Source organism: Thalia democratica, chromosome 9 (assembly GCF_965202585.1).
Source record: "Thalia democratica chromosome 9, ktThaDemo2.hap1.1, whole genome shotgun sequence".
In the NCBI taxonomy this organism is placed as follows: Eukaryota; Metazoa; Chordata; class Thaliacea; order Salpida; family Salpidae; genus Thalia; species Thalia democratica.
The window spans coordinates 7,519,362-7,591,450 of record NC_139173.1 but is presented as its reverse complement, the minus strand read 5'-3'; the positions used below and the strand labels follow the sequence as shown (position 1 = coordinate 7,591,450).

The following is a 72,089-nucleotide window of genomic DNA, read 5'->3' as shown; positions in this document are numbered from 1 at the left end:
AATTTGTTTAGTATCTGATAATTTAGTCTTGTGTTTTTTTATGTTTTTCATTAACAGTTTTAAAATTACTTTATAATAGCATATAGTTTTATTTACCTATTATGACTCATAAACTTACAATTTCAATAAGTTTATTGTTTACACAGATATGTTTAGTTATCTACATGAACTTTTGACAAGCGTAGATTGAAAAATTTTAAGTTTACAAATGAATTTCTGTCCCTAACTTTTGTTTTAAGTTAGTACCAAAAAGAAGTTATTTATTACTACAGTCGATAATTTCTTGTTAAAATACTTTATGGCCATTCAAATGGTAATAGCTACAAATATATTTCAACTACAAACCATTTTCCTTCATCACCTCAGTTGTGTTTCTGCTGTTTCAGAACACTATTTGTGGCATCAAAACCTGCGTTCTCACATACAGGGTTCGTGCGCGAAATACCTTTTCATTTAGCTTGACAGAGACCTATTTAGCCTGACATTTTTTTAAAGTAGAAAAAATCACCTTCAGAAGGCATTTTGGGTATCGGGGTCTTAATTAGCAAATTAACGCAATAAAAGTATTCACAAAACTACTTTTAAAGAAAATAAAAGTTTAAATGAATTATTTTTCAACATCTACCAATCGCTTACCCAGCAACTTGAATATTTTTAACTGGTCATTATAATTTCTGCTTCAATGAATTCATACCTTTATTAAATTTTTGGGCTTAGTTACATCCACCACTTAAAACCCATATACAGGGTTCGTGTCAATTAGTACTTGAATTCGTCAATTATAAGTTACATGACTGGACCAGAAGCTTTTATTAAAACAGAAATGTGACTTAACAAACTGCTAAGAGTATTAATCTAAAAAGTATTTGGTATAAAGCCTTTATATGAGAAATTAAAACAGTTCCAACTAAGCTCTGAAAAACAAAGCTCATGTAAACAAATTCAGACAAACAGCTAAGTTTATGAACTAAACTGTAATGTTTAAACTGTACTTTTTTATGAATTTTTATAATTATGACATATATAATCTACTATAAACAAAATAATGAAGATTCTTAAAATTATTTTAGAGATTTAACAAAAGGTTTTAAGCACTTATTTTTACAAATATTGACTGATTTTGTCTTTAATAACTAAATCTTTATTTAGAAATTAATTCACATCTCAATTTGATCTTAATTTAAAAAATTTCATGCATTTGAACTGACAAAAACTGAGATTCTCAAATTTTTACACATAAAAACTGATTTAGCCTGACGTTTTTCAACTTTTTTCAAAAAAACTGATTTAGCCTGACTTAGCCTGACGCGCGGGAACCCTGCACATAGTAGTTTCTTATTACTGTTAATTAATATTAATAAATACAGAATTAATAAATATTAAAAAACAACTAATTTTTTGTTAATCATTTTTATACATAACTGTATGAAATTAAGCTATTTTGAAACTACAGTTAGCACACAGCACATATGGCATTGTGCTTATTTCTTTTAATTTATATGTGTCAAGTGAATATAATAATAACTAATATTAATGTTCTTGGATAAATATAATTATAATGTATAAATTTTGCATTATGTTGTAAATTATTAATAACTTTTTAAGTATTGATGACTTAAAACTGACATTTAGGCTACAATGCTGAAATATTTATATTAAACGTGTGATATGCAAAATGTGTTTTTTGTTTATAATAGTTTTTTAAAGAGTTGTTACTCTTCGAGTCAAAAAAACTAACTTGAGTGAACAATACCTGACTTAAGTGTAGGAATAAATATATTTAGATGAATGTAATAACAATATATAAAAATTCTCATTATTTTATAAGTTAAAATATTTAAGATTTTAGGAAATTAGTGACTTAAGTCCATAGCAAGTTGAAAATTTGTTTAAGATTCTATATAATATTGTAGTAGTAGAATTTATTTAAAACAAATAAAAAAGTTTTAGTCAATATTTCATATTCCCTTATGACAGCAGGGTCGTCACTTCTTCAGGCAAAAAAGCTAGCCTATGTGACCAAAAACTAAGTGGATTAACCAGGTTTTAAGATATTATAGTTAAAATTTAAGTAGATTTATAAGATTAAAAATTAAATTGATAAAAATAAAAAGAAAGATCAAAACCCAAACAAATTTACTGTGTCCAAGTTGTAATACTAAAAAACTAATCACAAAAAACCGAACATCTAGAACAATAACATAATTAAATTTGAACAAAAGAAGTTCAAATTCATAACAACTGAACTAATATTTGCAAAAAAAAAATTGTCAAGCCTAGTTGACTTGATGAGTCAGTTTAAATGTTAAACAAGTAAGAGTTAGTGGCAACTCAGTGACAGGTAATATTCAATGGTCTATTTTATTAAAAACTTAAATTTACCAAGACTTGATGTAATTCAAAATTTTCACAGTAAAAATCTAATACTGTAAAGAAACAGTTTTCAAACAGTTAAATGTTGAACCATTAGTAATAAAAAATCCTTTCCTAAAATAACATTACTCAAGTTTGAATGTTTTTATTGCCTATTTTATCTTTTTTGTTAAAACTTAAAAATAAATACACTTCTTACTTAAAAACAATAGCAATACAATTTTAAGTCATTTTTATTAACTTAATTTTGAATTTTTTTGTTATATGAACTGAAAAATACTTAATAAAACTTAATAAAATTAAGTTTAAAAATATTTTTAACTATGTTTAGAAAAAAATCAATTGAACAGTCTACTCAATTAACACCATTTTAGTTTCAGCCCACAAAAAAAAATAGATTATTATCAAAGTAAATTAGATATCTATCAAGTTGTATATATAAATTTAATAGTATAAACTTTCACCTCAAAATTTAATTTTACTGGTGGAGTTGAAAAATTACAAAAATAGACTAACTCGTAAATAAAAAATTGACTAAATTAAACTATTTTAGAGTATTGGTTCCCATCAAAACTTAAAAAAAAAATTGAAAGATGGGGGTAAGTAAATTCTGAAATTTATGTTTGAAAGATAGCTTAGGTTTTGGTAGTTATTGAAACTTTCTATATGTTACTGTATATAAGGTATCTTTCCTATAATCATAATTTTTAAAAGGGTTTGATTATTTTTGATAAGTAAGAAGATGACAATATATTTATATATAAATGGCACTGTGAGTAAAATACTAAAATATTTAGCAGAATATAATATATTATAGTAACGGAATCATAAAAAAATATAAAATTACCGAACAAATTTATGACCAATCTATGTTCAAAACAACTAATTGAATATTTTATTGTTAACTTTTAGTCTGATTATCTATTTAATAGGAAAAAAGATAACAATTTTCTGAACAATTACTATGAGAGCCAAAAAAGGGACTATATTAGCACAAAAAGATAGTTGTTGACATAAGACTATATTAACACAAGAGTTCTTGTATAATTAAACTGTAAAGCTATCAATGACTTAGTAGCCTGCACTTCCAATAATGACTAATAACCAAACATAAAATTGTGGAAAACAATAATTAAAAAAAACTAGTAAAATTAAATTTACCTTATACTCAATATTGACTTTATTTTTAGTAAAATAATAAAAAAAAGAAATTGGCACAGAAAAACGCAAAATGTTGCCACCACCATTTACTTATACAAGTGCATAAGAACTATTAGAAAGAAAGAATAAATATGAATGCTCACAACTAAGGTCAATGGATTGGTGTAGAGAAAGACCTTTTGGACCATGATAACTTAGTTATTTAGACTATTGATTAGATTATAAAGCAGTTGAAGTATTTATTAATATATATTTGAAAAACTTAAGCAATTTTAATTGAAATGTTTTATAAGAAAATAATTACTAAAAACATAAGATGAAATAAAAGCAGTTGAAGTATTTATTGATATATATTTGAAAAAATTAAGCAATTTTTAATTGAAATGTTTTATAAGAAAATAATTACTAAAAACATAAGATGAAATAAAATTTTATTAGGAATTAAACTAATATTAATTTAATGTTTACAAAACAACAAACTTGAGTTGGTTACTTAATAAAAAATTCTGGTTAAAATCTGTGTAACAATAACTTAATTTAACTACAAAATTATCAAGTAATTCAAGTTTATTATTCTATTAAAATTTCAGTTAAACTCACTTACGCATTCAACAAGTATGCCTTCATTTACCTTTGGGTGTAATTTGGACAAAAATAGTGTGGATATAATTGATACTTCTATATTAACTAATTTCTGGCGCCAATCTAGACTACTTCTGATTAGATATTGTCTAGACATTTTGACCTTTGACATTATATTGCCAAATTACTTTTTCACGAAATTTTAATCAACTAGTTAAACCAGGGTCTGCAGAGATTTTTTGTATAAAACGTATTACACATTAATGGTCAGAAACCTTTTACATAAACCTGGACCAAAATGTGTAGAAAAAAGTCTTCGGCGTACCACAGTCATTAAAATCAAGTTTGTCATCTATATTACCAATACTGTACTAATCTAAATATACTATTTAATGTGATGAATTAAGAGTTATAGAGCATAGGTAAAAAGTAGTTATAAATTTAGAGCATAATTTTGAGCTTTTACCTAAAAAACCTTCATGTGTTTATTTAAAAAAAGTAAGTATAAAGCAAAAATATCTAGCGGGCCACACATTAACTTTTGCCACAGTTTGCCGACCCCTTAGTGATACCAAGTAAACCAATAAGTTAAAAAAAAATCGGTAAAATAGATTTAAATACATTTCTGAATAGAAAATGTACAACTTACTAGTTAAAGCAGCATAATCTTAAAAACAATATATGTTTTGTAAAAACACTTTTTATTTATAATCAGTTTAAATTCCTTTTTTTTTTTATTAATAATTGGTCGAACAAACTATTTTAGCTACCGCGTTAGAAAAAATAATTTAAGTTAAAGATAGGCAACGTAATTTGTAAAACTTTTACCAAAAAAATATTTCTTTTTTTGTATTGAAATTTTACTTTTAACTGAAAAGTACATTAACAAAACTATTATATTGATTATAGAACATAAGAACTTTAAAAGTTACTGTTGTTTAAAAGGTCTACTAACTATTTATACCGTCTATATAACGATAGTTTATTGCTGTTTGTTTTTAGAAACTTCTATTATAAATTATAGTTTTTTTTAAAAGTTTGAACTAATTACTTTGATAGTCGTCAAGCTGAGACAAGATATTAATTATGTAAACAAGAGAGTCGTTCTAAAAATTATCTACAAAAGAGGCTTCAGAAATTTAACTTCCGTTTAAACTGTTCCAGAAGTTGCGTAGCTGAAATTACTCATTAATTCTAAATCTGTTCTTTTTTTGGTTCGTTTATTTGTTGTATTATTGTACTGATTTTCGTTCGTTATAACGAAGTTGTAAAACGTGTCTTTTTTTTAGCCATAAATTAGAATTTGTAGTATTCCTATGTTTAATCAGAGAAATTTATATGAATTTTAACTTATGCTTCAAATAATCCGAGTTATAGTGGTCAATAATATTGCATTTAGCAAATCTTAAAAAACATTTTTTTCTCATAAAGTTTTAATACATGTTTAAAAAACTATAAGTTTAGTATAAAAGTTAATTAATACTAAATTTTGTTTAATATAAGTCGATGCTAGCTTTTGCTTAATGAAAGTCTTTGGTAAAACATTTAAATTCAACATATCGAAAGTGCTTATTATTTTTTACAAAACTATTTTATTGAATAGATTATTTTTAATTATTAAATGTATAAAGGTAGATTTAAAAGATATTCATCTTAAAATTTAATTCGGTGTAACTCGCTATGTTTTACTTTTGGATAATTCAAGCAAATTATCTTTGAAATTTTTCATGCTGAAAAATTTATTAAGTTTTTTCTAATTAAAAACAAGATTAACATTTATAACATGCTGGAATAAATTTTTGTAAAGTATGTTTTTGATTAAGATGAGCCTAGTCAGTTAAACCCAGTAGCGCACAGCACAAAAATGAAACTTCTTTAAATTAAAAGAAACTTTTGTATGTTATTATGGAAGTTGGTTGTTTACTTAACTTTTTTTATTAGTTAAGTTTAATAACAATCAATGAACTTTACCACACGACCATCAACAACAGTATCCGAAACAACCTACGACCGGTTTCGTCCTTATTAACTAGTCGAAAAACGAAACCGGTCGTAGGATGTTGCTTTATTTATTTTTATATCTTAAATTTTACACTTTATGTTTTTAAAATGAGGACCACACAAAATTATTCTACTATTAAGTTTATCTTGTAAATCTAGCTTAAAAAGTTGTTGTTTACACGTGGTGTAGTAAATGTGAAGTATATCTAATTTCTGAAGAAAATAAAGTGTTGCTGTTTTATTAGTATTTATAATTCTTTTATCATATTTTAACTTTAAGTATGTATTCATAATTTAATATCTTAAAACGATTAACTTTTTAGTATTTTGAATTTTTCTTTCTTATTTCTAATATTCTTATTTTAAACAGGCAGTCCTTAAAGCTGAACCTCATTTTAAAAAAGAATACAACCTGCTTTTTAATTAGTATTTAAAACAAAAAAAAATTAATAAAACCTTATAAATAATCTTTAATAGTCATTATTTCAAGTTATTTTGTCGTTACTCAGTTTGTATAGCACAGTTGTTTAAAAAAACTTAATAGTTTAGTGTTAGTTTTAATTTTAAAAACATTTTACTTCTTAACTTATATTTACAAGTAAGGTTTTAATTTTTTGAGTTTTTTATTTTCTCTATTTATTTTATTAGAGTAGTTTTTGCATGGCTAGTTAGCAAAAAATAATAATAAATTTTATGTTTAAAAAATAACTATTGTCCTGGACAAAATTTTAAAGGTATTCAAGTACCAATCACACCAATCCATTGACCATAGTTGTGAGCGTCACAATTTTCTTTCTTTCTTTCTATTTATTTATATCATCTACATTTTACGTTTTTGTCCCTGTTATGACAGTTAAATTAAAATAATTATATTATTTTACTAGTTATGTTAGGTTTTTGCAAGTTTTTATAGAAATGCTTTAAATATAGTAAACAACAAAAATGCTTTGAACTAATTGAGCAGAATATTGATAAAATCTAAATATTGAAAGAAAGAAAGAAAAATGTGAACGCTCACCACACCACAACTAAGGTCGATGGATTGGTGTGGAGAAAGACCTTTCGGTCATCGAGCTGCACACCATTTACTTGTAACTATTCTTTGAGCTAACTTTAAAACAATAATGAAAGAATTAAAACAAAAACTTAATAAGTAACTGTATATACAAAAATTTTTTTTTTTTTTTTAAGTTTAAAAATGGTAAGCACCCTTTTTTAACCCATTACTGCCATTATTGACCATGGAAACCATAGTCTCCATGGGCTCCACACCGTCTCCTCCCCTAGATTTCTATTTTTATGATCATGTACATTCACATTTTTCTTGTTGCCCTTTCTACAAGAGCAACCACAAAAAATGCAACAGATATCTCAAAATTGAATAGATGGGGAGAGTTAGTAATGTCAGTATAAATAAAATATTCAGTAATGTCATAAAACTGAAAGAGCGCCATGTATTTTAAAAAAGTGTCTTTAAATTTCTAGTATATGTGTTTGTAGGTAAATAAAAATAGAGCAAACAAAAAAAAAAAAAAAAAAACTTGGTCTAACTGTTTTATAGATTTGTAAACAATTCAGTTTTAAACAATAAAATCTAGCACTAATAATTGATAGAATTTGTTTAAACTACTTAAAATAAAATCACTTCTAACAATAAACAGCTAAATTTAAAAACAAAATAATAAAGTAATAATAAAAGTATTTAATTGAGTTAAATAAACTGTTTGTAAACCTAAAACTAATTTTTAACAAATAAAATTAAATAACCAGAATGTCTAAAAAATATGAAGTTTTTACTTCTAAATTTAAAATCTCAATCTTCTGAAACAAATTGACAATTAATATATAGTAAACAAAAAACTACAAAATAGAGTTATAAAAGTAAAATAATACATCTACTCGTTAAATCACTCTGTCAATGAGGACAAAACAATACTATCAAATTTTATGTACAAGAAACAAATTAAAATAGTATATATAATAAATAAAAAGATAAAAATAATAAAACCAACCTATACCAATCCAGCTCTACCTTCACCCAGTTTATAAGACCAACAGCAATCAGCCCAAAAAAAAAAAAAGATTAAGACAAACACCAATACTAAGATATAAGTTCAACTGTTGGTAAAGATTAAGCTTGATATTTTTCTGATTGTCTTTTAAGTAAGTTTTCTCTCATTCCATATTGAAATGCTCCAAGATAGCTCTGATCTACCAAGTTTCTAGGCAATTCTTCCCATAGTTTAGAACCAAGGTAGGATAATGTTTTAAGACCAAAGAGACTATTTACTCTGGGAAAAAAATAGTTTGTTTCGGCAAATCTTGTTAGATGATTATGCATTTTATTAACGTTTGTAAAGTAAGGCTTAAAGTTAACTGGTAAAGTATCTTTTTTAAATTTGTGCATAAAAACTCCTACCTCATACTTAAACATGTTTTTAACATCTAATATTTTCTTATCTATTTTTATACTTTTAACACTTTCATTCCAACCTTTGGAATGAATGCATCTTAATGCTCTATTAATGAGTTTATCAATTTCATTAATTTTAGTTTTACTTGCCCTACCCCAACACAACAAACCATATCTTACATGACTCATTAGAAGAGAATTAAAGATGTAGTATAAGGATTTTTGATTTAAAAAGTACCTTGTTTTGTATAAAATACCTATTGTTTTCAATAGCTTTGTTTTTACTGCTTCAATATGGTCAGACCAATTGAGGTTACTATCTATTGTAAAACCAAGATACTTATAATTTTCTACCTTTAATATGGATGTATTACCTATTTTTATTTGTAAACTTGTGTTTTTCAAAACTTTTGTTTTACCAGAGTGAAATAGCATGTACCTTGTTTTATCAGTATTTAGTTTAAGCCTATTATCCTTTAACCATTTTGATACATTATCTAGTTCTGAATTAAGGTATGCAGTGTCTGTTTTGTAATTGTCTTTTTTAAATGTGGTATATAATAATGTATCGTCTGCAAAATTTAGCACATTTAGACTGGTGTTGTTTTGAAGATCATTTATATATACCAAAAAAAGTAATGGTCCTAAAACAGAACCCTGTGGCACTCCTACTTCTACACCCTCCCAATCTGATTCATGCCCTCCAAAATTAACAAATTGCTTTCTTTCTGTTAAATATGATTTTATTAAATTATGCATTTTTCCATTTATTCCAATATATTCTAATTTGTCTAACAAAATCTTTCTATCCACACAGTCAAATGCCTTGCTCAAATCTAATAAAACAGCACAAACTGCATTTCCCTTATCAAAGGAGGACAATGTACTTTCCACAAACTCTGAAAGAGCTAAGGTAGTAGAGTGTCCCTCCCTAAAGCCAAACTGAGAAGAATTTAAGATATTGAACTTTGTAAAAAACTTGTATAAGCGACTATATATGGCTTTTTCTATAATTTTGTTAATATTTGATAAAAGTGAAATCGGTCGATAGTTTCCTGGAAGTGTTTTTGAACCTGATTTAAATATAGGTATAACTTTAGCTAATTTTAAACAATTTGGGTAATTACCTTCATGAAATGCTTGATTGGTTAGTTCACTAATAACTGGAGCTATATGATAATTTATTTTTTTTAAGATTTTAATTGAAATATTATCTACACCACTAGCTTTATCTGAACTTAAACTTTTTATAATACTTATTATTTCATTTTCATGTACATCAAACCAGACAAAACTGTTATAGTGGTTTTTTGGGCTATTAATAGAACACTTTGGATGAATTTCCTGTTTTAAATAAGTTTGTTTTCCAATATTGGCAAAATGAAGGTTCAAGTTATTTACAATTTCATCTGAATTAACAAAAGATTTTTCATTTATTTCAAGTTTATGAGGAAAAATATGTTTTTTTTTTTTGTTTTTTTGTGATATTATTAATTACCTTCCAAGTCTCTGCTGAATCTTTATTACAGCTTTGAAGTCTAATTTCAAAATACTTTTTTTTCGAAATTGTTTTAATTTTTGTTAACTTGTTTCTGTAAACTTTATATTCTTTTACTTGGTGCTTGTTACTAAAGTTACTTCTGCATAGTATTTTGTAAAGGTTGTTTTTATGCCTAATAGATTTATGAATACCTTTTGTAATCCAGGGTTTTGACTTGAGTTTTAATTGAGATTTTGAAAGTTTTTTCATAGGAATATTTTTATCACTTATCTCTTTGATTTTATCTATAAAGCATTCAAACTTTAAATGTATTGAGTCTTTAGAGTTGATAATTTTATATATTTGAAATTTATTAAGAATTTTTGAAGTATCAATCATTAGTTTTTGAGTATTTATTAAAAATATATATTGTACATTTTTAATTTTGTTAAAATACATTAGTACTTACCCTCCCCTTGAGAGAAAGAAACATATTAACCCTCACAACTATGGTCAATGGAGAAAGAACTTTCAGTCATCAAGCCTCATACCATATATTTTGTAAATAACTTTGATATAGTTTTTAATTAATAAAGTTTAACTTTAAGATCAATAAATAAACTTTGGTTTATTACTTAAATGTTTTTTACCATTAAAAAAAAAAAAAATAAAGATATTAATTCTAAAAGAAAAAAATGTTATGCACTCTTTTTTAAACCAACTGCCAATATTAACTATGAAAACCATAGTCTACCATAGGCCTGCAAGGTTAGGGCTTGACTGATGTTTTTTACCCTAAAAAATGAACAGTTATGCAGGGTTCAGATGCTTCAGGCTCAATAAGTTTTTTAGTAAAAATTGGCAAAACAGTTCAAACGTTAAAATGAGTATACAAAAGAAATTTGAGATTTTTTTTTTGTTTTGAGTAGTTTTTTTAACTTCCCAGCAATCCAATTTATAAATTATTAATTATGAAAAAATTAATAAGATATACTAAGCATCATGAAGTTAGTTTATCAATGTTGAAATAGTTAAAGTTGCACTAAAAATTAAGAACAAGTGAGCTAGCATTTTGAAAACAAAATTGAATTATGTCTGTAGCAGTTACTTATCAATATAGGTTCCAAAGACTAAATTTTTATAACAAGTTCAAGAGGTTGTATCTATTTAAATAATTTGAATATGAAAAAAGTACTATAAATTCTATAATGCTGTAACTAATTCAGTGGGTTATGTTGTTTCATATGGTTATAAGTTAAACTGGGCACTGACCAACAAAGGTTATGGTATTTATCAGTATGAATAAGTCTAAATCAAGTCAGGAGTAAATCAGTCTAAAGTTTTAAAATTTTGTGTACAGACCCTAGTTATGTTTTTTTTTTATATATATGTCAACCACTGGGTTTAAATCTTCCAACTCAGAAATTTTCAAACCCTGTCAATAGGACCACTATGTCATCAGGCCACATTTTAATAGGTTGAAAACAAGAACCTTGATATTGCCAAAGTTACTGCCCATTCAGTTATGAATAATAGTAAATATACTGTTTAAAGACCATTATAAATTTATAAAAAAGTTTTTAATCATTAAATAAAAAAAATTATATCTAGAATTGTAAAATTTTAAAACTTTTGGTGTGATACCATAATTACTATGTCATTGAATTTAAGATTACAAATATGTTTTATAAAGGTCATTAATAGTACCAAACAAATTTTCATAACCAGTCATTTTGCTAACAATAAGTTCTTATTAAGAAATGCACTCTAACTGTCCTCTAATAAGAAAAGTATCCAGCCGTGTGATCATTACCACTAAGTAAGCTCTATTATATACTGAATTTAAACTTATAGAATAATCAAATTACAAAATACTTAATCACTGTTTAGAAAATATACTGTTATTTTAACACTGAAATAAAACTTGCTTATAAGTAATTAGTATAGAAGTACTCATTTATAAAAATTAAAGTTACTCTGGGCTCCATTGTTCTAGGCTCTAATTTTATAAACAGGCAACACAAGGCAACTTTTAGTAAAATTTAAAGGTTTGTAAATTTGATAAAATTTGAATTAGAACCACTATAAAATAACATCACAAACTGCTAATAGAAGGAGTCTAAGGGCAAGCAACTTTGTAAGACTAATTTTGGTGAATAAAAAATAAAACTAGTTGTTAACATAGTTGGCTAGAACTGGATTCCTGCTTTTGATTTTTTTGCTTAAAGTATTTAAAAAGTAATATTAGTTGAAATGAAACCAGTTTTTGCTATTTTTCAGTTCAAAGTTACTTTAATTTCTTATAACTTTTTTAAAAGTAAGTTTTTTAATTTGTTATTTTCTTTATCCATTTAACAATTTAAAACCTATTTTTGTGCTCATTAAACTTATAAGTGATTTTAGATATTTCAGAATAAATAAATCACCAATATTGTGTTTACCAGGTTTTTATTTAAGTCTGTTTAAAAAATTATACACAAAAATTATATAAATTGTTAACTTTTTGTTTTGAATCCAGTAAAAATGAGCACATTGGCATTCATATCCATTAAGGGAATGACTTGCCAGTCATGTGTTTCAACTATTGAAGGAATCCTTTCAAATATGGATGGTGTTAGCAGTGTTAAAGTTTGTTTGTTTTGTATATTTCTGTAATAATTCAAGTTTGTGTTGTTAATTTTTACTTACAACATTTATTAGATGTATTTTATTGCTTTGCAAATGATGATTTTTTGTTTGCTGTGAAAAAAGTAGTACGTTAAAGAATTTAGATGTTTCCTTTAGCTGGTTAAGTGTGAAGTAAACTTTTCAAAATCATTAAAAACAGTTGTGTTGTCAAATACTTGTATAAAATAATTTTCATTATTATAGATATTCTAATATGAAAGATTTTAAAAATATTACGTTTTGAAATGTATCTTAATAATTTTTTCATAACAAAGCACAAAAACTTTAAAGCTTTTTCCAAAAAAAAAATTTGTGAACCTTTATCAATTTAGTATTGTGTTAAGACAAATAAAAAAAAGTATTTTAAATATAATTTGTACTAAAAAAGATGTTTTCAGTTTTGACAAGATTTTATTTTCCTTTAAACAATAGTATTTTTATACATAATTAAATGTACATAAGGAGAGGGGAATTTTTTTATAAAATATAACATTCACCCTTACTTGAAAGATTAAAGTATATGAATTACTTTTTATAAAATAAATCAATTAACTGTTGAGAAAAAATAAATTTTATAAAATTTTTATATATTATAAGAATATTTTTTACAAGTTGTCAACTTTGACTATTTGTACAAAAGTGATTCCAAATTCTTACATCTATTTTTACTTAAAAACAAAATAATTACCCTCTATGCCCTTATAAATGCACCTAGAAATTCTAAATTCTAAGTATAAGATAAAACAAGTAAAATGAATATAATTTTTCTTATAAATAGAATTTGAAATTCTATAAACAAAAGTTTCTCTTTGAAAATTAATCAAATTTAATGGTTAGTTTTTTTAGTCCTATATGGGATAATTTAAACAAATCAAACTAACAAATTAATTTATAACAAACTTGATTTATTCAAATAATATTTTAAATAAACTAAAGGTTCTAAACTTAGTATTTTAGAATCTTAGAAATTATTTAAATAACCTTAAGTGTATGCTGAACTTTGCTCTTTGAAGCTATAATTTTTTATAAGTTAAAAAATTAATAACAGTGTGTTATAAGATTTATGTTAGTAAAGATGCTAAATTTTGCTAAAAAAAAATTTTGGTTTTCAAATAAAATGTATAAGTACTAATATTTAAACTTGTATATAAAACTGAAGGTATATATTTTAATTTAACTTAGTTTAATAATATTCTAAATTTAAGTTCTTATATTTATTCATAATTTTTCAAACTTAAACTTACTTGATTTTAAGTCTACATAGTAATAATTAGTTTTTAAGCTTTACTCATAAACTCACACTAGCTTGTTTTTTCAAAGAGTTTCAATGGTGTTGTGTAAATAAGTTTGGAAATGATTTTCAACAATAATAACTTTTAGTATAATAAAAAGCTTAAAAGTACTTCTTATTACTACAGGTTAATCTGAGCAAAGAAAACGGTCAAGTTTATTACGACAAGTCTGTTACAAATGTGGAAAGTATTGTTGAAGCAATTGAAGACGCTGGTTTTGATGCAAATAATTTTGAAAGTTTGTTTTAAGCACAGTTCCATGTTTGAAACTTGAAAAAAAGATTATATAAAAAAAGTTTTTCTTTTGATATTTAAAAATAAACTTAGCACATGGTTGCAAAAAAAAACCTGTAATCCTGGAATAACCTGAAAAATCTAGATTTTGACAATTTAGGCAAAACAAATTTTGAAAAACCTGAAATTTGTAATTTTTTGTAAAAAAATCAGGAAAAACTTGGAAATTCCAACAAACTCAATAAAAATCCTAGAAAAACTTGGAGCTTTCTTTTCAACTACTCCTACATGTAAATCAATGAAATTTCTTTTTGATACAAAGTATCTATCATATAGATTAAATAAAATTGTATCATAAAATAATTTTTCATTAAAAAACATATTTAAAGTATGTTTACAGAATATTTTTAATGTTGTTATACTGTTTAAGATAGTTTTTTTTTTTACCTTAAGTTTAATTTTATACTAAAACTACGCCAAAAAATTGTTTTTGAAAAAACTGGAAGAAATTAAGAAAACTTGGAAGAAATTTACAAAAAAATTCAGCAACCCTGTTAGCAACTTTTTATCGAGTTTTTATTGTTTTTGATATACTTTAAGGATATTGAACCTTTTATTTGTATTAAAAAATCAATTTATTAATAACTAAAAGCGTTTAAAATGTATAAACTATACAATTTTTATTCTAAAATTATAAAATGTAACTTTGAGTTAAATTTTCTTTTTAAAAACGATTTATGGTGTCATATGAGAGCTTGTTTTATGAGTTTAATCTACTACTACTGAGCATAAAACACTTTTTTAATTATAATTAAATTTGTAAATAGTTTTCTAAAAAAGAGTACTTTAATCATTTTACTAATTTTATTATTTTAAACTTTCCGAAAATATTTTTTCTACTAGATCTCTTAAACTTGTGGAATAAGTGATTTATTATAAACAGTCGAATACTGTTTGTTATTAAAAAAACATAAGTTTTAAGAGAGCAATAAAAAAAACAACGCTTTTTTATTTTATGTTTACAAAAAGGTTTTTAAGTTAGTAGAAAGTAAATTATATAAGTATGAATGACGTTGTGTAACAACTTATGTGTAAGCGTACTTCTAATGAAGTCTTTTTTATTTATATAACAGTTTAAGCTGTTTATGAGAAACCTTTCAAACTCTGCAGCTTTAGTATCTTTATAATTCGAAAATTAGTTAAAGTCTTGGTAACTGTAAAAAGTATCTAGATCTTAAATAAATTTTAAGAAAAAGTCTAGTTTGAATAATAAGATTATTCCTGATAACAGATCGAGAGTAACAATTAAATATTATTTAGTTTACCTTTATTTATTATTATGTGTTTAAAAATTTCATTTAGTGTTAACTTTTTAATTAAGTAAATAGTTTTACTCTTAATATGTTGTTTTAAACATTTATTGAGTATTTTAGTTGTTTTTAGACAAGGGTATATGTTGGTTCCGAAAACTAGCTCAATCTGTACTAAAATTTGATAATGAAAACAGATTATCTTGCATAAAATTTTATCTACAAAATAATTTAAAAAAAATTTACACTAAATTTATTAAATTTGTGAAAATATAATTAAAACAATTTCTTGATGTAAACATATACAAAAAAATTATCAATACAAAATGATTTGAAGTTAATTGTGGTTGCTTAACAGGTGAACAAATAGTAGTTAACATTGATGGAATGACATGCGATGCCTGTGTACAAACCATCCAATCAAATGTGGCTAAAGTGCCTGGAATCATCTCTATTGTGGTTAGTTTATTTGTTATTATTATTATTTTTTAAATTCTGATGATGATGAAAAACAAAGTGAATACTTAAACTTTTAAGGTTTTGAGTTCATGTTAATAACTTAAACGTTTTTACACATCAGTGAGATTATTACTATAAAGCATGTAAAATAATTTTTATTGCACTAATTACTTATTAAAGCTTAAAACAGTCTGTCAATTAGAATATGAACCAACAATAATTCTTTCAAAGCTTTGTATTGTTAAAACATTTTAATTCAAGTATGGCCAATTAAAGTTGTTAATTTTATTTATATTTATATAATATTAATAAAAACTCCTCAACAAAAAACAAATTTCCAGGTTCATCTGCAAAACAAGCAGGGGGTGGTCGATTTCTACCCTGAAGTTCTGCAAGTCGACGCCATCGTTGAAGCCATCGAAGATCTGGGTTTCGACGCTGAAGTGTGCACCGAAGGCGTGAAGAAGCGAACTTCGAACGGAAAAGTTTCGATCGAGGGGATGACCTGCGGTTCGTGCGTGCAGACCATCGAGTCGCAAATCGGCTGCTACACCGGAGTGCAGAGTATAAAGGTTGGTGTTGTTTTTGTGCAACAAAACTCTACAGTGCTTCAATTTCATTATTTTTTTTTGGTTTGTATTTATTAACTATTTTTAGTTATCTAAAGCTATCTGCAAGACTGTTTTAAACTAAAAATGTAAACCATACGTAATTGTTATTTGAAGAAAAGTTAAAGGCTGCAGATTCATTTAAGCTGCATTCCTTTGTTTAATATAGTGTTGCTTTTTTTATCTCTCACTGATAAAACATTGACCTAAGTAAACATGATTTATTGTGAAACCTTTCATTTTTATTACTTAAGGGTTAGTGTTGTCTTTTACTTCTTTTAATGTTTTATTTTTTATGCAATTGTGATTTTATTACGTAACTCATGCACAACTTTTATAAAAGTTTAATTTTGTAGTTTATTTGCTTAACTTTTTTACAATGATTTAAAAAGTTTTTTGATTGATACTGCATTGATAAAGCGACTAAGCAAATAAAACTCATAAAAAAAGCTAAATATAGTTTTCAAAAATAATTAAAACAGGTTATGACGTTTAGGTACATAGTAAAGCCAACTATAAGAATATTTATATTTTAAAGGTTAGGTTAATATTTCTGCCTTAGTATATATATATATATTCTAATATTTATTTAATTATATAAAAACTATAATTTAAACAGCTGTTTCACACATTGAAATATAAAATTTCATGTGATCGTCAGTAAGTTACAGTTTATTATAATAGTGAACAGAAATTTCGATTTTAGAATTTTTTATAACAATTATGTATTTTATAACAATTTTTATAACAATTTTTTATAAAAAATTCTAAAAAAAAATTCTAAAATTGAAATTTCTGTTCACTATTATAATAAACTGTAACTTACTGACGATCGAATGAAATTTTACATTTCAATGTGTGAAACAGCTGTTTAAATTATAGTTTTTATATAATTAAATAAATATTAAGCTCCAATTTGATTTGTCGAGCACTATCGATCAGAACTTTGTATAAAACCTTTAATATATATATTCTAATGTTTAAAATTTACTGGGAAATATTAACAAGAACAAACAAATACAGTTTAAAAAATGGATGTTAATTATGCAACGCAAATAAAATACAAATTTTAAACATTGAAAAATCAGAATCTCGAAAAAAAAGAAATGAATTGCAAACTGGTTGTCTACATTACCGAAAACAACTTATATAAAAACTGTGTTATTAATGTTGTTCAAAATACGCTAGTTAATTATTCTATTATTGCGTAATAACTAATTTTTATAATTTTGTTACTGTGCTTATGATGTTTGCCTTTGATATAATAAAACACTTGGCTGACGTGTTGAAGGCAAAAACAGTTGTTCTAAGAGAAGTTTATTTTTGTGCAGTTTTATTTATATGTATATATACATACTTACCTGGTAGGTTGTTTGTAATTGCTTTATAAATATGACTTCAGGATTAGCTGTTTCAAATTTATTATTTTGATAAAAAACTTGGCTTCTTTTAGCCGAACACCATCTAAATAGTTTACTATTTTGATTGTAGTTCGTTATGTTTTTAATCATTTTAGTAACAATAATGTTTTCTTAATTATCTCATTTAAAATAAATAGAATTTTAGAAATGATAGTAAAAATAAATATTTTTACTATGTGCTAATCTACTTGATGTCTTTTAATATCATCTTAGCATTAATGCTAAAAAATTTCAAGTTATATATCAGTTTTGTTGTTGTAGATTAAATAGAATCTAATGTCTTTGACTATACATAGCTGTAAAAAGTTGTTTAAGCGATACTCTTACAATATCTTAACAACTAATTAACTGTTTTTAAAATTGTTTTTCAACCTTGCAGTTAAAATATTTTTAAATGAGATTAAAATAAATTGTTTACAATTATAAAATATCTCTTATAACGTGCAAAAACGATATTTTTTTAATTTTTTAATGTTATTTTGCGTTTTTTAGTTTAATTTTCAATTATGACTCAGTTAAAATCTCATCTTTTATCTCTTAGTGCTTGAAAACTGCTCCTAGTTTTTATATTTGTGTATAAGTATTTGGTAACTAAGAATAAACTCTACAAGTTATAATTAAAACTTTTAAACAAGGTGGATCACTTTATTACCTTAACAAGTATATTTTTAATTACCTTTAATTGAAGCTTTACTATAAAAATGTAATTCTATAACTACATGGTTCATAACTTTGTGTGAAGTTTATTTTGTTAGTCAAAATTACTTAGTTTAAATAAAAGTCGTTGTGATAAATTAGACGAAAACATTACTATTACATGTTCAAATTAGTTGTATTTTAATCATATAAAATTTACTACATCAGTGAATAAATAAAAACAATACTTTTAACGCAAATGTCAAAGATGCTTTACTATTTTTAAAACAAAATTGGTAAAACTAGAAGCATTAAACAAATAAAGCCTACTAACTATTTAACTATTTAAAAACTACTCGCGCCAAATATTTTCTCAAAAAACCATTTTTAATTTTAACTCACTGAAAATTCCACTCAGGTTTCCCTAGAGAACAAAGAAGCCGAAGTGGAGTACAACAAGGACCTGATATCGCTGGATCAGATCAAAGACGCAATAGAAGACCTCGGATTTGAAGCTTCGATAGTGTTCGGCGTCGTATCGCCACAAAAACAACCAATCGGCGACGCGAATCAGTTCACAGAAGTTTCGCTGAACTCGCAGAGGTCCGTGATCATGGTGAACGGGATGCGGTGCAACTCTTGCGTGAGGAAGATTGAAGGAAGTCTGAGCGAGAGGTCGGGCGTCGTGCAGGTAAAACTGAACTTGAAAGTAATACTTCCGTTTAACAACCCAAACAATTTTTATTTACCAAGTTTCAATAAAAAAACTACCAATAAGTTTCTGACCATCATCATGTCGGTTCACGGTCGTCTTAAAAATCTCAATTTAATTTCGCAGGTGACGGTGTCGCTGGTGGAGAAATGCGCGTTCGTCGTGCACGACCCGGACGTGGTGACGGTGAGGCAGGTCGGAGCCGAGATACAAAAGCTGGGGTTCGAAGCCGTGCTGCCGTCGGGGGAGTCGCTGAAACCCGACAAGAGGGAGGGGGAGAGCATCCCGCTGGTGAAGATAAAACCCCCGCCTGCGGGTAACGATTCGAGCTCGGTGAAGTCGAGAAGCAAGAGCTCGAACTCGAGGAGCGAGAAGAAGCTGCTGATGCCGTCTGGCGGCGGGATTTATCAGAAGAAAAAGGAGAAACACTCGAGGAAAGTGCAGCCCGTCAAGTCAGAGCAGGTAGTTGTGAAATTGTTGTCTGTTTTTCATGAATTATATGAAAATATTTTATGTTCTTTTGCTGTAGATGTTTTAAATAAATGATTTTAGTTGCATTAATTGTCTAAAGTGCTAAGTATACATTTTACACACTTAGTTGAGTTAAGCATGGTTATGTTACCTTTCACGTGTTTAATTGTTTATATTTTATTAAACTTTACAGTATATGTATCATTAAAAAAATGTCATTGCAAGTTTAAATAGTTTAAAGCTTTTGATTTTCCATGATTTTTTGACATGGCTTTATTCTTAGCATATATTTATTAAACTAGTTCACAACTTTTATTACACATAACAACACTTTCTACGGTTTTTAATTAAAGTATAAAATATCTTTAATAACTTTTTTGAATAGTAATAAGGATAAGTTTGTTTGTACTAATAAAGTTGTTTTTTTTTTTTAACGATAAAGCAATAAGTTTATATATTGTAAATAATTATTTCTAATTGTGTTGAGCAAAAATCTTGAAAGAATTTTTTTTTTGTTCTATTTTAAAACCTTAACTTTAATTTGTACGTAGGCATATTAAGGGCATAGGGGTAAATTTTTTTAAATTTAGTCTTGTTTTTTACATAATTAGTGTCACTTTTTACCACTTATTTAAATTCAGAGTAATTTTTGATAAATGAGCGCACAATAGGTCCTTCATCGGAGTTTAGATAAATTTTTTTTTTTAAGCTTTTGTCGTAACTTTTTTATGGCTATTTTAAAAAATCTGCTTCCTACAAGTTGTTTTGTAATGTTTAAAAGTAAATTTCCTGAAAATTAGAATTAAATTGCATTGAAAATATATTTTTAATATATTTTTCAAAATACTGAGAAAATTGTTTTTGAAATTTTTTGATTCCATTCGGTTGTATCAGATTTTTTTTACAAAACTTGACATATCCATAAGTTAATAATTATTTTTTGTTCTATAAAAAGTATCTTATAGTATATACTGTAAGCCTTGAAATAAGAGCCAATGTTAACTTCTGTAAAAGAAGAAATGTTGGACCTCCCTATGCCCTTAAAGTACTACTATTTTAAACTTCTTAGTTAAGTCAAAAGGAAAAATATAACTTTTATTTGAGTATTATAGATCATTACAGAATTTAAATTTTACAAAATTTACTATGAAATTATGGTTTTGTAAATTTTTAGTTCTTTTTATAAGTTTTTAGACTTATAGTTTAGTTAAGTGCTTTTATACCAAAAAAATACAATTAAATTTTTTAATTATTTATGGAATATGATCATGGATGTTAATAATTTATATTATTATGTGCTAACCTATTCTGTGTCTACAACTTGTTTCATGTTTTATTCTTTAAGTTATTTTTGAAATGTTTTGTAGTTGATTCGTTTAGGTTCTTCTTTATTCTTCTTTACTTCAATAATGTTTCAGAAAAATAAGATAAACATATATGTTGGAAATATAATAGTAATATAATAGTTAGTTAATAATATAAAACATATAGTATAGTATCTATAATATTATACATATTTCTAAAGTATAGTATCTATAGTACTGCCTGTTTAACTTTAGTATCATGTCAACGTTTGTTGAAATATTTTTTTCAAACAAATACAACACATTGTAACAGGTATCAATACAACTGGATGACAATGTAGCGAGGTGCTTCATTTCAATAACCGGTATGACTTGCGCTTCGTGTGTTAACAATATCGAACGTAACGTCGGTTAGTTGTTTCATGAACTTAGTGGATTTCAAAAATATAAATATTTGATTGATTATATACCTTAATGTTGAATAATTGTCTTTCGCTTAAGATATCGGTACTATAAATATTTAAAAATGATCGTATTATAAGTTGACTGTTTTATTTTATCGATTAAACGATAGTTTTTTAGAATAGTTTAATGAAAATTTCCAAAATTTAAACTTAAAAATACAGAAGTATTTAATTTTAGATTTAGTTATTAAAATAATTTCACAGCATTTGTTATAAATAAGACTCTTTTAGTTGTTTTGTAATCTTATATGAGGCTCACTTTTAGTTATGTATAAAACAGTTGTAACGAAACTCTAGTCGAAAATATTAAACTATTTTAAATTACTTTTGACAAGTTGTAAATTATTTAACCAAACACACATACAAATCCACCCTCATGCAGGCAGGGAAGAAGGAATAGTGTCGATACTGGTGGGATTGATGGCGGGAAAAGCAGACGTCAGGTACTTACCCGAACTCGTAACTCCGGACGAAATTGTCAATTTCGTCGAAGACCTGGGATTCGGAGCGACTCTGATGGAAAGCAACAGCAACAATGGAAACGTCGAACTGAATGTGGGTGAAGTTGTTCTTTTGAAAAATTAAATTTATAGCAGTTCACGAGTAAATTAGCTTGTTTTCAAAACGAATAAAATGCAAGGCTATAATTTTTTTTCTCCAACCATTACTAATTGATGTTTTTTTTTCCAAGATTATTTTTTAACCATCGTTGAAACTTTCGTAATTATAACTAAGCGATCCAAAAATCCTCTAACATAAACTTCAGCCAAAAATTACAATTTTTTTCAACTTCACTTAACTTTTCATGACAGATCGGGGGCATGACGTGTTCAAGCTGCGTGCACAAGATAGAGTCTTCACTGCAGAAAGTCGACGGAGTTGAGTACGTTTCTGTGGCGCTGGCCACTTCCAGTGCTCTTATCAAGTACGACACCGGCATCATTGGAATACGCGACATCATCAAACATATTGAGGTGAATTTTTGTTGTTAATTAATAATTTGTTCAATGTTAAAGTTAAGTTGTGGCTGGCTACTCAGTATTATTGCATGTATGAAAAAATTGAAGAGTGACTTTCTGTTCAACACTTAAATGAACAAAAATTAATCGTTAAGAACACAATAACAAATATGTATTATAATTTATAAGCTACATAAACTTATAAAAACATTGATATAGTCGAAGCAGCTTCCGTGATGAATTTTAAAAATTTGTATTTCCATTATAAAAACTACAAGACTGTGTTTTAGCTATTTTTAAAGTGTTTTATTTTATTGTGTAGCATATGTAAAACTGACACAAAATTATAAAATACTAAAATCTAAATTCTTTCTCCAGTCGATCGGTTTCACGGCAGTGTTGCGCACAAGCGACAACAAGCTGGGCGGGTTGGACCACAAGAACGAGATCGCTCAGTGGCGGCAAACGTTCCTGTCGTCGCTCATATTCGGGCTGCCGGTCATCATCATAATGATATACTACATGGCTAGCGGGGCTCACGACCATCCGACCATGCTGTTGCCCGGCTTGAGCCTGCAGAACGTCCTCATGTTCGTCTTGTGCACCCCCGTACAGGTTGATTTATAATTGCTCTTAATGATACTTTTATATACATAACATTTACAAGCACCCGTACAGTTTTGTAGTCAAGTATTTAACTAATTTAAAAAACTTACTGTTTGAATTTTCTCTGCACCCCTGTTCAGATCGGATTGTTTCTACAAGTTTAAAGTTTAGTTATGATAATTGGTTGAATAAGTAGTTGTTATAATTGACATAGAATTGCGTATCTAATTCTATGTTTAATTTTTGGAAAGGTGTTTTTTTAAAAAAACTTTGAACACAATTTAATGTATGATCTTTGATGGTTAAAATCAATGTTTGCAGTAATTTTCTTAAACTAAATTCAAAGTTGCTGAAAACTGTAGTCTATACATGTTTTTAAATTTTGATAAGCAAAAGTAGTTAATTTGACAGAAATTTCCTTAAACATGAAAATACCTAATGTTTAGTTTTTTACGGAAAGTATCTTATATTTGACAATTTGCTTTATGATACTTTCAAATAAATTTTTATTGTTTTAGCTTGTAGTTTTTTGAGTAAAAACTAAATAATTCACATTAAGTTGATTATATAATTTATTTTATTTAAAATTTCAACAAAATTTCAACAAAACCAAACTTTTAGTTGTTCGGAGGAAGGTACTTCTACGTGCAAGCTTGGAAATCAGTGAAGCATAAAGCGGCGAACATGGACGTGTTGATCGTCATGGCAACCAGCATCGCGTACACCTACTCCCTGGTGATACTGATCGTTGCCATGATAGAGCAGAGCCAGGGATCACCCAAAACCTTCTTCGAAACCCCACCCATGCTCTTCGTGTTCATTTCGCTCGGAAGGTGGCTCGAACACATTGCAAAGGTTCGTTTATGAATTTGATAAAAAATAATTTTATTAAAGGTGATTTATTTATAATTATTTATTTCCATATTTATTTACATAACTTTTATATCCCAAAAAATGTCATTTAATTTTTTTTATAAACTACTTTATTTCCTTTTTTACACTTAATTTATGTTTTCATGGCTAGAACACATTGTGATGGTCGGTTTTAGGAATGTTAAAGTAAATAATTTAGTTAAAAATGTTGTATTTTATAAAATGTTTCATGTTTGTTCTAATTAAAGTTAAATAAATACTTCAATAATTTATTACGATTTTTTTTTTTGAATAAATGATATATTTCTTCATGTTGATTTACATCACTATATGTTCTTCATAGTAATATTTTTAAGATTTCAGAGTAATATGTTTGTTTTATTATTTTCAAACTGAAAATAATTTAAAAAAAGTATTTATACTTGAAAAAGTTTTTTTTTCATTTAAAATTTTACTTTATTTATGTTTCTTTTACTTTACAAACAAAGCAAGACATAAAAAGCGTAATAATATAGTAATAACGTGTTTTTTACAATAAAAAATCTCTTTCATTTCAAATTTAAAATTAATAAACTAGTGTGTAAAGCCATATACTTTTTTCGTCATAAAACAACACATAATTTAAGCACTTCATAAAAAAATTACAATTAAAAATATGAAAAAATGAATAGAGCAAGACATCGAAAAAGCTGGTAATTTTTATTAATTGATTTTACGTTTTTATTTTGTTTGTTTTATTGGAAACTGCACACAATTCAAAACTTTCCATATTTCTTCTTTCGTATATGTACTTATTATTTTATATAAACGAAACACATAAAAGATATCCGCAGAGGAAGGCATCGGAGCACATTAGATTCATATTTATAAAACGTAATGTTTTTTCAAACCTTAAATTTTACCTAACCACGTAATGCAAACTATTTGCATTGTTTTTCAACCTTGTTATGCTTATAACAAAAATATATTTTTTTACACTTTATATTTTAATATTTTAATAACAACCGAGCAAGACATCAGAGGCAAAATATAATGTTTTATTTTGAATTAAAATTTATATTTTATTAATTTATATTGATTTTTCAAACTCATTATGTTTATGGCATAAATAAATATAAAAACAGAGAAAGACATCGGAGCACATTAGATTCATATTTATGTATAATATATTATATTTATTTTTATATTTTTATATTTCAACATCAACAGAGCAAGACGTCGGAGGCGCTGGCGAAGCTGATGCAGCTGCAAGCCACCGAGGCCGTGCTGGTGGTGTTCGACGGCGACAAGAAGGTGGTTGAGGAGAAACTGATACCCGTCGAACTGGTGCAGAGGGGGGACTTTCTCCGCATCGTCCCCGGCGCCAAAGTGGCCGTCGACGGAAAAGTGGTGGAGGGGATGTCCATGTGCGATGAGAGCGTTATTACTGGTATGATTTGTATACAGTTTATTTAAGGAAAAATATTTTTAAAAATCACTTATCTCAAGTCTTAGAAAACTATTAAGAGCGTCATTACTGGTTTGTTGAAATTAAATACCTTATAAATACACTTAATTTAAGAATGAAAACTTCAAATATCTCAAGGTATAAATAACTTATAGTTCGTTAATAATCGTTTAAAGAGTTACTTAGTTTATAGTAAAGCTTAACAAAAATTTTAAAACAAAGTATTAAGAGCCGCCCTTACGAACAGAATCTCATTTCTTTTTTTCATAAAATCATTTCATACTTACCTCAAAAGTTGAGCTTTTTCAGGAAAGTTTGCAGTTAATCCGAAAAACTTTTCTATCACGATTTATGTATTATTAATATACGAATACAATTCAACCCGCAGGCGAATCCATGCCGGTGCAGAAGAAGGCGGGTGACGGAGTGATAGGCGGTTCCATCAATTTGAACGGGAGTTTGCTGGTGCAAGCTACACATGTGGGGCAGGACTCCGCGCTCAGTCAGATCGTCAGGCTGGTCGAAGAAGCACAAACTTCGAAAGCTCCCATTCAACAGGTGTGAGAAGTATTTGAATGTATTTCTGATTAATTTTAAGTTGATAAAAATTCAGTATTTAATCCTATCTTTCATATAATTATAAAACTTGTGAATATTAATACATTGTGAAAAAACTGTGATTTTTTTAGAATAACTGTTATTATGTTTTTACTTAGTTGCAACTTATTTCAAATAGTAGTTTAAATACCAAAAAAGTATTGACATTTAATTTTATTCGGGACAAAATTTAAATAAAAAATGTCGACAAATACACTGCATTATTTTATTAAGTAGAAAATTTTTCGAAACACACTTATAAACTACTTTCATGTCTAAAGTGTTTGAAAATTTTTTTTATAAAATTTTTTTAGCAACCAATTTGTTTCTTTTATCATGCAACTTTGAGTAAATATGATAAGTGTTCTTAAAAATAAAAAGAAAATCTAAATAAAAAATTTTGTTTCTTAATATCTTTAAAAACTTTAAACTTTGTAAATGTGAAGTTTTAAGTTAATAAAACATTTTAGGTAATTTTGGGGAGATTACAACAAATAAAATCTAAATACTTTATAGTCTTTTATCAAAAGTGTGTTTAATTTTTAAAGTTCTAAAGTTTGATTTTTAATATTTACTTTTGAATTTACACTTAAATGTTGTATGTTAAAAAGCCTAAATAAAACAGCAATATTTTGTGTTGATATTCCTAATGAAATCAATACATAGAGTTGAGTTTTAAATATGGTCAACTGTTCAAAAGCTATTGTGAATATTTCAATCAATCGATACTAAATTACTTATATATCAGTACATGCAAGGTTTTATTCTCTCACAGGCTATTTGTTAAGGATTTATAAGAATATTTTTTTGTGTTTTATTATTTCGTGGCTGGTTTTAAACTTATCGGCGCCATACAATTATTCTTTATTGATTTTTACAAAGTAAAATGTTCAAAAGTAGCCATTGTTGTAAATTTCAAATGAATAAAAAAATATTCGCTCTCGGATTTGTCCGGATTACAAGTTCTATACAAAAAGATTTAGCATGTAAAAACTACTTGAAGTTTGACAAAAAAAAGTTGTTCAAACTTTTCGATGCGCAATAAAAACTTTGCTCGTTTTTTTTTGTTTTCCTTGTTTGAATTGTTTAATTTTCTGGTCGTAGTGTATTTAGCACGCCCCAGCAGTTTCTTGAAAATATTTCAAATTATTTTGCTAATTATTTTTTTGCTTGCTCATCAAGTTCGCGTAGCTGTAGAGAAAAATTCACTCATGCGCCAACATATTAGTCATGTAGTGTGAGTTGCAACGTTGTAAAGTATGATAATTAATTGGGCTTTTAAAGTTCATCTAAATATAACTTATAGTAACAATCTAGTGTTTGTAACTTTTTGGTTGAAGTTAGTTATTTAACTATAACTTCGATATACAACTTTTTTTTATTATAGAAAACAACTATGTTTTTTAACTAAAATGATTTTATGCATTGAGTAATCACCTAAATATATTAAATTAAACTACAATTTATGTCTAAAAATTCAAACAATGTATACTAAAGTAAAAAAGTTCTAAGGTTCTTGTCTGAATATTAACACTTCAAAGTAAATATTCAATATTCAGATAGCGGACAAGATAGCAGGGTATTTCGTTCCCATGGTGATTATACTGTCAGGTGTGACCCTTGTTTCCTGGCTGGCAATCGGGTTCACCCACCCCAGAATACTCGACCAATTCGCCGACCTGCACAAGTATGATCTTATATTCAAAATACATTTAGTTAATATAAGTAATTAATTAAATAAGTTAAAAGTAGTCTTGCATTGTTTTGTATCATGTGTATACGTAGCTTGAATTTTTGAGTTTGTTGAAAAAAAAATGTTGAGTTTGTTGAAAAGTAAAATTAATTTCAACCAAATTTTTTCGTGTTATTAATGAGATTTGCAAGTAGGGAGTTAGTTTGAATTTTATTGAAATTTGTTTTTAAATAAAAAAAACATGTGAGTTTTTTTTTTGTAACACTTACTTAAAAATTTCAAGTATAAAAAACAAAAGCTAAAGCTAAAATTAAACATTTTTCTATACTCAGAATTTTAATTTTTGAACGTAATTTGATAAACTTGCTTTAGAATGATATAATTACTTTGACATTTTGTATATCTAGTTTTAAGTAATATATATTAATTTTACATCAGTTAGTTTTACTTTAAAAGCTGTTATTTTATATTGATAAATTTAACTAGTTTTAGTTTTAGTTTTATTATCTATACTTCATTATTATTTAAAATAAACACACGAGTGGTTAACTTACGCTTTATTCAACCAAAATGAAAACTTTCTATATTTATAACTTATGTAAAATAATAGTATACAAAGTTGTTATTTCAACTCTGTAAAGACTTTTTTTTACTGCAATAGAATAACATAAACACTTTAAAAAATATACAACAAATGTTTGAACACTACAAAAAAAACCTAATAAATATAAACTAAACACAACATTTTTTATAAAACAGTTTAAAGTTATAGTTTTAAAATTTGATACTTAAAAAATTGATTTTTTTAAATATCAATAAATTTTTAAAGTAAATTTCCATAAGTACAAAATAAAGAACAAAAATACTTCTGCATTTTGTTTTGTGTTACTACAAGTTGAAATAGAATTATGATTTCTTCGACTGTTAATTTTATTTGTTCAGAAAGAAGTCTTCATTTAAAATTAATTTCAAAATATTATCTAAATTAAGTTTACTTAATGTTATTTTTATACAAAATAAAGTACCTCAAAAGCTAAACAATAAAATAACTTAAAACGAAATGACGTAAAATCTTATTAGTGATAAACATTCTATTTAATATTCTTTATACTGTGAAAACAAAAATCATATAATGAAAATTTATGCAAGTAAAACTTGAATTAATTTTTAAGGTACGTATTTGAACTAGCTCTTGAACTTTTTATTCTCATTTCTAAAATCAGAGTTTGTTTTCAGTTAAAGCAAAATAACTGCAGATCTAGACAAGTTTTAATTTAGGTTTATCGATTTTTAAAACAAAACTTTCAAGCTACAAAAAATAAAACCCACCACCAATCATATTATGACGTCACAGGTACATATCGGACAGGGAGATGGTGATCCGCTTCTCCTTCCAAACGGCCATCAGCGTGCTGGCGATCGCGTGTCCGTGCGCGTTGGGGCTCGCCACCCCGACCGCCGTGATGGTGGGAACGGGCGTCGGGGCGCAGAACGGGATACTGATAAAAGGGGGCCAGCCCCTCGAAACTTCCCACGAGGTTGGTTTTTATATGTTATTGGATTTTTTATTTACTATTTCTTTTAGTACATACATATATATATATTTTGTCAATGTAAATACATGAACAAATAATTGCTTTTCATATATTTTCAAATAATAAAAACATTCTTTAAATTGAAGTAAAAACTAAATAGCGGTATTTTTATGCAGGCCTAAGTGGTTTAATTCTTATACTAAGCTGTTGTTTTATGTAGTTTAAGAAAGTTTTAAGTATTTCAATTTTGTGGACAACTTATAACTACAAAATATAAAAAAAGTTTTAAACATGCACATTTTTAATATGTTGATACTGATAATGTTTTTTATGGTCATATTTACATCAGAAGTAAAGTTGTCATTCACTTTGGTTTTACGTGGTACTTAAGTTTTTATTTATCAGTTTTGTTTGTTGATTAAAGAAAATTAAGTAATACATACCTACATATACATAATAGATACTAAAAATAAGCAACGTTAAAATTCAGTCAACGTTAAAAAAAGCTCACATCCAGGCAACTTTAGTATATTTACCATACTCTAAAGCAGTAGCTCCTAATTAAAGGGCAATGTCTCCTCTTTTAAGATTTATTCCTTTAAAGTAGAGTTAAAACGTAAGGGGAAAATTTTTAATAAAGTGTAATACTTATTTTTATACTAAAATCATTATAAATTTACAATCAAAGGCAACTTTTGAAGATATTTTCAACTAAAAACTGCTAGTAGATTCACGAGAAAAAGACATTTTTTATACTAATAACTCTACATACATATTTAACATGCAAAGATAACATTTTAATACTAAATATAAATTCTGCAGATAAAGACGGTAGTGTTCGACAAGACAGGTACAATCACGAAGGGCGAGCCAGAAGTGGTAGCTACCAAGTTGTGCAGTGAAGTATCAACAAGGTTGTTCATGGCTATTGTGGGTACTGCTGAGAACGCGAGCGAGCATCCGCTCGGCCAGGCGGTTGTGAAGAAAGCCAAACAAGTTTGTATTTCATTGGCTAAGTTAATCTTTTTAAGTCTGTTCTGGAAAGTTTCTTCAGTTATTTTTATATTGCAAAAGTTTATCAATTACTTTTTAAACATTAATAGAAACAATAAAAGTTTGTTGTTTAATTTTTTCCATTTTTTTTGTGTGAATTCAGTGACTAATTTAGTCTTCTGCAGTTTGTTCAACACAAGACTATCCATTTCAATAGCTTATTGATTTCATTTTCAAATATTTTTGATATAAACACAATTTTAAAAGATAATCAGTAGCTCAGAATTAATTTACAATAAAACATAATACAAGTTTTCAGGAAAAAAATTAAAGTTTGGAAAAATCAGTTTGTTTTGAAAAACCACAAGTTGCAAAGGCTTGAGTATCTTTTTAAAAATACATAAACAAATGTTGAAACTCACATTGAAATAAACAAACAAATTTGTTTGAATAAACACCTCATTATTTACATTATTAACCATGTTGGCCTCGAATGAAGCGTTTTATTACTCAATTCACTGTTAAAAACTTTGAGTTTTGTAAAGTTTATTAAAGTATAGTTTGCAAAGCTTTTGAAATTCTTATCTTGACTCATTTAACGCTGAAAAGTTGTTTAAACAATTTTGAACGGATGACTTTAACCTAAATTTGTTGAACTTTTGCTTTAAACAATAGATTATTAGCTAAAACAGTAGATTTATATTTATAAATTTTCTTAGTTTTGATAAATTTTTGGGGTAGTAAAGTTATGTATTGAAAGTTTTTTAGAATGTTATTTTCCTATTAACTCAAAATATGATAAGTTCACCCGAAAATAGCATCACAATTTTTTTGACTCGGCATGGTTTTTGAATTAACATAGAAGAAAAACATGTTATATTTTGATTACAAGTTTTTATTTTTTACCTCTAATGTACTATTTGACTGTTATATACTACCTTTTTGAGACTTTGGTGTTAAATATATTTTAAGTTAACAAGTTTTATCAACTAAATCAAAACTTTTAAAACAAACTCGCTTACCAAATAGTTCCAACTATCTAATAGATACATTAAATAATACAAGTAAGTATAAACAAACACCAGGTTCTGGGTGCTGAAACGCTCGGAAACGCTACAGACTTCAAATCGGTGGCAGGTTGCGGAATTCAGTGCACAGTGGAAGGTGCTGTCAGTTTGCTATCAAACAGCGTCAACTCTGCTGTTGATCAGGTGATTATTGTTTGTTTGTTAAAGAAAGAATGTTTATTAAATTATTATTTTCTTTTAATCTACATCAGTAGTCGGAAAACTGCGGGCAAAATTTGGCCGCCTAAGAAAAAGTTTTAACACAGAAGACGGTTTAAAATTTTGTATCCAATATATGCTATTTTTATTGCTTGTGAGTAATATATGCTATCTATTTTATGTGTAATTCATTAGACGCTTGCGTTTGAATATTTAGTTTAAAAAAAAATTCTTAAAACACTCTGGTCTGCGAAGAACTTTTATTGAGTAAAATTTGTTTTTTTCTAAAAGGCAGCTGACCTAAAAAAATTGCTGTTATTAATTTTCAATAATTTTGTTATATCCTTATTAAACATGTTCTCATATAACAGAGTGGAGAAGATTTTGCGAGATCTAAAAACGAGGTGAAAGACCTGAAAATGAGCAAAAAGTTCAAAGTTTTGATCGGAAATCGCGAATGGATGGCAAGGAACGCGATTGAAAATACATTGGACACCACTATGTCTGGTTAGTATGAATTAATATTTTTATACTACATAATTTTATATCCATTAAAATAATTTTTCCAAATTTCTTACAAATTTTGAAGAGAATTAAACAATTAAAAGTACTAATTAGTAATAAAGAATTAAACTTTTTAAAATACTTATTTATATTTAGTAATGATAAAGTTTAGTTTTATTAATGTATTATTTTGTGGTGTGCAATACATATTTCTTACTAGAAAGTAGATTACTTTCAGTAGTTTCGCGTTTCAAACCACTGATCTGAACATGGCACGTTTTTAACCAAAAATATTTAATCTTGTAACGGTTACCAATTAACTTTTATTTATAATGATACTTATCTCCATAAAAAGTTCCTCTTTTTAATATAGCGAAACTAAACTTTGCAATAAAGTTGTCAATTTCTATAAACAATATGTTTTACTCTAATTTTTTATTGTGTTAATATTCCTTAAGATAATTTGTGAATATAGCTTTTGAAAAAAATATTGAAGCTAGTTTTGTATATGTAAAAAGCTTCGAACGGTTTTTTAGATAAATTTATTTATAACCTAAAATAGTTTTTATTTTTTTTATAAGTTGTTAGCACCTTTAAAATAGGAAAAAAATATGTTGTATTTATTACTTTTATATTGTGTCAAAATATTAAAGTTTTGACAAAGTTAATTTTAGAAGTGTTTTATATTTTACTGCTAAATTAAAATAAACAAATGTATAAAAAAATTTAAATAAAAAATGACATACACCTAATAACTAATAACTTTCACATCTATTTTAATTTTATATAACATTATCACATTCATCCAAATTCCTAAACTAAATTTAGTTCTTTAAAAGAATCAGCGAACCATTAAACAGACACGAATTTGTTATGCATAAGTTATCTTTTTTTTTTATTTATAATAATTTTCCTAACTGGTTTGGTAAATATATTAAAGTTTTGCAATTCAAATGATTTTTTTAACACAGAATTTTTTAAAATCTCTCGAAAAGTATAAAATGCTTTCAAGGCATCATTTCTTGTACAATCTCTTTAACTATCTGTCAGAATAAAGTTTATTATGCTGTTATTTTTTTGTAAAAATTATAAAAAAAACAAGTAATCAAATCACACAATATTTATTTATTGTCATGTAAGAAAAAAAAAAAAAAATTATAATGAAAATGCAGTGAACAGTTTCAGCATGATTATAGTGAAATGTGCTAATGATTAGTATTTAAAATAAATTTAAATTTAAAAATTTGCTGATCTCAAATTAATATTGACCCAACATACATAGTAAATAAAAAAAAAGTTTAAAAAAATTGCTTATAATTTTGGCAACAGAGCAGGAGGAGTGCGGTCACACGGCCATCCTGGTTGCCATTGACAACCGGTTGTCAGGGATGATAGGTATCGCGGACACTGTGAAGGAGGAGGCGGCCCTGGCGGTCCAAACCCTTAAAAGCATGGACATCGACGTGATACTGCTGACCGGAGACAACAGAAAAACTGCGCGTGCCATCGCAAGACAGGTTGGTTTTATTAATTGTTTTTTATTGATTAAAATTTTCTATTGGTTTAATTATATACTTAATATTTTATTTTATAGTTTAGAATTTTTTTAATTATTGTTATTGTAATAATCTACTAACATGCTTAGCTTACATTTAAGACAACTTATTTACTTTTTGATTTATTATTAAAAAATTATAAATTCAAGCTTATGTTTAGAGTTTTTGTATTTATTCGTACAATAAAATGTGTTTAGCTCTGTAGTATTATAAATATATTATACAGGTATCATTATTAAGATTTAATTTTATGGTAGTTGTTAAACTTTTGAAATTAGTTTTTTTACAAATTTTTTCATCTATAACCGTCAGAAAACTACTAAATTATTTTCCATTCAAGTATTAAACCTTTTCACTGTAGTGTATTTTGTGTTTTTATAGAGTAGTTATGTTGCTTTTGTTGTTTTTAAACCAAAGGAAAACAACTAAACACAACAAATTTAACATGTTTAGCTATTTTAATTCTAATTTTTCATTGTATTGCTTTTTGACAAAAAGATTTAAGAATACCTCAATATTTAAAAATTAGACATAAAACACATGAATTTAAATTTGAGCTTAAGTCAAACAATGAAAGTTTTGCCAAGCCACGAAATAGTATGCCCAGGCAAAAAATACTTATGCTTCGATAAGTTTTCAAAATGTGTGAAATTCAAAAAACTGTTTGTATTATTAATTAAGTTTGTAAGGTTTTTATAAAAAAGCATTATTTTAAGTATGCGTATAAACATTTAAGCTTCTGACTTTTTATACTTTCTATCTATCATAACCAGTTTTCCTAAATACATATATTTTATACATTTTAGAAGACATTTAATTGACTAGCAGTTCACAGACTTAAAACAATTTATTTGTCTAAACTCAACAGCGCTTACTTTTTTGTTTAGTATTTAAAACCGCATGTACTAATTTTAAACTATTATGTTTTAAAATCTTAGGTCTACAACTAGAAGTTATTATCTTAGTAGTTTTTTTGACTCTTTCTTTTCAATGTATGAAGTATGTATACTTTATTCTAGCAATTGACGAAATTTATTTTTTTTAAATGCTACATGACAACTAATGCATAAAAATATCTAAAAAAGTTTTACTTTTTATTACATCTCACTCTAATATTCTTAAAAACTTACAAAAAGTAGGGTTTTACTTAAAAAAGCATTGTTACATAAATTGAGTGTTAGTTAAACTAACATTGAACTAACTCACATATCAGAGTTTAATTATTTAGAATGATATTTAGCGATAAGACGTTGTAAAGTATTTTTTGAATACATTTTTAATATTAACAGTTAGAAGATAAGTTTCTGTATTACTGTATGATATTTGATTTGTGTACATAATGTCACGTAATTTTTATGATGCAAAAATAAGAAAAAATTGTTTGTAGCACAAATATAGTTTGTCTTCAACAAATTATATAAAACCAACGTGAAGAGGAAATCTCACAAACATGTTCCCTTTGTAGTTTTAATAATCGTGTTGTGACTGCTATGTTTAGTTACTCTACTATTTTTGAACACTAATCCTGCCAATTTGCGCTTTTTTTAATTTTCTTGTTTCAAACTTCATTTTTAATGATAAAAGCAAATATTCGATGTTTTATTAATGTTTTATTTTTCTCTAAATAATATTCGGCGTCTTTTTGTTTATGATGCTGTACGACTACAAACAATACCTTATCAAATTAATGCAAGAAAAAGTATTTTAGAGTTAAAGTTTATGCAAGTGAAACATGTCTCAACGGTAAGAACAGTTTTATAACAGCCTACCTTTTCAAAACTTAGCTTATTTTATGTTTCTTATTTGCTTTGTTGTCTTTTTAACTAACTTACCTAGGTTCTAAAGTTTTGTTCAAACATTTTTTTTTAATCCAGCTACCAACATAAAATATACATACTTAAAGTATAAGTTTAAAATTACTGTTTTTTAAATCAGGTAAAGCTAGGCATGTATAATATTTATTTAGTTTTTTAAATAAACGAACATACAACTTATATAAATTTTAGTTGAATAATATTCATATAACACCAAAAAATAAAGGAAATCTAAATATATATATATTTCAAAAGAATTTGTGTAACTAAATGTAGCGGGCTTACTAAAAGATACAGCCACAAAGTATAATGCTTGATATTTTTATTAAATAAGTTGTAAGTTTGTTTAAGATACGATTACGCTTAAACAAATGTGTAGCTTAAAAATTTTATGAACTATTTGTTTTTACTACTTATTTTCAAAAACATATACCTACAAAAATACTTGAACTGTTTCAATAAATTACTTTTTTTTACTTTTAACTACATGGTATAGGCACAACTTGACATAATACTCTTAAGTTGTTAATATAAATTACTTTTATGTTTCCATCAAGTCTGAGAAAAGTTTTGGATTACTTATGTTTTCTCCTCTTTTGAAAACATATACTAACCTATTATATTTAACGTAAATTTTACATATTAAAATTAAACTTTATATAAAAATAAAGTTTTATGTTTTAGAAATTAGACTATTTTCGTAGAACTATTATAACAACGAATTATTTTATCCGCTAGGTGGGGATAAACAAGGTGTACGCGGAGGTGCTTCCCTCCCACAAAGTTTCCAAGGTCAGACAACTGCAGTCCCCAACAACCAAGGTTGCCATGATAGGGGACGGTGTCAACGACTCCCCCGCACTCGCCCAGGCAGACGTGGGGGTTGCCATAGGAACGGGGACGGACGTTGCCGTGGAAGCCGCCGACGTTGTATTGATCAGGGTCGGTTGAAATTTGTAATTATATTTATTCTCGATTAACAATATTGTTTAAACTAAAATCTGTTTTTCAAAAAAAACAACATAAATGTACATCAGTTGACTAAGTTAAAAATTAATTAATCAATCAATTATAAAAACAAAATTTCACCACAGAACGACCTCATGGACGTGGTGGCGGCGATCGACCTGTCCAAGGTGGTGATCAGAAGGATCCGGGTCAACTTCGTCCTGGCCTGCGTATACAACCTGGTGGGCGTCCCGTTGGCCGCGGGCGTGTTCTTCTGGGCCGGGGTCATACTGCAGCCGTGGATGGGTTCGGCGGCCATGGCGGCTTCCTCGGTCAGCGTCGTCACCTCCAGCTTGATGCTGAAATTGTTGGTTGTTAAGTGTTTTGTGGTAAAAGTTTATTAGTTGTTCAAATCATTCGTTATTTAGGTTTTATCCCACCGTTGTATATTAGAAAAGTGTTTTTTTTTTTGGGAATTAAAACTTCTTAACATAGAGTTTTTGTAGAAAAAGTTATTATTTTTTTAAATATTTGTTTTATGTGAAATTATTTTAGTATTTTTAGGTTGCTAATATTCTTTTATGTTTCAAAACTTTTTTTATAAGTTAAAATTTGATGTAGACATCTGCTGATATTTTTCAATTTTAGTCACAAGAAACGGGATCCTTCCTCCCTGCCCCAACCGACCTATGTTACTAATGGCAACGACGTGTTGCGTGACGACCAGGTGAATGTCGTTGTGGGTATTGAGGGGGCGCTTCAACCCCAACAAAAGAACAGGGTTTCCACTGTACAGCAGATACAAAAAATTAAAAATAAAGTAAGATTTGATTTCATACAGTTTTTGTAATATTTATATGTTTTAATTGTAAAAAATCATCTCTTTTTAGTTTATGTATTTTTTAATTTAATTTTCCGGATTTTGAAGCCGATTGTTTTACAAAATATTAAAAAAAATTACTTTCTAAAGCTATTGAGTCGTTTGGAAAGTATATACAAAACGAATATTTTGCGAAAAATAATTTTTATTTGTTGAATCTACAAACTACATTCATGATTTTATAAATTCAAAAAATTGATGTTATAGTTCATAGAAACAATACACTTCTATAACTTTATTTATCTGGTATTTGGTAACTTGATAGGTTTCAGGTTTTTTTTATAAATTAATCAAGCTACCAAATACCGGTTTAACAAAGTTGTAGAACTGTATTGCTTTTACGAACCATAACACTTAGTTTTCAAATTTATAAAACCTTGAACGTAAAATCAATTTTCAGGTGGTTGAAATATAAATCATTTATTTAATTTATTATAATGTTTTCCTTATTTAACACCCAAACTTTTATAAAACAAAAATAGTGTCTAGTGGTAATTCAATACTTAAAGCATTGTGATAGTCTAGTTTGAACTTGGAATAAACTAGATCAAATATGTGCTGATTTATCAACTAATTACCAGTGAGATGATATATATAATTTTTATTTTAATTATCAAAAATTTACCAGGTTGTCGAGTCGCTTCACTCGCTGTCGATAGGAAACGGATCGATAAGTTTGAAGAACGAAACTCAGAGCAACAACAAGGAGAGATCTTTGTTATTGGAAGATGAAGACACCATTGAAGACGACGTGTTGTGATTTGATTGGTTGATTAAACATTTATTCTGTTATTTGATTGGTTGCTTGCACGACAGTTCAAGTTCTCACGTTTAAAGTTTTAATAAGTCAAATGAACTATGTCTTTTGAAAAGTATTAAAAAGGCTTTTGTCATCATAGTGTTATCAATTAGAATTAGAGGATTTATTTAAATTTCAAGTTGTTTTATGAGATGTGGACCCTTAAATTTTTTAACATGAATTTGAATTGTCATGCATCTGTGCTTGATTGCTCTTTTTTTTTAAACTGTAACTTTATCTTTTATCTCCTCACTAGTATATAGTATTTCTTCAATTTTTTTTTGTTGCCATTTTGTCAGCAACGGTGTCCTTTGAAGTTAGTTTTTTATTTGCAGTATCAGATGTATGCAAGTATGTAAGTTTTATATATTTTTTATTTTAAATTTGTCATTTTCGTGCCTTCATGTAATTAGCACTTTTGCATTCCTTTGACCACATTACTTTTAGAATCAGTGAAGTTTTAGTATTTCAAAATGATGATTAGTTTTTTATGTACAACTAAATTTTATACAACTAATTTTTAATGTATTTAATTGTAGTGTAGATATCTTTTTCATTTTTAAACATGATCTTTACATTTCATTATTTAGTTACTGTATTTACCAAATACAAATTGTACATCAGTTTTAAAACAAGTTTAATTTTAAGTTGATCATTTCAAACTAAATTTTAAAGCTTACATCAATTTTCGCAGTCAATTTTAGAAACCCACAATTTTTCAAATATTTTTACGACTTTTATTTAGCTTACTTTTACTGCCGTTTAGTAATATCAGAGATTTTTAAAATTGAAGTAATACTCGTTTATTAGTGTTTTTATTGTAGTTTAATGTGTGTTTGCTTTAAAAATACTTAAGCATGGTTTTAAAATTCATGAACTTGAATAATGAGCTTTTAATGGTATTAAATACGTTACAAAATTGTTTAGTATTGAGTTTTAAATTAAAGTAATCAAGTTAAAAATAAAGTTATAATTTTTTTAAAATAAGTACTTAAAAATTAAATTTTTTTATAATGAGAATCTACTAATTGTTAATTAATTTTTTTAAAGTCAATAAATATATTTTAATTTCTTATCTAAACATGTTTTAACAGTTTAATAAAACAAATCGCTTGTCAAGTTTACTCTTTATATATATATATATACATATATATATATATTAAATAAACTGAATATTTTTCTATTTTTCAAAAATATTTTGAAGTAAAAGAATCCAGACTAGTTTAGAAGAACTCACAGGCTTTAAAAAACTTTGAAAACTTTTTGAGTAAGTTTTGAAAGTTATGTTTTTATACTTTCTAATTATGTATATAAAACTGTTATTAGTTCTTAGAGTAGTTTCTTTAAAGAAAAATTTGTAAGGCTTTTTATTTCTACCAAATAAGAATCTATAGTTTAAAGTAACCATTCTATAGCTTAATAGTGAAAATTTATAATATTTTTAACTAGTACTTCACTTAGGTTTTTAAAATTATTAAATAAGGCTAACTAGGACTTTTTTTTTGTGAGTTCAGTTTAATTGTTTCTATACCTGTCAGCTATATATATCATCTTGTTTTTAGATAATATAAGTTTTATGTGCTATTGGTTTGTCAAAAATAATCTAGCTTATTTAGTACATCGTTTTTTTTTGTCAAACACTAGCTTATTTAGTATATTTTTCTTAAAATTACTTAAATTTCTATTGTACCTTCAAAGTTTTGTATTTTGGTACTATCTGTGAAAAGGAGAAAATGTTTGTAATGTACTCATCTTGGAATGTCAATAACAGTTTTGAGTCTAAAGTAAATATTTGTATTTATTTATACAGTTACTAAAAACTGTTTTCGGTTGTTTAGTGAAATATGAATCCCTTAAATTACTTGCTTTGTTCAAAGCTCAAAATTTTAATTATATTTATAACCCTACGCATCTAATATGAATGTGTCTACATGTATAAATTCAAAAATTTTGTTTGTACAGTAGGAGAGGATCAAGTTTTTTTATAGTGGGATGAAAGCCAGATTTACCAGAAGATTCTTTTGCGGACCGAACGTGTTAAAATATAGTTTTACCCGGCCGCGTAAATTAAAAATTTATATAACAAAAATAGATAAAACCTTTTTTAAATTGAATAATACAGTAAGTTTTAAGCATTGGTTAACAAAAAAATCTAACTACAAGAGCTCATTTTAAACTAAAAATTAAACTATTTTGGTAACTGAAAACTTAACTTTTTCTAATTCACGTAAGTTGTTTTCAAGGTAAAAGTATGTCTTACGTTGCCTACCCCTACTATACAGAGTTTAATTTATTTAATGTTACAAAAAACAATATTTTTAAATGTAAAATTTGTTGAGCTTGGATCAGATTAGTAATAATAATTACAAGTTATACTTAATATAGTCGTAACTAATTTAGCTAACATCCACATCTACTTGGCTATTTTTACCATCAAAGAAGACATTATTAACCTTGATCACTTGGTTTTAAAGTAGAGTTGTAATATGAGCTTTGAAATTTAAATCTTAACTGAGTTTGTTTTGAGTTGTTAAAAAGCATAAAGAATTGAAGTAGAAAAATTTAGAATAAAAAATTAAAATTTATTACTTAATAAATTAATCAAGACTTTTAATCTTAGTATTTTAGTTATATTTTTACAAACACAAGTTTATAAATAGCTAAATCACTTAATAGACAGTTCAAGTGTTAAAACAAAGCTAAAAACTTTTTTGTACATTTAAATTAAATAAATAAAAATGAAGAGCCTTAAACTAAGTGTAAAATGGCCGGAAAATTTTGAGGAGAAAATCTCAATTTTCGGGAATACTTAATATAGGTTCAACGTGTTTTGCCAACTCGACTATTCAAGTCCTCCATCAATACCCCTGCTTTCTTTAACCACTTTAGAAATTTTTCTTGTAATTGTAAAATGAATACAGGTTGTGAAAATGAAATAAGTTGATGAACATGTTGAAGGTTGTTAGAAAGAACAAAGGTTAGAAAGTGAGGAAAAATTGAAATAGACAAATATATGAAACCCGTGGACCAATCAACTTTATTATCTAAATCTAACCTATCTCCTAATTATTTTCCCAAAAAAGAAGCATATAAAATGCTTTATGAAGCATATAAAAATTGATTCATTTTTAGATCTGCTTACACTTTTTAACACAAAAACTTTTTATAATTTCTTGTTGAAGGAGTATGTCAAGCATTTTGAAGAACTTTACAAAAACAAAACTAGAATATCTTCGGAACAAATTTTTCTGTCATGAAGCACTCAAAGGAAATGCGAATCGATTGCAAAGAGCTTCTGATGCAACTCGAAAGCAAAATAAAAGATTCCAACAAAAGCAGCATTGTCAGAGACACATTTTACAGCAAACTATCAGACGTCTACCGCTGCAACTGCGGCAACGACCGCAGGGTGCCGAAGACAGAACAGTTGTACTTGGACAAAGAAACAGTGACATTTTTCACCTTTTCGCTTTGCATTTTTAGACATTTTGAATAGTTTATTGTCTTAAGCGCTGTTAAAAAAAAAACTAAACAGTGTAATTATTTTAGATTGAACTAAAAATTTAAGTTTATTTAGAATATTAAAAATATTTGTTAATGAGGTTATAAATAATTTCTAGTTTTATTCTCACGAATGACGTGTTTTTGCAAAATTAAGTTTATAATTCAAAATTTGTTTTAAATATACAAATTGATCAAATTAAATTTAGCAAAATCCAATGAAAACTTATTATGAAATGAACAATTTATAATGGTAAATATCTAACAAATAAAAAAGGTAAAACAAAAATATTTAACTTATTACTAACACTGTAGTTACAATGCAAAAAAGCTAATAATCTGCAAAAAGACATGAAATTAATTTAAACTTAACCAATAAAAATATAATTTAACTAAGTGAGAAGAGTATCATTAAAATTTAGTACGAAATTCTAAATAATTATAGTTATCAATATACATCTTTGAACAGTCTAATTGAAATTATGGAGACTTCTTTAAGTTTTCAGCTAACCTGGGTAGACATTCTAAACCTTTTTTATAAGCTTTATTACCAATTTTGAAATCTTTATCATCACTGTTTAAGCAGCTGTAATGTTTGGAAAAATAATATGCAATAAAGAGTCTTACTGGATGAGCTGGATTCAGATATTCGTTTGATATCTCTGTAGCCTCTATATAAAACTCAAGTGCTTTGTTTTATCATCTTTATGAGAATTGTTTGTTGTATAATTTACAAAGCAACAATACTGTATTCTTTTAAAACACTTATAATGAGCAATAGCTTCTTTACTGATGTATTTTTCAAAAGAATTATTACCTAACACGTAGATTGCATCGTTACACAAATTACATAAGGCTTGTTTAATATTGTTAATTAGATCACTATGTGTTTTTTCATGTATCACTAAGAATGTTTAAAAAGGGTAGTTGTAAATAGCATAAACTGTTATAAATAAGTGTTCTTTCAAAAAAATTGAGAGACATCCCAATCCAACTACTTTTTTCATGTGAGTAATCGCACTGACAAATTGACCATTCTGAAAACATTTTTTGGTAAGAGACACTAACTCATTTTTGTTTATATCGGACATTTTAAAAACACACTGAAAAAGAAACTTAACTAGTTTATTAACGTGAACTACTACAGTATTACTAGTTAATATAAGTGTTAGTTTACTAAAATTTGAATAGTTTTAATCACTCTCTTTATTTACACTTTAATTTTATAATGTAATTTATTATTTATTATTTTTGAAACTAATAAACATAAAAAATAACAGGTATAATCAAATGCATTTAGTAGTATTTTGTTATTACGAAAGATCATTCAAATCTTTACGATTTTAAACACTCTTATTTTGTTCATTAAGATGTTACTTTTAACAGTTTTTAGATTGATTAAATATTTTTAAAAGCTAGTGTGGATGTAAATAAGCTAAACTGTTATGTAAAATTCTTTGCTTTCAAACTCTAAAATTCCATACAACATACTATAGCTTCACTTAATGTTATTTTAATAATAAACTAAATGTTTTAAAGTTTTTTTTTAAACGTTCAAGTCTTAAAAACTTTGATTGTAAAATTGTTATGAACAAGCTAAATGCTTAACAATTAGTTTAGAAATTAAAAAGAAGTTTATATATATAAAGCTTCACGTAAAAGTATGATATACTTTAACAGTTATATTTATTCAAAACTATACATTTTAAATTAACACCTCAAATGTTTCATACAAAAGTATATATATTATAAAATAAAACCAAACATCTTTATTAAAAAATAGAAATTTATAACTTTATGTTAATAAATACTTAAAGCAGTACTTTTAGGTATAAGTCAGAAAATACATGCATTTTTTATTTTTATAAAACTTTATGTTTTAATACTTGTTGTGTAATGGGTATTCTGTTAGGAGAGTTACCATCAAACTAAAGTTTTCAACATAAATAAGTTTTAGACAACCATTTATTTGCACAGTTTTTTTTGGTATGTTATGGTAAATAAAACTTAATATTTTATATGTTAAAACAACGAAGACTGTTGTAAAAACTTTAGTACAATAATTTGATGTTCTAAAAACCAAAAAATAAACTTAATCTTAAGACTCACTTATATAAATTTTAGTTAATTAAGCTTTAAAAATTACTTTTCTAAAACAATAAAGGATATTTAATATGTAATATGTGATACATTAAACTATTCAAAAATTTACGCAAAATGTTTTAAATAAAAACTATACCGTTTGGTTAGTAATGAACAAATAAACTAGACATTTAGTTTTAGTCTACAAAACATAACTGTGTATAGAATAAATCAGTTTACAGAAAACAAAAACAAAACCTACATAATATTATATTGTTAAAAATACTATTATTTCAAATACAAGTACTATTTATTAAAAGAATATATGAAAAAGATAAAAAATTAAAAATAGAAATGTTGTTTATTTACTATTTCGTTTAATTAATTTATATCGCATCGTAAAACAAAAAAAAACAAGTTTATAAATTTTTAAGCTATTTGAAAAGCTAAGCTTAATGAAAAAAGTATATTAGCTAGTGAAGAACAAAACTGTATAAATATATGTATAATAATATAAAGTAGCAATAATAACAATATACATATGTTAATATTAAGTAGTACGAATTGTTAAATGCAAGTTTACTGTTTAGCTTTAGGTTTCGTTACTATAACAGAACTTATTAAGCTTTGCGTTTTACGTTGTAGGTTATTTTTGCTGTGAGGGGCGGCTATGAAAAAGTATATACGTAATTAACTAGCAAGAGCGATATCTAACAATTGAGGCGATTATCTTTTTAATTTTCTACCAACTGGGCGTTTATAAAACCAAGTTTAGAAACATTGTTTTATAGACATAACTCAGGTAAAGCATGCAAATAAAGAGCAAGTTTTGCACTTGCATATCTTATTATACATTTTTATACTTTCTATAGCAATGAGAAAAAATTAATAGATTTTGCAAAACCTAAGATTTACAATTTGTAAAGATACTTTTACTGTAAACGTTTTTACTCTTAATTGTTTAAATCTGTCTTTGAATAGAAAGTTTTGTTTTATACTTAATTTAAATGTTTTTTAAGTACATACAAAAATTTTTCAGTTATAAAAAAGACTACTGATCGTTTTAATTAATTTGATCAAGAAGAGCTAGTGTTGATTGTTTAATGCTTCTCTACTATTCCTGGTTTGTATTTTTTAATTAAACAATAAGAATACGAAATAGGCATCTTGATAAAAAGTGTTAATATCCTTATAAGAATTAATAAAGTTAAAAAATGTAAGTTTTTAAGATTCTATTGAGTTTATTGCCGGAAAATTACAAACTAATAATAAAACAACTAACAAAATATTCTTACAATTTTGGAAATTTCAAGCTAAAGCTATATATAAACTGACCCTTTAATTAAACTTATAATAAAATTTATAGGAATAAAACTTTAACAGAGAATTATTTTATTTTTTCTAGTTATTAAACCAAAAATAAGATGAACATACGATTATAATCTAGAATGTATTTAAAATAAAAAAAATTATATTTTAATAAGTTATAAAACTTATCAAAGTAAAGTTGTACGAATTATTTTCGAAGTTGGTTGATTTTTCTATATATTACAAATTTTGATAGATTATTCAACAGCTTGTATAGTATTACGTATTATGAATAGTAAGCATTGCATTTATAAAAACTGCCTGAAAAAAAATAAACACAAAAACAATTTTGCCCAAGGTTTTCATCAAATTCCGTGTTTCAAATTGCATTTTCTTACGCTCTATCGTTAAAGTTTTAAGTTTAATTTTTAGCTTGAGGCAAATAAAATAACTTGTTATACGGTTATACGATAATTTATAAATTTAAAATGTTATACAATATAAAAATATTCAGAGGAGTGTATTCAGAGTTTATAAAAAGCATATACTATTTTTTTAGTTTAATTATATGCAAGCGTTTTAAAGTGTTTAATTTTTTGAACTCTAACAAAGTAGAGACTTAAAAAAAAAACTACATTAGTTTTGCGTCTAAACTTACAGGTTTAAAAAATAAAAGTTAATGATCAAAAAACTTATTTTTAAAGATAGTTAGACAGCAATAAAACTAAACTGTACTGTTTAGTATTCTTTTTCATATGAGTTAAAAGATAAAGTAAACGGTAAATAACCAAAATGTCTTAAAATGTTCTAAAAAAATTATTTTTTTATCTAAAAGAGCAAATGAAATAACACAAATATTTTTTTTCAATTACAAGCAGCGCTAATTTTTGAAAGTAGTGTGTAGTTAAAAGCTGTATTTCTTAGGGTTTTAAAGTACTTGGATTAATTTTTTCTAACAAACTAGGAAATAAGTTAGTTAATTACTAGAAAAAATCGTTTACTAAAAAAACACATGTTTTTAACGATAATCTAATAGGTTAACGATATCACACAAAAATGTAAAAATGATTACGATAAGCAGTATTCTGAAAGTATATAACATATTCGGTTTATAGAATTTCAGAAATCAAATGATATAGATTGTAAAGCGATTTTTAAGCTTTTATAACAAAAAACTAATTTTTATTAAAGCCAAGAAAATATTTTTTTTTAATAGATAATTGAAATCAAAATATATTATTAAGCACATTTATAACTTTTAGTTAGAGTTGTTTATCAATCATTTAAATTTACTATAAGTTCTGTTACTAAATTACAAACAGAGTCAAGTTTTTAATAAAGTTGCTGAGCTATAGTAAAATAATTATAGCAACAAGAAATCAGTTGTAATTTCATGCTTACAAGCTGATACGTACATTTAAATTGAAGAACAAACTATATAATCACTAATGAGGAGCTTTTTGATTGCTGTTGCAACCATTTTGGTAGCAAATGGAACAACAGGTTGGATCTATATTTTGTTTATTGAAAGTTATGTTTAATTTCACTGTAGTATTTACATTTCAAGTACATTTGAACTATGTTACTTTTTGTACCTAGACTTGTGTTTTCATCAGCTATAAAAAACTTTAAAATTTCATAAAAATATTTAAATATCGTCCACTAAAAACGTGAATTGATAAAAAAATTTTTGAAATATATTAAGTGTTGAACAAAATTTTAAATAAAAAAACGGCTTAAATTTAATAACTTAAAACTGGAACATTTTATTAAAATTGATAGTGTATTTTTATAGAATAGAAATCTTTTTTAGTTAGAAACTTTTTTAATAGTTTCTTGAGAACTTTATGTACTTTAAATTAAAAAAAAGTTTTTTAAGTTGAAACTTATAATTAGAAGTGTAATTTTTATTTTATTACAAATATTTTTTTTTTGTTAACTTTAACAAATTTCAAACATATAAGTTTTGCAAGAATCGATCATAGTATCAATAGATTAAAGTAATTTAGTTACTATTAAGATTTGTAAACTTTTCTGTAATATTTGTAAAAATAAATGTTGTTTTTTATCCAATTCACTTGATACAATTCAGTGAATGATTAAAATTGTTTACATTTCAATGATATTGATAGAAAAGTATAATAAACTATTAAGTTATTAGATTGTGCATTAAAATCTTGTTAAGCTATTCAAACTATTTAATACTAACATTCATAAAAGTTTTTCCATATAAAAAATTTAAACAAACATTAATTTAGTAATAAAGTAAGATTCGTCTCTTTTACTTTTTTATTAATAAGCTATTTGTGGTAGGACTTTTTATGGGTAGTATTTTATGGGCACTACTTTATGGGTAGAATTGCTACAATCAATTCTGCCCATAATTTGATGTGATGTCATTAAAATTATGGGCGTATTCGGTAGGACTTTTTATGGGTAGTATTTTATGGGCACTATTTTATGGGTAGAATTGCTGCAATGAATTATGCCCATAGTTTGATGAGATGTCATCAAAATTATGGGTAGTATTTAGATGCATCTGCAATTAAGCTGCTGCAATTAAATGAAAAATAAAATACTGTCAAGGCCTTATATAAATATTATGTATAGTTTTTATAGTTTTAAATTTATAAACAAATTAGTTTGAATAAAAATTTATAAACAAATAAAAAATAGTTTGACTACACATAAACCAATAGTTTGATTCATTTGTACATTTATTTAAATTATGTTTTTTAAACTAACAGAAGTAGTGGCTAGACTTATTAAAAGATTATGAATAACTTTTTTATTTCAGATTTAATAAAAAAAAAAACTTGAATACACTTAAACCAATTGTTTGATTTTTAAGTATACTTACGTAATTTATTTTTTTTATACTAACAGAAGTAATGGCTTGGCATATTGTAAATATTTTGGAAATTTTTTATTTATTTAAGATTTTAATAACAAAGTTAAAATTGAACACACATAAACCAATTATTTGATTTATAGTTGTATATATGTAATTTATATTTAGTAAACTTATAGAAGTAGTAGTTTACCCTTATGTGTACTATTTTATGGGCACTATTTTATAGGTAGAACTGCTTCAAACAATTATGCCCATAATTTGATGTGATTTAATTTGAATTATGGGTAATATTTAGATGTTGCTGCAATTAAATTGCTGCAATTTAATGAAAAATAAAATACTGTCTAGGCCTTATATAAATATTATGGATAGTTATTTTATTTTAAAATTTATAAACAAAAAAATAAAAAATAACTTGAATACACATAAACCAATAGTTTAATTTATTTATACATTTATTTAAATTATATTTTGTAAACTAACAGAAGTATGGCTAGACTTATTGAAAGGTTATGGATAGTTTTTTTATTTAATATTTGATAATGAAAAAAAAAACTTCAATACACTTAAAGCAATTGTTTATTTTTTTGTTGATAATTGATTGTCTGGTTACAGTAGTAAAAAAAATGCTGTAGAGCTGCTTAAAATTATTTTTTTTAAACTTTTTATGATGAAAATAAAATTTCTCTTTATGAAATATATTTCTTGTGTCAAATTTAAATTTTACTACTGAACATGTTAAAACTGTTAAAAATTCCAGGTTTTTCCAGGTTTTATGTTAAAAGTTCAATGTTTTTCCAGGTTTTTTTCAAAGTTTCTTAAATTAAAGGTTTTTCAAGTTTTTTTGCCTAGATTTTCAAAATCCAGATTTTTCCATGTTTCCAGGTAAAGTGGCAACGCTGAAAATAATATTACTAATACATAAAAAAACATTTAATGAGCATTATAACAAATACTTTAACCTAAAAAGTCCAACTTAACAACTGTTTTACTTCATATATGTTTATTTTTTATATTTTACAAAATAAGTTAAGAAAAATTCTGTTATATAGTCTCCTATTTTGCTGCTGACACTTTTACTTCTTTTAAAACTTTATATCTTGTAAAAAAATACAAAATATATCGACAATACAAAATAAATAAAATATAATTATATTTTCTTGAAAAAAATATGTTCTGAACATATTATTTTTTACTTCTATAGTTAAAAAAAAAAGGCCAATATTAAGAACAAAAACAGAAAAAATCATTAATCAACTTTTATATCAAAATTAAAAGTGACACACTAATTTTTCAAGTTATTTGGCTATTTAAAAAAAAACAAGCATTCATAAACTTTACGTTAAGCAAATTTTTAACAATTAAAATACTAATTTAATATTTTCAATGTTTTGTTTTAGTCAGTATTGTTTACATTGCATAAACATAAATTTTAATTCAACATTTTAGAGGCCTTGGCAGTTTTTGTTTGTTTACAAATGAAAAGTACAAAAATTTATTTCACTTAATTGCAGCAACTTAATTGCAGCAAATACTACCCATAATTTTAATGACATCACCTAAAATCAAATGCAGATTTTATTGCAGCAATTCTACCCATAAAATAGTGCCCATAAAATACTACCCATAAAAAGACCTACCAAACTATTTATATGAAATAGATAAATGTGAAGTTAGCTTAAAACTACGTCATACATACGTATCGAAATTATTTGAAACACGTGCAATTATATTTAATTTCTAAACTTAAAATTAAGTATACATATCAGCAAGAAAGTTAGAACACAATTTATTTTTTGTTTTAGAAATCTTATACCTAAACATATTTCATTTCATATAAATACTTTAAATAAAGGAAATGCATATACAAATTTATCTGAAGATTTAAAGTGGGAGTTCAAAAATATCTTGTTAAATATCTTAGTAAATATATGAGTTACTAGTAAATTTTTACAACAGTGTTTATGAATATTAATTAAACTATTTTTGTTGCCTTTTAATAAAGATTTACATTTGGTACTTGATAAGTTAAATATTTCGTAATTGCAGCTAATAGTTTTTTGAATAAAAACATATATTATTACTGTAATTAGTAAAACAAAGGTTTGAATCAAAAAAAATTAACAACTACTTTATTACTCAGCTGAAAAGAGTAAAGGTCGAAGAAGATACGCGCAGAAAATCATCAAAGACCTGCAAATGAAGCCGCACCCGGAGGGAGGTCACTACGCCGAGACGTACCGATCCCCGGAATCCGCTCCAGTTCCCTGGTCAGGGAATTCCCCCAGAAACTTCTCTACTTCGATCTACTTTCTCCTTCAAAAAGGGGAATTTTCCGCATGGCACCGCCTCCGCTCCGACGAGATGTGGCACCACTACGAGGGTCGTGACGTCACTATACACGTCATAGATCCGTCTTCAGGGCAACTGTCGACCCATGTGTTGGGGAGGGTGAAGGGGGGAGGGCGCCCCCAAGTGTTGATACCCCGCGACGTTTACTTTTGCGCGGAAGTGGAAAGGGGATTTTCTCTGGTCGGTTGCACGGTGACACCAGGGTTCGATTTTGCGGATTTCGAGATGCCGAAAAGGGAGTTTTTGATCGGGTTGTTTCCCGAACACGAGAAAATGATTGAGAAGTTCACCCGGGCGTGAAATTAATGAAAGAAAAATATTTTATTGGATAATTGAAACTTTAAATTAAAACTATTGAAAAAACAACTTTTCATTTTTGTCTTTAACTCTAAAGTTATGATTTATATACTTTTTTTTTAAATAACTAGTTTAACGGTTTAGCTACTTTTATAACCAATGTGTACTTATATTTTTGTTATATAAGACATATATTATAGGGACAACCTCTAATAAAATTTTAAAGATTATCAAAAAACTTCAATTTGGTCATAAAATAAGTATAAGTACACTTAGAATAATATAGTTCTGTTTTTTACTTCGTTTTATTATGCCTCAATTAAACAGTTTACCTAAAATTAGTAAAATTTGTTATTTAAGTAAACTTCAGAAAATCTTTATTTTATGTTAATTAATTTAAACTTCTACTTGTTTTGTAGTAGTACATTTATTAAAATTAAACACAACTCAGTTTAGATTATCTTCAGATTATTTTACCTTTTAAGTTTTTCTTTGCATCTACAATCCTACTTCTAGTATTTAAGTTTTTTAATAATCGTTTTTCAGTCTAGTAATCAACGAAAAAAAAATTAAAACTACTATTTCTTTGTTTTATATAATTTAAACCTTTTGTTATAAGACTTTACCTTTAGTTATATAAGCTTTTAATTTAAATTGCAAACTTAAAAAGAATTTAACGTTTACAAATAAATAAAACAAAGCTGAAATTTTTCAAAGCTTTGTAGAAATCTCAAGAATGCAAAGTAGCAAAATTGTTTTACAAACAAATTAAAGTCTCCTTTATGGAGTTTTAGTGTGTTATTTTTACAGATTTTGTAACTAATGTATAACGTTTTTTAATTCTTTATACAATATAAGATATATTTATATATACCATATAGTTTAATTTAATACATATGGTATTAAAATGTTTGTAGCGTTCTAAAGTTTTAATTTATGTATGTTTTAGGCTAGAAAGTTTAGTGAAACTAAGAAAAGTTTTCAAGTATTAGACTTAATAAAATTAATAAATTACCAAAACGCTTGAAAAGTATATAATAATTTTTTTGAAACAACTCTATTGAATTAGCTTTTAGACAACATTAACTTGTTTTAGATTAGATATAACTGTGTTTTTCGACATGAAAATTAATGTTTAAACTTATATTTTCAAGTAACTTAATAAAAAAACGTAATGATCTATAGAGATTTTTCACAATAACTATTCTTACTTTTTAACTAATTTAACTAATAATAAAAACTCATTTAATACGACTTATAACGACATTATAAAAAAATGACTAGTTTCTAAAACATTGTTATTCTAACAACAAATGAACTTGTGAGGTTTTTTATTGACTCCTTGGTTCAGATATTTCAATTTATTTATTAAATCTAGACTACAAAAGCAGCTTAGCTCTGTATTAATTAAAAACTACAGTTGAAACACGCATGACTTAATTTTACAACGAAATAGTTCTAAATAATTTTAAGTGTTAATAATTCTTTACAACTCCTAAAAATAGTAAAATAATTTTTTATTAAAAATTACTATAGATTAGATGTATAAGACAGTATGACCAAAGTATATAAATTTTATTTCTGTATATAAAAAGTATATAAATTTATATATACCTATTTTTTTACACCTATTTTCTTTTGAATAAATACCTTTAAAAAGTTAAGTAGTATAGTAAAGTTATGTTAAACTTTTTAAACTAATCGTAGCAATCTTAAAAACTTTAAACATTTTTTTACTTGTATAGTTGAAAACTAAAGTAAATGCAAATTTTGTATATGTAAAAAAATTAAATGTGTTTGAAATTAGTTAACAGTTGGTTTTTTTTATTTTGTATGTTTACTAACACAGCATTTGTACTTTTTAATTCAAAAAATTCTGTAGTTTAAACAATCTTGCAGCATTTAATTCAACTAATTCTTGAATAGAATCTTTTGTTTTAGTTTTATTATATCTGCAACATTTTCATTATAAGCCTTTTATTCGTTACATAAATAAATATGAAAAGCCGTGAAACGAAAAAAAGAACTTGAGATATTTTTATTTGTGTATTATGAACTTGAATGTTTAGCTATTTAAAACAAACGTATCAAGCTACTATAATTTTAAAACATTAATATAAGTATTTTGTTTAAATAAATATCAAAACATAAAGTCATTTGTTTAAAAATTTAATAACAGAAGTAGATTTAACTATGCTTTTAAGTTTATATTATTTTACTTTAAAAAACTGAATAACAACTTGAATTAACAATAATTTGTTTTAATATCTACTTCAGTAAAACTTGTTAGATGTTCAAAAAAAAAATTCTGTTGTTTGCTTAATCATTTTACTTATACTTATTTATTAAACGTTGCTATATATACTTTTACTTCATTGTCAATATAATTTTTTACTGCATTTTATAATACATCATTAAAATAAAGTTTAAAATTAAGGTTGAATTTTATAAGAAACTAATGCGTGTTTACTTAGAACTTTTCAAATTAGTTTTTAAACACGTGTTTTATATATTACAGAATTCTAAATATTTATAACTAAAAAATTTATTATAGAAAAATATCCAAATGAAGCTTTTAAAGGTTTGGTTTGTGCAAAAATTATGTTCAGTGCAGAAAAAAAAGATGTTAAAAAAAGACGCTTTAAGCAAGTACAGAAGAACAAAAAAAAACGGTGCAAAAATGACGCTCGGTGCTATACTGACGCCGTGCAAAGTGATCCGTCGTGCTAAAATGACACTTTGTGATAATGTGACGCTGTGCAGAAGTGTCGCATCGTGCTAAAATTACGATTCGTGCTAAAGTGACGGTGTGAAAAAAAGACACTACGTGCTTAAGTGACGCCGTACCAAAGTGACGCACAGTTCAAAAGAGACCCATCGTGCCAAAGTGACGCACCGTTCAAAAGTGACCCATCGTGCTAAAGTGACGTACCGTGCTAAAAAAACACCTCGTGCAATATTGACGCCGTGAAATCTTACCCGGTCTTGATATTTGCATCTTATTTCTAGTTAATAAATGCAATGTATTCCATTTTAATTACAATAACTTTGACACTAAATAATTAATTCTAAATTATAATGCTGAAACATACTAAACTGTTTTTTACAAAGTAACTGCACAACTATAGCTTTTATAAATTTTCGATATAGACTTATTTTTATACTTAATATTTTATGAGAATATATATAATATGACTTACATAGTTTTAAAATATAAAAAATAAACTTAAAATTCCTGTAAAAACGAGCAAAAAATGAATAAAACCAAAACTGGCCCTTTTTTATGTATTTTTAATACTTATAGCCCCTGATAGATAAAATAATAACTAAGGCGATATCACTAACATTGGGAAACCCTGTGCGAATTTGTATAAGAAAACATTTATAGGCAACCTAAACTAATAAAATCAATACAAAAAGATAATTAAACTCTTTTAAAACAAAACTTTAATGAACTTATAACTAAATAACCAGCACTACTACAAATTTGTAAATACTTGTTATGAAAAGCTTAAATTTGCTAGTTTTAAGTTCAAAGCTAAAAAACCTAAAACTAAAATTAACAAAACAGCGTAAAGTTATGAAAAGTGTAAAAACAAGACTAATACTTTTATATAGTTTATGTATTGTCTATAATCTATATAGCATACTTTATCGGCTATGGCTAAAAAAAATTAGAAACTTGTCAACAAATAAATAGGTTTGAAAGTTTGTATTGAAAGTAAAACTTTTTATTTAGTAAGAAATATATATTTATATATAACCAGGATTAAAATTTATAACAAAAGAACATTCTTATTAACATTCTGATTTAAAAATATCTTGTCAAGCAGTCAAGTTCTTTGGAAATATAAAAACTTCAAAACACCATTGAAACATTATTGTATACTTATAACTTAGCTTTGTTAAGCTTTTGTTAATGAAATTTTATCAAGTTTTAACAAGTTGCTTAACTTATTTTTTTTGTACATCATTAAAAACCATTTAAGCAAGTATACCCTCTAATAAAAACACAACTTTCAATTAAATAACAAAAAAATATACTTAACATTTATTAGTTCTTTTGAGATGGAAAAACTAAAGTTTAGCGTGTTTTTCTTGTATATTTTTCAAAAGAAGTTTTTAAATAAATTATATATAGACATACAACATAAAGTATCTTTAAAGTCCCAAAGCAAAGTTTGTATCAGGTTTTATACTAGTTCTGTTCTTTTAGAAGTATGTAAAGTAATTTAAAGGTGATCAACAGTCTTAAAGATGATAGAAAATAGGAATTTTTTAATACTTTATTTAACTGTATAAATTATAAATTAGACTCAGAATATAAGTTTTAGATTGTATGAAAAAGTTTTTACTCTAAATTTTAAGAGCGTTTACAACTTGTAACAATCAAGTATTTTAAAATATTCAATTTTAATTGTTACGTCATTTTTTCTGTCTGAAATGTTATAACACATGCCATTAGAAATACTAACAAAACTAAGTCAACGCAAAGCAAAGATAACGCAAAGTCACAAGCAAAAAGTTTAAAGCCTTTTAACAAGAAGATGAATGCCCAAATCCAAAGCAAGGATTTAAGTTTATTTTTCAAAAACTATTACCACGAAAAATTTGAAACACCTGAACAAATACCAAGCATGATGTGCCGGCAAACAAACGACTTGAAACAATTTCTCACACTATCCAAGGTAAGAAACTTCAAGTAAAACTTATTTGTCTGTTACTCTAAATTTTTGTGAACAGTAAATTAGGCTGTGTTCAAATAAATTGTTTTTGATAACAGTACTTTTTGTGACTTTACAGTTGAAAAAAGAGTTTGATTCAAAAATACAGCAATTTGATAACAAGATGGGATTTTTCGCATACAAAGGTAATGTGACTTACAAAATTGACAGTATAAAAATAATTCTACAACAAAGTAACTTAAATATATTTTGTAATTTTACTTTCTGTTAAAAGTTCTAGAAATATTATTTGCATTTTGCTCTAATTCTCAAAGGCAAACATCTTTATTATTGCTTTATATTTCTTTATAATACATAAGTTGGTTTGAAATTATGAATATTACACTAAAAAATGTTACTTTAAATAAACTTACTTAAACCATATCTTGGTGAAAAACTGATCAAAACATTTGCAACTTTTAACTATCTTTTTTTACTTACTCGTAAAAAAACGTTCTTATTTTAAAAGCGTTTGTTCAATTAAAAATGGCCTTTTGAATAAAAAAGTATTTTTTTGGAAACTCTTCATTTAAAAAAAATTTAATTGCAAATATTCAGACTCTCAGTTGGATAAAAGGATGGATGGTTTACAATCATCAGGAGTGAAATATCACAACTTTATGACAAAAAGTATCAAAAAAACTGAACTTATATCGAAAAAAACCAAAGAAGAACGCAAAAAAAGAATTGCAAATCAAAGAAAAATTTCTGAGCTGAAAATCCATGTTAAGGAAGTTCAAAAAGAGTCAGATAAATACAAAGAAAAAATTAATAAAAATGAAGTAAGACTTTTAGAATGAATATTACGAAGAATATTACTTTTTGAAAACAGTATTTAAAATAAAATGCTTTGTAAAAGTCTGGCAGTAATACTACTAGTGTTTTTTAATTCTTTAGTAACAAAAGTTATTGAAAAATTAATAAAACCAATGATACAAGCAAAAAAGATGTCTATATTTTCAAAAAGTAAAGCTCTGAAATTATTATACTGCTTTAAGAACTTTAAAAGGAAGTTTATACTAAACTGAAATTGTTTATAATGTTTAATGACTTGATATTAATACAAGTCAATAGTTGCAAAGTTTCGAACTAAATAAATATAAAGTATTTCAAAGTTTAAAATAGAACTAAGTGCCTTTAAGCTTATGCTGATGATAAGCACATAATTAACACTTTGAATTTGAAATTAGAAAAATAATATTCATTGTATTAACATAAGTAATACAATGGTTCTAAATAATGTTTTTTGGTTTAAAACTAAACGGAAACAAATATTCTAACAATGAAATAAATTCAACTCAGGTGTACCAGGATTACATGGACAAGGTTCTGGCGAACAGCGAAGGTTTCTTCGACATGAGTGACGTCATAAAGAGATATGACACGCTGGTGGCGACGCAGGTGAAACTTCACGAGAAAGACGAGAGGAAACAAGAACGTCTGATTGCTAAAAAAGCTCAACTGGCCAGGTGTGTGAGCAATTTTGTTTGTTGTAAAGTTGCCTTTTTATTAAACATAAATTGTAATAATGTTTCAAAATTTTGATACTTAAATCTAATATTTAAAAGAGCTGCTTTTGTACGCAAATATTTTATTTCACTTACGACGTATCGCTGTTAATAAAGTATGAACAACTCTACAGAGTAACATTTCAAAAAGTGTTTTGACTATGAAACAGTTGTTTTAATTTTCCAATTGGCTCTGCTAGTTTGTATCCCTAGGGTTCAACACCTTATTACGTTACATCTCAAACCAAAACTTACTAAACTCATTAGCTTTGAACTTGACTAACAAGTTTTTTAGACGGATTGCGTAAATAGACAATTGAGTAAGTTAAGTTTCAAAGTAGGCTATTTACAATGTGCTATATTTGTTTACATTACACCGGAAAAAAAATATATGTAATGACATTTAGTTTTGTAGTTTATAAACTAATGATATAATACCTAAGTATTTACTCAATTTGCAGGTACAAAAAGAGCAAAGAAAACGAAATTCAGGAGTACAACAACGAAATAGCAAGGTTGCAGGAAAGACTGGATAAAGCGAAGAGCAATGCAGCAGACTGGGAGGGAAAATGCGCTGAAGTACAAGTAATTTATTTATAAAGTTATAAAATTTCTACTAGTTTTTTTTCATATTATATATATATCAAAATAAATTTTTTCAGTAGAAATGGAAAGTTTATAATAAAAGTAATGCAACAGCTTGTCAGTTTAAGTTAACAGATTTTATAAGGTTTATTTAAAAAATACCGAAACATTAGTAAAATTTAAACTGGTAAATTTCAAAAAAAAAGTTTCGCATCTATGAATACCAATATTTTATATTTGTTATGCAAACAAGAAAAAAAATACTTGCAAATACCATATTCTTCAGTGCTTTAGCTTTATTTTTTACCTATTTACGGTTTTTTTTTTGCACTATTGTTAAATAGTTTTGAGCTTAAACCAAATTAAACTCAAAATTTTATTATTTATAAACATTAAGAAGTATTTAAAAATTAAACAACAACGACCTTTTTTTAACTTTCCTTACTTTTACCGATAGCGACCTTCTACTATTCAAAGCACTCGTATTTTTTTCTTGCTAGTTTCCATGTTACATCAAACTTACTGCAAAAAAAGTAATTATAAGGTACGTGTAAACAATAACCTTAAAGACGATGTTGAAAAACTATAATAAATCTTAGAAAAGTTTTAAGCAAAAACCAACTCTTTTTCAGAAACAAACGAACAAGCACAACCTGCTCTTAGGCAAGCTGAAGGCTTCCACCGACAGCATGTTCGCTGCCGTCGCCAAGAACCAGTCACTCCTTGTTGACAAGGACAACACTCCATTCGTCAGCAAAAAACTGACCACCATCGCCAAACTGAACAGAATCCGCGTTTTCATGATGGACCTCAGCGAAGTGATACGGGAGCAGGAGTCGAAGGCTCAGGAGAAAAAATGAAGCCGTTTTTGTTGTTTTTATTCTACATTCAAACTGATTGAGCGGCCGAAGGTTATTAGTAAAGGGAAATTTTAAATGGAAAATATATTGTAATGAAATAAACGTAAGAAAAAATTGTTTTGTCAAATTTTCTTAAAACTTAATACTTGCTATATTGTTGTAAGTGTACTGGTTTATTTATTGTTCTGAAGTAAGTGTATTTAATGTTTAAAGTGGTTATCTAAGAGCAAAAAGTATACTAAGTTTACAAAGAAAAAAAAAGTTTGATAAGTAATTTCATGTATAACTACCATTTAATGTTTAAAAATACTTCTTAATAAGTTAGATGTAACTAAAAACAACTTGTATGAGTTGATGTGCTTAAAGACTTAATTTAGTTTAAATATTAAAACCAAAATTTTCCCAAAAGAATGATATCTCCCTCTTTTAGGTGATTTTAACAGATCAGTGAATAATGATAAGAAAAAAGGTAAAAGAGGCGACGGATTTCAGTAATTGAATACTTTTTTGTTAACATTTAAGCTGGCAAATCGCTTTTAATTTCATAAGGTAAAGTAAAAAAAAGAAAATTAAAAAGTAAATTGAAAGTAAAACATACTTAAACACTTTAAAGTTCAGACCATAAATATTCCAAAAAAGATTTCTAAAACTTATGTTTCTTGTTGCCTAAAGATAGTTTTTTCATTATAAACTGTAATTCATCTAACTGGAGATTAAGATGCTTTAGGAAAATATATATAATTGTAACTTCTTTAGAATAAACTAAATATAAGCTATTAAATTTTTGGTTGTTGTTTTGGTTTGTTTTTACTAGTTGTTTTACTACAAGAAGTTGTTTTTTTGTATTTAGATTTTCGATTATTCTTTTTTTTCAAGCCGAATATTCAATTAATTCTGACTATTTTTTTCTTTTGAACGATAAAAAAAGCGCTCAAAAAGTTTAGTCTAAGGACCTGGTGTACAAAGGAACCTTTCGGTTATCGAGTCGTACACCACATGCTTATAAAATTTCTTACGAGCAATTAGATTTATTTTTTTATCATTTAAACATTTAAATAAAACAATCAGTTAAACAAGTAGTTAAACATCAATACTATTTTTTGTGCACAGATTGAATTTTTTAATAATAGAACAAAAACAGGCTGGTACCTTTTCTGCTTTTAATCTCTACTTTTTTAGTCCTTTGTTATCAAAAAAAACTTTTGGAAATTTAATTTACATTGCATAAATTAATAGAATTGTGTATTAAGGGCATAGGTAAACGCTCTTTTTTGGTTTTTGATCTTAATTTATATAGTTTTTACTAAGCTACAAAATAATTTTTACAGATTTAAAAAAATCTAAATAATTTTTGAGATATAGCCGGTCAAAGTTGGAGGCGACAATAGGTTCCTTATGGGAGGCGCAAACTAAAACGGCAAAAATAGACTATTTCACTAAAACAACTACAACAACGTACTATACGATAACTATGCAAGATACTCTTCAATATAAAATACTTAGCTAAACTATATTAAATCAGAGGGGTAATATAAACTTTTCAAATAAAAAGTAAACGTTTTTGTCGATAACTATGAAAAACTCTAGTCAAACTGTAAAACTATTAAATTTTATAAATTAAACAAAATGGTCAAACGTAAAAAAATAGTAGGGTTTTGTGTATAATCTCAGATTAAATAAACTTTCAAACAGACCATTATTAAAACTTTGTTTTTTAAACCTAAAAAGATATCTAAAATATTAGTTTAATAACAGACTACTGCAAATTTTATTGCACCGGTTTAAGATTGTGTTTAGCTCATACAGCTCATTCGTATTTACCAAATGTTTAAAAAACATATTTATTGTGATATTAGAAATGCTTTATTTTAAAATCTGGAAACATAAAAAATATTTCATCCTTTTTGTTTAGGTTTAGCCACTGCTACTTATTGTTTTATTCTTTTTATTTCTTTAGGACATTAAATAATAATCCACATTAGCTAACAATTAATTTTTAATTTTCATAGTGTTTTGTTGGAAGTTTAGTTTTGTTACCATTATTAGCTTTGATTTCTATAAAATTTCATTACTATTTGCTTTTTTCCACCACCAATCGAGAAAAAGCTACTTTTTTATATTAATTACTAACAGTAACATATTATATTATACTAATGCTTCAATAAGTATTTAACATTCAAACGACGAAATTTTATTTGTTTAGCAATTCAGTAAGTGTTTAATCATACCACTTAGATCATCAGACCACAAGCTTTCGGTAGACTGAAACCCAAGTTTTGTTTTCGTTGAAACTTGTCAATCATCGCAACCAAAAAACGTGAAATCGTCAATCTGCAAACGTTTTATCATGTTTTACCATGAATGATTTCCGGCCCATTACGTTGTTCTGACGTATATTTTTGCACTATGGTTTAAACATAAAAACAATGAGTTTTTATCTTATTGTAGTTTATATTTTAACAAAAGCTGCTAAATATACATTTATTTAGTAATATAATGTTCTAAAAACAAAATATTTGTTTTTGTTGAAACTTTTTAAGGTGTAGTTTTATATATGTAAATATTTACTAATAAAAATTCACTTAAAACTTTGTAATGTTACAGCTTTTTAATGTTAAAAGAGTTGGTTAATTGGAACTATGCACAATGTAGATCTGTAGAAAGAGTAAATAATAAGTATGCCTATAAAAAGCTAATGGAAGCCTAGGTCTGAACCTGGCGTATTTTTTCACAAAATCTACCTTGGATTTGATATTAAGAGTATCACGAGAGAATATTATACTTATAAAGGCCGTCGACAGTCGACACCTACTATAAATGTTTATTTCAATATATACACAAGGCTTTATAAAAATAGAAACAAAAAATGTTTTATATAAAGAGTCTTAAAATCTAAAGCTTTGTGTAGCTTAAATAAGTATTTAATAACATGATACTTGTAAAATACTAATAACCATTATCAAACGACTAAAACAGTAATTTATAACCACATGTGTGTTTGTTTATAACAAATAAAGTCTATTATATTAACAATAAGAAACTAAACTTGTGCACTACCGTTCTGAAAAATCCCTTCTTTCAAATACAAAAGAAAAGCAAATATTTATACTTCTGTGAAATATATAGATTTGTTTGGTGAGTTTAACTTATGTATTTTACTTTAAACTATTAAAAAAAAAATTTGTTTAATTTTTCTCTTGCAGGAGGAATTAAAAAAAAAAGTAGTTACATTTTTGTAATACACTTGAATTAACTACAACAAGAAAGTGTAGTTTAAATTTGAAAATTTAGTTTATTCTGCTTTATTTGCATAACTTTTGTTGTGTATGAACTATGAAGCAAGCCTTCGTACTTTGTTTATGTTTTTAGAATTTGAAATAAAATCTAAATAACATTATTTTTTAAATTTTAATTCAATTTAACTTCATCAAATTTAACCTTCGAAATTGAACTAACAAAAAAGTTAAACTAAAAACAATTCAAATTAATCAAAAAAAATTTAAACTACATCTAAGTAAAAATTTAAGCTTTTAAAATTGTGCTTTTTTAGACTTTTAATAAAAAAAAACTAAAGCAAAAAATGCAATGTAATAGACATTTTGAAATTAAATCACATCCTTGTTACCTTTAAAAGTGATAAATTAAGTTGACAAGGAACTATGTCAAACCACAAAAGAAAAAAGATGAACGGTTCATTAATTATTTACATAAATTTTATAAGATACTTTTCAACTTAAGCAAACGTGTTTTTAGCAGTTTTTTGTTATATATTTCTTATTTCTGCATTAGAAAAGTAGTAATTCTAAATTATGTTCTACAACGTAAGTAGTTTGTGTTATAGTCTTTTTAGTTCAGAAAATTAACATTTATAACATACATACAACCTAAAATTTAGTATTTTTCTGAAGTATTACGTTGTAAAATTAGTTGTTTTTAGATTTCATATATGTTAAGTTTAAGTTTATTCTCTTAAAAGTACTTGATTGTTTATTAAACAACTTTTTTATTAAACAGTTTACAAACTGCCGAAATTTAACAAGCGCTTCAAGGACATAATTTTGTAAACGACAAATTTTAAATTGGTTTCAACAACAAATTCAAGTTGTTTACTTTTCTAGCCGACCTTAACATAACACAGCATTGTCTTGGACAACTTTTCTTTCCTTTTTCCTTTTTTAAACTGATTTAGTTTGAAAGTACAAGTCGTTTAATAAGGATAGGGAAGTTAATTTAAAATAACTTCATCACTTTTTGAAATTATTTTTATAAAAACTAATACTTGACTGATTTTAGAGCTCATTTTGTTATTGTAGCTTCTAGATATTTTATTAATTTGGTATTATTTTTGTTCAACTTAACTATTTTATTTTTCTAGTAGATTTTTTTTATTGCAAAAAAAGCTAATGTAGTAAAAAAATAAAACTCACAAAGACAATAAGAAATTATTAAAAAAGAAATGCATTATTTGAAAATATTTCATACAACTCTGATGCTTTTTTTCAAGTATTTACGGTAAAAACTAAAAAAAAAACTATTATAAGTATTTTATATTAAAACCTTTTATGTCAGGAATAAAAATATTCAATGTTATAAAATAAAGTATTATAATCTAATTAAACCAGATACAGTATATTTTATAAGAAAAACATTGCATTTTTTACTGTAGTAAATATTTTTTGGTTAGTTAGATCAAACTATGAGTTTTATAAAAAAATTTCAGTAAAGTTTTTATCGAATTTAACTCAATATACCCGAACAAAACTATACATTTCGTGCATACAAACAAAAATGTTTGAAATGAACTAAATTAAATGATAAAATTGGAAAAAAAAACTATAAATATTACTCAATTATTTATAGCTTTATGCTTTAAATCTTAAACGTCAACTTATTCAGATCAGACACAAGCGATGACTGCTAGTTGACATTTTTATTTATTTTGGGATGAATTTTTTTTATGAATATAAATTTTAATATTTTTAGATCAAAAAAGTTATAAAAATATCCAAAATTAAAAATTAAACATCCAAACTTAGTATATTAATTATTTTAAAAGATTACTTGTGTTTTTTCAATATGTTAAGCTCTTAAAGTATACATAACAAAATTCGCAATACAAAAAGCTTTTTTTAAAGTTAAGTTTAAGCTTGTTTAAAATATTTCTGATAATTTTTTTTTTTTTACTAATACATGTTTTTTATCAAAAAAATTGTAAAAAGTAAAATTTCAGTTAAAGAGAAAGTTTTAGCTAGAATTTAATTAATTAAACAAAACGAAATGCTTAAGTTGTATAAATTTCAAAAATTAACTGCACATTTCTTTGTTTATCGTATTTTACAAATGTTTCGCTGTATTAGCTGTGTGTGGTCATCAGGTGTAAACTCTTAAGTTCTATCACGAAAAAAACTTTTAATAAACAAACATTTCTTGTATATACAGTATGTTAAAACTAGTAGAATAAGTTTTAAAGAACATTTGTAAGTTATTATTAAAAAAATTTATCACATCAAAAATTGGCTTTTTGCAATTACTTCATACCAGTTAAGCACACAAACACTTTGGTAGTTTTATCTTATACAGAGTAGTGATTATTTTCTGCATTAAGTTTTTCGTGTGTGTGTTTATTTTGTTACAGTTATATTTCTTGTTTAAGTATGTATATACAGTTCTGAAGCTTAATAGTTGAAAAAGACTAAACAGAAATGATAAACATCACTGGTTTTCTGCAAGCATATAGTAATTAAAAAAAAATTTAAAGAAGTTTATGTAGATTATTTTATATTTATAAATGAAGTTTCAATATTTTTTTCTCATGCTAAAGTTAGATTAAGATAAGAGTTGTATTTCGCTGTCTTTAAAAAAATTCTTAATCTTAAAAACTTGTCTATAGTTTTTTAGAGTTGAAGTAAATAAGTGATGTATTTATCAAATTTTAAGTTTTGTTTTTGGAAACAGAGATGTTTACAATACTTATTGCAAATAGTAAACAACATTTTTAGCCAAACCCTTTTTGATTTTATCAAAGCAATATAGAAAGTGTTGTGGGCAAATCTAAACTGCCATGTAGTAATTTTTTAATGTTCTTATTTTACTATAGTTGTTAACGTTTTTAAGTCATTTTATATCTTCTTTCTACTGAGTGCTACTTAAAACTAACTGCTTGTACCAAATAAGACTAATCAGACATAGTTTTTGTGTGCCTGCTTTTTCTGCATAAAACCCTTTATTTAAAAAAACTGGTTTACTAAAATTAAAACTTAATTTATTTGTGAATTGACGCAGAATGTGTGACTTGATAACCTGGTTTTCCATGAGTTGAATGTTGCAAGATTAAACACTTTTTTTTTGGTAGAAAAACATCAGTCTAACTCTGCCCTTTAATACAATAAACATTTTTTGAAGGTTATGCAAGTAATTTACATCAAGTGTAATTCTACCTACCCCTTTAGAAATTACATTAAACTAACCAAAAGTAAAAGCTGAAATATTTAACTGAAAAAAATTGCTTGGTTACCCATAATTTGGCAAATACTTACAAGGTTTTTTTAATTAGTTGTTTAAAATAATGTTGTAAGTGTACCTACTATCACACTGTATTAGTTTCAGACAGTATATGTTTTTTTTAACAGAAAAGATAAAAGTTAAAGTTTTGTTTTAAACTTCATGTTAATGAATTTTTTGCATGCTTTTTTGTAATAATTTGTTGGCTGAATACTTATAAAGAATTTTGTGCTTTCTTTTTGGTATTGGTTTGTTTAACATACAACATTTAGTGTTGTAGAGGGGAGTGTGGGTTTCTTCTGATGTTTTTCTACCTTTAAAAAAAACAGCTGATCATTAGATATTTTCAATGGAAATTATCATATAATTCAATTGTTAATGTGTTTTGTCACAAAGTCTACAAATACTTCTTTTGGGATTTGAGCTTCATGATTGTTCCAAACTTTGTTTTTTTTTTGACAATTAAGCGTTTGTTAAACTAATTTTTATTGAAAAATAGAAGGTATTTATTTTTCAATTAATTTAGTTTAAAAAATTGCAAAAGTTCAGTTAGTTTTACATGTAATGTTACACACTTTCTTTAACTTAAAAATGTTTGTATTTCTTGATGAATAAATGAGACTGATGTTTTTACTACTTAAAAGATATTTGTTTAATTAAATTAGTTCACAAAGTTATAAATAAATATAAACACTAAAATACACTTAAAAGTTATTATTTTATTTAGAGTACAATTTAAAATTTACAAATTTGAAGTTTTCTGTTTTCTATTTTTTAGTACAAAAGGGATTTAAAAATAGAAAACCAAAAATAAATTTAAATATAAAAGATATTATGACAATAAAGTGAGTACCAAACTTACTAAAAAATTACAATAGTATTAAGTAAAACAGCTTATAATACAACACAATTATTAAGTTATTGAGTAATTTTTTTTTGTATAAACGAGTAACAATGCTTAATTTGTAGCTTAGTGTCAAATACTTATAGAAATATTTTATCAAGTATGTGATTTGTAAAAAAATAATAAATCAAAACAACATCATGTTACTTTCTTATATATTTAAAATGCTTATCAAAAATTATGTGAAATTTTTTATAAAATTATTACAACTGTTGTTATCTTTATAAGTTATTAACATCAGTTATATTTTTAAATTATTTTATAAACTTATTTAGTTTTGGTGATTAAACTATATTTTAAAATTTTTTAAATATTTTTTTAACAAAAATAACATTTTTATTTAAATAAGCTGTTTAATTTTCACTAAATGAGCAATATTTTTTAGTTAAGACAAAAAACTATATTAATATTATTTAAAAAAAGTTGAGAAAAATAGTTTTAATTTTACTTAATAAAACTAAATGTATAAACAAAGACAGCTTGTACGTAAACAAAATGTTTAAATAAAGATTTTCTTGCCTTCTTACAAAATGACTCCAAGTCAAATCACTACATTTGCTCGATTTGCCTCAGCACTACTTATTTTGGTTGGTTGGATCAACTTGGATTTCATCCAAAGCTGTGTGAATGTTGTTTGGGCTTTTGTGAAAACTCAACCGTGGTACAGAACCGTGTACAATGAAACATTTTTTGTGGCTCTGTGGGCTTTTCCTGCCATGCGCCCGTGGAGGTTCATTGCTAAAAACAGACTTTTTGAAAGCTACAGGTCAGTTTTTGATTAATTTGTTAATATATTAATAACTTTTACAACTACAATTTTAATTTAAGTTTTGCAGTATTTCAAGAATTATTTCAAACCTTTTATTGAATTTAATAAAAGTAGTCTTTTTTTCTTATTTGTTTTTATTATTAAACATTTTAAGTAAAAATTATTATATTCACATAAAATTCTTTATAAGATTTTTTACTACAAACGTCATTTTGTTTATTATTTATTTTAAACCAAAACAGTAAATAAAAAAAAATAATTATACTTTTTGATATTATTTAAAGCTTTTTAAGAAAAGTATTATATTTAGTTTGTAGAATTTTAAGTTATGAACTATCTAAAATGTTGTAAAGTTTGTTTATTTCAAATTAACAATTTTTGAAAAATATTTTACACGTTTGATTTTAATTACTTTATCATAATTAAGTTTATTAAAAATATGTTTATTTTGACACTTTTAATAAGTTGTGCTTAATTTTTTGAAAGTGGTTTGCTAGTTTAGTTATACTAAATTTTTATTATGGTACAAGTTATTTTATGTTTGTTGTCTAATCAAATTTAAGGTCCAAAAAACGGCTTAAAGTTTTTATTGGTAATTGGTAGTGTATAAGTTTTTTAGCAGAACAATTATACTAATAAACATATTTACAGTTGAAGAATCTATTTTGCTTATACATCTTCTAAAATATTTTGTTTATTTTTCACTAAATTAAAAAAAGTATTACGTTAATGTTTTAAGTGTTATTTTGTGAGTTAACAATTTTTGAAGCTTTAAACACTACACATGTTTATAAAACTTTTATTTATAGTTTATACCTTAAAAAGTAAAAATACTACAAAATTAGTGGTAACTAACCATATGAGTTTTTAACTAGAGCTAAAGCATGTAAAACACTAGCTCAGTATTTTTTTGTAGGGAAAACATGTGTGAATGTTAAAGGAACCTTAAACCTAATTGTTTCTTTTTCTTAAATTTTCCATTTTTAAAAGTTGTGCAGTTTTAATTTCATTTTTTTTACTTATGTTTTTGTTTGAAATCATAACTCTTCTCAATCTGTTTAAACTTAAGGATATAACTAAAAAAGTTTAATCTACTAACTACTAAAAATACTGAAAAAAAATGTTTATCTTTTAAATAATTAATACCTATGTTTTTAAACTTAGATTTTATGTATTAATACAACGAATTTCATGAAACTTTAAGAGTAATATAATAAGTACTATATTATTATTGATATTATTAAGTTTATTTTATTATTGTCTTAATTTATGTTATTCTTAATTTTTTGTTTGTATCAATTTTGTTGATTTATTTGCATTTCCTAGTTTTAAAAACTGCTTTGCAGTGAAACCTATAACCAATAAAATAAAGCCTTTTACAAAGCATTTGTATTATTTATTTAGTTTCTCGTTCAGGGGTTGGTAACTTTTATAAGTGAAGGGCTAATTTTCATAATTACAAAGTTGCTCATTGGTCGTATTTTGAAAATGATTTTATCTACTAGTATAAAAACGTTATGAATTAATTAGTATAAAACCGAAATGTGACAAAGTAAGCAACGTTAAGTACTAAGTTGTAAACCTTATTATAAGTTATTATAAATATTTTTTTGTTAGAAAAGTTTTTAGTTAGCTAAAAAGTACATTGTGCCGCAGTTTGGCGACCCCTGTTCTAGTTCAATAAAGTTTTCTATTATTTTCTTGCATTTATTGAATGAATAATTATATCTTAAATTCTTATTGTGCATGTTCCTTTTTTAACTAACAATATACAATTTAAAGTGAGCTTATTTAAATAATTAGACTTTTTATTATATAGTTTTAAGAAAAAGGAACTTTACACTTTTTTTTTTTGAATACATTTTCTTCAAACCTTATATAGTATAGAAGTACTTTTTTTTTTTAATTTTTTGTATTGATTAAAGAAAAACCTACATTTTTTTGCTGGAATGCTCTTTATGCCATTTGGTTTTAAACGTGCTTTTGTTTGGTAATAAAATGATATTTAAGTATATAAAATATATGAAATCTGAAATTAATAAAATTTGAAAGAGAACTAATTTACTTTATAACTAGTTACTTTTTTCAATGTATTATTGTTTAGTCTAAAACTATACTCAATGTTATTTAGTTTTTATGAAAACTACTGGCTAAAAATACTACTTACAAGCTTTTAAAAATACACATCTTTAAGTATTTAGTTCAAAGTTATTAGATTTAGTTTACTTCCTTTGGTAACTAATTAAAAAAAATTCCAAATACAAATTTATTATGAATCTAATTAAACTGGAAATAAATAAAAACGCATGGTTCTTGAATTACATTTTTTAGTTGAGTTTTAAAACTAAGTACTTACTTTTATTTTTACTTACTCGTAAAAATTTTGAAATCTTAAATTTGATGGCTAATATAGATTTACTAGTTGTAAATAGCTGATTATAAAATTGTTCAAACATGTAATACTCAATCGTACACATTCATGTCCACTTTTTCATGTAACCCACTATTAGGCTTTAGTTTTTAAAATCAATCTCAAACAAATTTAATAATTAAAGAATTAAGTTTAATTTTAATTTTAAGTTAATTATAAGAAATAATTTTTTAACATTAGGTTTAGACAAAGTCAAAAGTCCCACTCAACTAAAACTAGCTAAATATATCCATTTATAACTTCGTTTGAACATAATAATACCTACACTATGTTTTGAAGATGCAATTGATGTTTAAGTGAATTGACGTGTTTTATTGTAGTTTTTTTCTTCAAATTGTTTTAAAGTTGGTTTTGTGGTCTAGTTAAATGTTAATGTTTGCAATGTGATCCATTTATCTTTAAAATTGGACTTCGCTACTATAGATCATTGCTATTGTTAGTATTAAACATATGAATTAAAGCAAATACAAATATTGTACTTAAGTTCTACTAGGGATTCAAAACTGACTTCAAAAAAAACCTAGTTGGAGCCATGTAGGCAGTCTAACGCAAAATAACATTCGTCGGTTCCTGCGAAAATAATTTATCTCGGTTAATATTATTCTATATGCTTATTTTTCAAAGTTTGTTTTGAGCGTAACACATATTTTGTCTTTCGAATCTTTTTTTTTTGAAAGAATTTTTATAGCGTTATTAAAATAAAGTTTTGTCTAATGATTTTTTTATATTTCAAAGTAATATTAAGTTTAATTAACGAGAAAGTGCTTCTAAAAAACTCTTTTTCTTTTATTCTAAAAGTTTTTAATATATAATCTATTGAATTGATGCTACTTACAGTTTGAATTTTGTATTACTTCAACAAATATTTTTGAACTTCTTATTGATTTTCAAAAACAAAACTTGATCTTATACTTATTAACACCCTGTACTTTACGGTTAAAAAGTATAATTTATCGTTTACAAAATATATGTTTTGTTAACCTCTAAAATAATTTTCATCAGAATCAAAGGAACGAGCATATTGTTTGAAACGTTTCCGCCAAAGCAACTGTTAGTGGAAGCGTTCACTTACTGCTTTCCGTTGATGATGCTGGACACATTCCACGTGAAGCATTACTTCGGCGTTACTGATGAAGTTATCAAGACAAAAAGACTCGACTGGATACAGGTTAGAACCATAAATATTTCAAAATAATTTTGAAGTTGAACTTGAGGTTTTTTGTAATATTATTTGTTTATGTTAAAGTTAGCTACAAAGGTTCCTTTTTTTTTTCTTTTAATTATAATTAAGTAACATAAAGCAAATTTATTTTTATTTAATATAATGAATGTTACATTATACTTTTTTTTAGGCTTCACATTATATTTTTATTTCTTTAAATCAATACTAGTTTAGTTTAGATACTAGACTTGATTCAGGTAGATTAAAGTTTAAAACAAGCTCTAGTTATGTAGTATGTTTTATTTTTCTCTTATTTCTTTATATGCATTTTTAAAAGTAGTTTCAAACAGAAATTAAAAAAAAAAATTAAATATTTTTTTATAAATTACCTCTTGAATTTTTGACATTCCCCACAACAGATCACACGAGCACTTCCGGAAGATCCTCCCAGAGTGCAAGACATGATCATTCACATTTGCGTCGCCTTGTTCGTATACGATATACTCTTCTTCTGCCAACACTACACTTTTCACAAAGTTCCTTATCTTTACAAGTGAGCATATTGTTTGTAGCTTGAATAACAATACTAGATTTTTAAAATAAGTAATTAGAATCTAGTAGTAAAACTTAACCCGTTATTTTCTTTTGTACAGTAAATAATTTATTTTTATCATCAGTTTTATAAGTTTATTTTTTCATTTTAAAATAAATAATTTTGTATTTTATAAATACTCTCAAGTTTTTAGATAATATTTTATTTTAAAACAAATTGCTTTTAGGAATGTGTTGATGAATTTAATTCCTTATTGTTAATTTTATTGCTTGAATAACGGTGCTAAATTTTTAAAGTAGAAAACCGGGAATAAAAAAGTTACTAATTATTCAGCTCAGTGTAGAATTTATTTTTATTAATTTAACAGAAACTACCACTGCGTGCATCACAACCACAAGGTGATAAACGTGAAGGTGACCAACAGGCTGCACGTTGTTGAAAGGATGGCGCTCATATTGTCCGCCAATGCCGGCTTGAAGGTATTACTGTTATAAAACTACTTTTTTGACAACAATAACTAATCATTGATGTTGCTGACAAACGTTTTGTTGCTATTTGCAGCAAAATAAATTTTATATGCAAATTTTATATATACACTTGTTACGTTTATGTTGTTTTAAACAAAATAGCTTTAGTTAGCCTATTTAAAAAATTATAACGTACAAGTGTCAGTAAGTCTAAATTGTTATTTTGCTCTTATTTTAACTTTTTTTTTTATCTAAAAGTTTTGGTTTTGGACGCAGGGTTGTTGTCTTTCTTTATTTAGCCATAATTATTATTGATGTTCTTTGTTTCTAATTATTCTAAATAAAAATTATTATATATTCCAAATTTTAATATTTTACATTTAGTTGAAGTTCGGAAATGTAATTATTTTTAAGTAAAAGAAAGTAAAACGAGGGCATATGAAATTCGTTAAGTAGTAGTCGATTTTTTAGTCCTTATAAAAACAGATCATAAAATATTGTCAATTTACGCATCTGTCAAATATTTATACGAAACGCAGCTGTTATTTTAAGCGTGGTTTCTATTCCACTATTTTAAGCTTCGCCTGTTTATTAAATCCGACTTGCCTTAAATAGTTTTTTAGTAAAACTCAAATTTTTTACTCGCATTATTTTGAATAATAAATATATTTAATTGATAGTTTGAGTTTAAGTAATTAAAAATATATATGTATAAGCAAGTGCTGCTTTGTATATAATTATAGTTTTACTTTACTGTTTTTTTCCGTATATAATTATACCGTTTAAGTTGGTTTTGAAATTAATCAAGCGTGAAATTATGTGGTAAGTAGTTTTTTTAGTTTGATTGCTTTAAATTTTTGATTGATTTCAGTTTCAAATTTGATGTTCAAATAATCATTTGAATTATCAAATAGAAAAATTTATTATGAAAATTTTTAACACGAATATAAAAAGTTAAAAAATATAAAAATTTAAACAAAACTTTTTTGACTACCAAAAATTTACAAAACATTCAGATATACTCATAGTTTAGAATTAAAGGTTTTTGTAGTTTCATTTTATTTTACTTTCTAAAGCTATTTGAATATTATTTGTATTACATATTTCGTCAGTTAAGTTGTTCTATTATGCAAGGTTCCTTTTTCTAAAATATTTAGAACTATAGTTTGTACGTTAAAATTAGTGATGTACCGGACTCACTATCCGGGTCCGG

At 25.7% G+C, this 72,089-nt stretch overlaps 4 protein-coding genes across 4 annotated transcripts in view; all 4 read left to right on the top strand.

Moving 5' to 3' along the window:
• The first annotated feature begins 12,460 nt into the window (after nucleotides 1–12,460).
• On the top strand, nucleotides 12,461–38,813 carry LOC145844685 (copper-transporting ATPase 2-like). Its single transcript, XM_082952095.1, has 23 exons — nucleotides 12,461–12,638; nucleotides 14,096–14,207; nucleotides 15,872–15,972; nucleotides 16,314–16,544; nucleotides 19,056–19,328; nucleotides 19,476–19,811; nucleotides 21,438–21,534; nucleotides 21,971–22,143; nucleotides 22,401–22,562; nucleotides 22,926–23,162; nucleotides 23,775–24,008; nucleotides 25,236–25,455; nucleotides 25,862–26,031; nucleotides 27,630–27,757; nucleotides 29,118–29,301; nucleotides 30,121–30,294; nucleotides 31,377–31,502; nucleotides 31,889–32,024; nucleotides 33,351–33,538; nucleotides 36,130–36,333; nucleotides 36,486–36,706; nucleotides 36,988–37,159; nucleotides 37,848–38,813. The coding sequence occupies exons 1-23, from the start codon at nucleotides 12,534–12,536 to the stop codon at nucleotides 37,977–37,979; spliced, it is 4,116 nt and encodes a 1,371-aa protein (XP_082808221.1). The 5' UTR covers nucleotides 12,461–12,533; the 3' UTR covers nucleotides 37,980–38,813.
• Nucleotides 38,814–46,257: 7,444 nt separating this feature from the next.
• On the top strand, nucleotides 46,258–50,524 carry LOC145844360 (uncharacterized). Its single transcript, XM_082951756.1, has 2 exons — nucleotides 46,258–46,412; nucleotides 49,907–50,524. Exons 1-2 carry the CDS (start codon nucleotides 46,358–46,360, stop codon nucleotides 50,413–50,415), a joined length of 564 nt encoding a protein of 187 aa, XP_082807882.1. The 5' UTR covers nucleotides 46,258–46,357; the 3' UTR covers nucleotides 50,416–50,524.
• Nucleotides 50,525–54,959: 4,435 nt separating this feature from the next.
• Nucleotides 54,960–58,089, top strand: LOC145844377 (coiled-coil domain-containing protein 42 homolog). Its single transcript, XM_082951773.1, has 6 exons — nucleotides 54,960–55,100; nucleotides 55,216–55,282; nucleotides 55,695–55,918; nucleotides 56,439–56,605; nucleotides 57,106–57,229; nucleotides 57,862–58,089. The coding sequence occupies exons 1-6, from the start codon at nucleotides 54,960–54,962 to the stop codon at nucleotides 58,087–58,089; spliced, it is 951 nt and encodes a 316-aa protein (XP_082807899.1).
• A 7,886-nt stretch (nucleotides 58,090–65,975) lies between these two features.
• The window catches only part of LOC145844170 (cholesterol 25-hydroxylase-like), a 10,829-nt gene continuing 4,715 nt past the window's right edge, over nucleotides 65,976–72,089 (top strand). Inside the window, exons 1-4 of the mRNA XM_082951539.1 lie at nucleotides 65,976–66,260; nucleotides 69,697–69,862; nucleotides 70,276–70,409; nucleotides 70,777–70,888. Coding sequence (XP_082807665.1) covers nucleotides 66,025–66,260; nucleotides 69,697–69,862; nucleotides 70,276–70,409; nucleotides 70,777–70,888 — 648 coding nt within the window. The 5' untranslated portion in view covers nucleotides 65,976–66,024. The remainder of the gene's footprint in view (nucleotides 66,261–69,696; nucleotides 69,863–70,275; nucleotides 70,410–70,776; nucleotides 70,889–72,089) is intronic.

Excerpts from the sequence above, each read along its gene's own strand:
- LOC145844360 (XM_082951756.1), top strand. The coding sequence starts at position 46,358 with ATGAGGAGCTTTTTGATTGCTGTTGCAACCATTTTGGTAGCAAATGGA. Across the intron at positions 46,413-49,906 it reads GGTAGCAAATGGAACAACAG|CTGAAAAGAGTAAAGGTCGA; the intron begins GTTGGATCTATA and ends TTTATTACTCAG.
- LOC145844685 (XM_082952095.1), top strand. The coding sequence starts at position 12,534 with ATGAGCACATTGGCATTCATATCCATTAAGGGAATGACTTGCCAGTCA. Across the intron at positions 24,009-25,235 it reads GGCTCGAACACATTGCAAAG|AGCAAGACGTCGGAGGCGCT; the intron begins GTTCGTTTATGA and ends CAACATCAACAG. Across the intron at positions 31,503-31,888 it reads TCAACTCTGCTGTTGATCAG|AGTGGAGAAGATTTTGCGAG; the intron begins GTGATTATTGTT and ends CTCATATAACAG.
- LOC145844377 (XM_082951773.1), top strand. The coding sequence starts at position 54,960 with ATGAATGCCCAAATCCAAAGCAAGGATTTAAGTTTATTTTTCAAAAAC. Across the intron at positions 55,101-55,215 it reads AATTTCTCACACTATCCAAG|TTGAAAAAAGAGTTTGATTC; the intron begins GTAAGAAACTTC and ends GTGACTTTACAG. Across the intron at positions 56,606-57,105 it reads AAAAAAGCTCAACTGGCCAG|GTACAAAAAGAGCAAAGAAA; the intron begins GTGTGTGAGCAA and ends CTCAATTTGCAG.